The sequence below is a fragment of the Mobula hypostoma genome, chromosome 5, assembly GCF_963921235.1.
Source record: "Mobula hypostoma chromosome 5, sMobHyp1.1, whole genome shotgun sequence".
Taxonomy (NCBI): domain Eukaryota; kingdom Metazoa; phylum Chordata; class Chondrichthyes; order Myliobatiformes; family Myliobatidae; genus Mobula; species Mobula hypostoma.
The window spans coordinates 183,679-255,767 of record NC_086101.1 but is presented as its reverse complement, the minus strand read 5'-3'; the positions used below and the strand labels follow the sequence as shown (position 1 = coordinate 255,767).

The window sequence follows — 72,089 nt, the reverse complement described above, 5'->3', positions numbered from 1 at the left end:
AAGGCGATGGGCCCAGATGGCATCCCGGGACGAGTTCTTCGGGCCTGTGCAAGCCAGCTAGCTGGACAGTTTGCTGACATCTTCAACTGTTCTTTGCTTCAGTCTAAGATCCCCTCATGTTTTAAGAAGGCAACGATAATCCCAGTGCCGAAGAAGAGCAAGGTGGCATGCCTGAATGACTATCGACCTGTGGCTCTGACATCAATTGCTATGAAGTGCTTTGAGAGATTGGTTATGGCACACATCAACCACAGCCTACCAGTCAACCTCGACGCTTTGCAAATCGCCTACCGGAGCAACAGGTCAACAGCAGATGCCATCTCTCTGGCCCTACACTCCGCCTTAGAACACCTGGAGAATAAAGACGCATGCGTAAGGCTCCTTTTCATTGACTACAGCTCTGCCTTTAATACTACCATTCCAAATAAACTAATTCCTAGGCTCCGGAACCTGGGTCTCAGCACTCAGATCTGCAGCTGTATCTTCAACTTCCTCACAGACAGGACCCAAGCTGTAAAAATAGGGGACAAGCTCTCCTCTACAATCACTCTGAGCACCGGTGCCCCACAAGGCTGTGTACTCAGCCCCTGCTGTACTCACTGTACACCCATGATTGTGCAGCCAAGTTTCCATCAAACTCAACATATATGTTTGCTGATGACACAACAATTGTAGGCTGTATCTCGGATAATGATGAGTTTGAGTACAGAGAGGAAATTAAGAACCTGGTGGCATGGTGCGAAGACAACCTATCCCTCAACGTCAGCAAAACGAAGGAACTGGTTGTTGACTTCAGAAGGAATAGCGGACCGCAGGACTCAATTTACATTGGAGGTGCGCAAGTGGAACAGGTCAAAAGCTTTAAGTTCCTTGGGGTCAATATCACAAATGACCTGACTTGGTCCAACCACTGCCAAGAAGACCCACCAGCGCCTTTACTTCCTGAGAAAAGTAAAGAAATTTGGCCTGTCTCCTAAACACTCACTAATTTTTATAGATGCACTGTAGAAAGCTTTCTTCTAGGGTGCATCACAACCTGGTATGGAAGTTGTCCTGTCCAAGACCGAAAGAAGCTGCAGAAGATCGTGAACACGGCACAGCACATCACACAAACCAATCTTCCGTCCTTGGACTCGCTTTACACCGCACGCTGTCGGAGCATTGCTGCCAGGATAATCAAGGACACGACCCACCCAGCTAACAGATTTTTCGTCCCTCTTCCCTCCGGGAGAAGGTTCAGGAGCTTGAAGACTTGGACGGCCAGATTTGGGAACAGCTTCTTTCCAACTGTGATAAGGCTGCTGAACGGATCCTGACCCGGATCTGGGCCGTATCTCCAAATATACGGACCTGCCTCTCAGTTTTTTTGCACTACCTTACTTCCCATTTTTCTATTTGCTATTTACGATTTATAATTTTTCTTAATATTTACTCATTTTAACTATTTTTAATATTTATAATATTTAATATTTGTAATCCAGGGAGTGTGAAGCGCAGAATCAAATAAGCGCAGTACCAATTGTTTGGCGACAATAAAGTATAAAATATAATTTTATATGCTTCTATCAAATCTCCCCTCATTCTTCTACGCTCCAGGGAATAAAGGCCTAACCTATTCAACCTTTCTCTGTAACTGCATTTCTCAAGTCCCGGCAACACCCTTGTAAACCTTCTCTGAGCTCTTTCAACTTTATTTATATCCTTCCTGTAATTTGGTGACCAAAAATGAACACAATACTCCAGATTCGGCCTCACCAATGCCTTATTCTCATCACAACATTCCAGCTCTTATACTCAATACTTTGATTAATAAAGGCCAATGTACCAAAAGCTCTCTTTACGACTCTATCTACCTGTGACGCCACTTTCAGGGAATTTTGTATCTGTATTCCCAGATCCCTCTGTTCTACTGCACTCCTCAGTGCCTTACCATTTACCCTGTATGTTCTACGTTGGTTTGTCCTACCAAAGTGTAATACCTCACACCTGTCTGTATTAAACTCCATCTGCCATTTTTCAGCCCATTTTTCCAGCTGGTCCAAATCCCTCTTCAAGCTTTGAAAACCTTCCTCACTGTCCACTACACCTCCAATCTTCGTATCATAAGCAAATTTGCTGATCCAATTTACCACATTATCATCCAGATCATTGATATAGATGACAAATAACAATGGACCCAGCACTGATCCCTGTGGCACACCACTAGTCACAGGCCTTCACTCTGAGAAGCAATCCTCTACTACCACTCTTTGGCTTCTTCCATTGAGCCAATGTCTAATCCAATTTACCACCTCTCCATGTATACCGAGCGACTGGATTTTCCTAACTAACCTCCCATGCGGGACCTTGTCAAAGGCCTTACTGAAGTCCATGTAGACAACATCCACTGCCTTCCCTTCATCTACATTCCTGGCAACCTCCTCGAAAAACTCCAATAGACTGGTCAAACATGACTTACCACGTACAAAGCCATGTTGACTCTCCCTAATAAGTCCCTGTCTATCCAAATGCTTGTAGATTCTGTGTCTTAGTACTCCCTCCAATAGCTTACCCACTACCAACGTCAAACTTACCGGCCTATAATTTCCCAGATTACTTTTCGATTCTTTTTCAAACAACGGAACAACATAAGCCATTCTCCAATCCTCCGGCACCTCACCCGTAGACACCGACACTTTAAATATATCTGCCAAGGCCCCTGCAATTTCAACACTAGTCTCCTTTAAGGTCCGAGGGAATACCCTGCCAGGTCCTGGGAATTTATCAAGTTTAATTTGCCTCAAGACAGCAAGCACCTCCTCCTTTTCAATCTGTACAGTTTCTATGATTTCACTACTTGTTTCCCTTAATTCCATAGACTTCATGCCAGTTTCCTTAGTAAATACAGACGCAAAAAAACCTATTTAAGATCTCCCCCATTTCTTTTGGTTCCGCACATAGCCGACCACCCTGATCTTCAAGAGGACCAATTTTACCCCTTACAATCCTTTCACTCTCAATATACCTGTAAAAGCTCTTTGGATTATCCTTCATTTTGACTGCCAAGGCAACCTCATGTCTTCTTTTAGACCTCCTGATTTCCTTCTTAAGTATTTTCTTGCACTTTTTATACTCTTCAAGCACCTTATTTCCTCCCTGTTTCCTATACATGTCATACAACTCCCTCTTCTTGCAATATCCCTTGAAAACCAAGGTTCCTTATTTCTAATCACTTTGCCTTTAATCCTGACAGGAACATACAAGCTCTGCACTCTCAAAATTTCTCCTTTGAAGCCTTCCCACTTACCGATCACATCCTTGCCGGAGAACAACCTGTCCCAATCCACGCTTTTCAGATCCTTTCTCATTTCTTCAAATTTGGCCTTCTTCCAGTTTAGAACCTCAACCCTAGGACCAGATTTATCCTTATCCATGATCAAGTTGAAACTAATGGTGTTATGATCACTGGAACCAAAGCGTTCCCCTGCACACACTTCCGTCACTTGTCCAAACTCGATTCCTAATAGGAGATCTAATATTGCATCCCCACTAGTTGGTACCTCTATATATTGATCTAGAACACTTTCCTGAACACACTTTACAAACTCTAACCCATCTAGACCCCTAACAGTATGGGAGTCCCAATCAATATATGGAAAATTAAAATCCCCTACCACCACAACGTTATGTTTCCTGCAGTTGCCTGCTATCTCTCTGCAGATTTGCTCCTCCAATTCTCGCTGACTATTGGGTGGTCTATAATAGAATTCCACTAATGTGGCCATACCTTTCCTGTTTCTCAGCTCCACCCATAGGGACTCAGTAGAAAAGCCCTCTAATCTGTCCTGCCTGAGCACTGCTGTAACATTTTCCCTGACAAGCAATGCTACCAACCCCACCTTTCATTCCACTGCCTCTATGACATCTGAAACATCGGAACCCTGGAATATTAAGCTGCCAGTCCTGCTCCTCCTGTAGCCAAGTTTCATGAAATTAACTGGGAACTATATTTTTGTTCCGAGTTCGGATTTACATAGCTGGAGTTCGGCAGTGTTTGGGAGATACATCCGCTCCCATTTTTTTGACTGTACGGGACAACACCGGTACTATTGCCTATGGCTGCCTCTCTACCCAGAAGCCCTCGCGAAGAGAACCCTCCCTGTCCACCATCAAAAGCTCCAGAGGCAGCATCGGGGCCTAAGAGTCAAAAGCTCCCTGGGGCCCGGGTACGGATCATGGGGCTGAAAGAGAGGGAAAGAACCAGGACCGTCCTTGGGTGGAGTACCAGTGTGGCTGGAAATCACAGTAATTGTCTTCCGGTCGCGTTTCAGACGCCGGTGATTATGTTTTTTCCGCCCGGAGCTGACTCTTACCTGCATCCGTTTTCGTGAGCTCGCGGGTTCTCAGCGCATGCGCGATATTCGGGATTCAGCACGACCACCGCGCAGGCGTATTGGTTTAACAGGCTAAAATCTGCAGATGCGGAAATCCAAAGCAACGCACACAAAATGCTGGAGGAACTCGGGGGGGCAGGCAGCAGCTATAGAGAGGAGTGAACAGTCGGCGTTTCAACCACAGACCCTTCTTCAGGACTGGAAAGGAAGGGAGGGAGTCAGAATGTGGAGGACAGGAAACTTTGTCACATGGTGTGAGCAGAATTATCTGCAGCTTAATGTGAAAAAGACCAAGCAGCTGGTGGTAGACCTGAGGAGAGCTGGGCACCGGCGACCCCTGCTTCCATCCAGGAGGTCAGTGTGGACATGGTGGAGGATTACAAATACCTGTGGATACGAATTGACAATATCTGGACTGGTCTAAGAACACTGAGGCTGTCTACAAGAAGGGTCAGAGCCGTCTCTATTTCCTGAGGAGACTGCGGTCCTTTAACATTTGCCGGTCCATGCTGAGGATGTTCGACGAGTCTGTGGTGGCCAGTGCTATCATGTTTGCTGTTGTGTGCTGGGGCAGCAGGCTGAGGGTAGCAGACACCAACAGAATCAACAAACTCATTCATAAGGCCAGTGATGTTGTGGGGATGGAACTGGACTCTCTCACGGTGGTGTCTGAAAAGAGGATGCTGTCTAAGTTGCATGCCATCTTGGTCAATGTCTCCCATCCACTACATAATGTCCTGGTTGGGGACAGGAGTACATTCAGCCAGATACTCATTCCACCGAGATGCTACACAGAGCATCATAGGAAGTCATTCCTGCCTGTGGCTATCAAACTTTACAACTCCTCCCTTGGAGGGTCAGACACCCTGAGCCAATAGGCTGGTCCTGGACTTATTTCAAAATTTACTGGTATAATTTACATATTACTATTTAACTATTTATGGTTCTATTGCTATAGAGAGTAAATTCAAGAGCTGTGAAGTTTATTGGTGAAAGAGATATGGGTCTGGAGAATAATAATAATAATAAATACTTTATTGATCCCGAGTGGGAGATTCTTTCGTTACAGCAGCAATATTTAAAATCACACTTAGCAGTGCGCAGACTTTACAAAAAATAAAGTGGAGAATAATTATATACACAATAATATGGTACCAATGTGCAATTATAACGTATGAAACAATTTTGCAGAGACTATTGAACCATGATCTGTCGCAGAAAGATGTATTGAATTGACCTTATTTCTTGCGTCCTGCACGTAAATGTGGAGTAAAAAATTTTACGTTACGCCTCCGTCTAAATGAGCGATCTGCAATCATAGTAATTTTTAATAAACAGAACAGCAATGTAACATAGAAATACACTCAGTCTGATTCCTGGTGGAAGAAGCTGTCTCGGAGCCTGTTGGTCCTGGCTTTTATGCTGCGATAGCGTTGCCCCGATGGTAGCAGCTGGAACAGATTGTGGTTGGGGTGACTCTGGTGCCCAATGATCCTGCGGACCCTTTTTACATACCTGTCTTTGTAAATTTCCTGAATCGTGGGAAGTCCGCAGTTACAGATGCACTTGGCTGTGCGCACCACTTTCTGCAGAATCCTTCGATTAAAGGAGGTACAGTTCCCATACCAGGCAGTGATGCAGCCAGTCAGGATGCTCTCAATTGTGCTCCCGTAGAAATTTCTAAGGTTTTGGGGGCCCATACCAAACTTCCTCAACCGTCTGAGGTGAAAGAGGCACTATTGTGCCTTTTTCAATGCACAGCTTGTGTGTACAGACCACGTGAGGTCCTCGGTGATGAGGATCCTGAGGAACTGAAATCTGTTAACCCTCTCAACCCCAGATCCATTGATGTCAATAGGGTTAGCCCGTCTCCATTCCTCCTGTAATCCACAGCTCCCTTGATTTTTCGACATTGAGGGAGAGGTTGTTTTCTTGACACCATTGTGTCAGAGAGATGACTTCTTCCCTGTGGGCCACCTCGTTATTGTCTGAGAATAGGCCAATCAATGTAGTGTTGTTGGCAAACTTAATTTGTAGATTAGAGCTGTGGGTGGCAGATTAACAAATGAACTGTTGTATATTACATTTGATAGGAAAGATTTTCTGTAATGATCCTTCTGACAGCGATGCTGAGTAAGTCTGTGCGAAAGGGTGCTCCGCTGCCTATGCAGTAGGTCATGGAGAGGATGTGCCCCATTTTCCGTAGTGGATGACCATGTGTTTAGTGATCTCCTCTCCACCACGAACTCGAAAGAGCCCCGGTTGTGGCCAAGGACGGTTCCATCATTTTTGATGAGATTATTTTGTCTTTTTGCCTCACCAGCACCGATGCTGCTCCCCCAATATGAAGTCACAAAGAAACATACAAAATAGGTGCAGGAGTAGGGCATTCGGCCCATCGAGCCTGCACCGCCATTCAGTATGATCATGGCTGATCATCCAACTCAGAACCCTGTATCTGCCTTCTCTCCATACCCTCTGATCCCTTTTGCCACAAGGGCCATATCTAACTCCCTCTTAAATATAGCCAATGAACTGGCCTCAACTGTCTCCTGTGGCAGAGAATTCCACAGATTCACTACTCTCTGTATGAAGAAGTTTTTCCTCATCTCGGTCCTAAAAGCCTTTCCCTTTATCCTCAAACTGTGACCCCTCGTTCTGGACTTCCCCAACATCGGGAACAGTCTTCTTGTATCTAGCCTGTCCAATTTCTTTAGAACTTTATACGTTTCAATCAGATCCCCCCTCAATCTTCTAAATTCCAGAGAATACAAGCCTAGTCGATCCAGTCTTTCATCATATGAAAGTTCTGCCATCCCAGGAATCAATCTGGTGAACCTTCTTTGTACTCAGTCTATGGCAAGAATGTCTTTCCTCAGATTAGGGGACCAAAACTGCACACAATACTCCAGGTGTGCTCTCACCAAGGCCTTGTACAACTGCAGTAGTATCTCCCTGCTCCTGTACTCAAATCCTCTTGCTATGAATGCCAGCATATCATTCGCCTTTTTCACTGCCTGCTGGACCTGCATGCCCACTTTCAATGACTGGTGTACAATGACACCCAGGTCTTGCTGCACCGTCCCTTTTCCTAATCGGCCACCATTCAGATAATAATCTGTTTTCCTGTTCTTGCCACCAAAGTGGATAACCTCACATTTATCCACATTAAATTGCATTTGCCATGAATTTGCCCACTCACCTAACCTATCCAAGTCACCCTGCATCTTCTTAGCATCCTCCTCACAGCTAACACTGCCACCCAACTTCGTGTCATTCGCAAACCTGGAGATGCTGCATTTAATTCCCTCATCTAAGTCATTAATGTATATTGTAAACAACTGGGGTCCCAGCACTGAGCCTTGCGGTACCCCATTAGTCACTGCCTGCCATTCTGAAAAGGTCCCGTTTATTCCCACTCTTTGCTTCCTGTCTGCCAACCAATTCTCTATCCACATCAAACCAGGTAGAAGAGAAGGAAACGGACAACCACACAAACACTCGTGATCAGCGCTGCTTTTCTTCTCAGCTGCCGATTTCTTCATGACATGCGTGACATTCCGTAAATCCTGACCCTGACTTTTCCATTTCTCTAATTCTGTATTTGCCTCTTTATACTCCTCCTCAGTGTTCTCTCATTTTCTCTTGTTAACGCTTTCACACTGAGCCTGAAACTGTCTCATGTGGATCAAATTCGCCTGACTCTGCTCCCCCACAATTTCATTTTCATTCTCCTCTAACTCTTCCCTACACTTACACAATTCCTCCGCCAGTTTCTATTTTTTTCTCTCTTCACTTCAGTTAGATCATCCAACAAACATTCCATTGTAAAATTCAAGAGATTCAAAAGATTCAAGATTCAAAAAACTTTATTGTCATTCTAACCGTACATCAGTTCTGCAGGGCAGAATGAGACAGCGTTTTTCAGGGGCAGTGCAATCATAACATAACAAACGCAACACTAAATAATAAACATAACAATAAATAGTAAAACACAACAGCCACATGTCAGTTAAATCAGTTATAAGTGTCCAGTGCAAGTTAAAAGTGTCCAAAGCAGGGTCAGGTAGAGCAGCTATTTAGCAGTCTGACTGCCTGTGGGAGGAAGCTGTTTTATAGCCTTGTGGTTTTAGTTTTGATGCTCCTGTAACGTTTGCCTGATGGCAGAAGAACAAACAGTTCATGGAGAGGGTGTGAGGGGTCTTTAATGACGTACCGTGTCTTCTGGAGGCATCGACTCTGAAAGGGGTCTTGGACAGAAGGTAGGGAGACCCCAATAACCTTCTCTGCTCCCCTAACCACCCTCTGCAAGGCTTTTTTGTCGACAGCACTGCAGCTGGAGTACCAGGTTGTGATGCAAAAGGTCAGCACACTCTCAACCACGTCTCTGTAGAATGCAGTTAAAATGTTAGTGGGGAGTGATGCTTGTTTAAGCTTCCTCAGAAAGTGCAATCTCTGCTGGGCCCGTTTCACAATCCCAGTGGTGTTCCTGGACCGGGTGAGAGTGTCTGAAATCTGCACCCCGAGGAACTTGATGTTTTCCACTCTCTCCACTGTGGAGCCACTGATGCTAAGGGGTGTGTGCTCAGGCTGAGACCGTTTGAAATCGACGATCATCTCCTTGGTTTTGGTGACATTAAGCATCAAGTTATTATCCCTGCACCAGCTCTCTAGGTGTTTGACCTCCTCCCTGTACAATGTTTAATCTATTGTAATGCCTTTGATTTCTTTTCACTAACTGCTTTCCACAATTTTTCCTCCAGAGTCTGTGACCCTCCACTCTCAAACTTTTTTTTATCCACTCCTCATATTCTGACCATTTCCTTCATAATTAACCGTGAAAATAATCTCTGAAATCCTCTGAATCGATGGATTCTTCTTGTTCTTTCCCTTTCACAACCTAACTTCCGCCTGTAGCTCAATGGAGTAATACATAAATTTTGCTGCTGCCTTTAATTCCTCCTTTTCCCCAGTCTAATCTTTGAATTATTCAACTTTTACTTTTTGGATCTTGGAGGGAAAAAGTGGTCATTATGTGGTATCCGTTAAGAAGTGGAAAACAGCTTTTTGAACCCAGCAATGGAAAGGGAAAAACTTCGAAAGAAAAATCAGAATATATGCCTGTCTGAGCTGAGCGTTTGGAACGTGCGTTGATGAGTCTCGATAACAAAATATCAAATAACACTTCCGAGTTGAAGTCATTCCGACAGAGTTTACAGACTATTGAGGAAAATATTGTTTCCTTGAATACTGAGTATTTTTTCCACGAGAATGGTCCCGAGGATTGGAGGGAGGCGAATGTTATCCCCTTGTTCAAAAAAGTAGTAGGGATAGTCCGGGTAATTATAGACCAGTGAGCCTTACGTCTGTGGTGGGAAAGCTGATGGAAAACATTTTTCGAGATAGGATCTCTGGGCATTTAGAGAATCATGGTCTCATCAGGGACATTCAGCATGGCTTTGTGAAGGGCAGATCGTGTCTAACAAGCCTGATAGAGTTATTTGAGGATATGACCAGGCAAATAGATGAGGGTAGTGCAGTGGATGTGATCTATATGGATTTTAGTAAGGCATTTGACAACGTTCCACACAGTAGGCTTATTCAGAAAGTCAGAAGGCATGGGATCCAGGGAAGTTTGGCCAGGTGGATTCAGAATTGGCTTGCCTGAAGAAGGCAGAGGGTCATGATGGAGGGAGTACATTCAGATTGGAGGATTGTGACTAGTGGTGTCCCACAAGGATCTGTTCTGGGACCTCTACTTTTCGTGATTTTTATTAACGACCTGGATGTGGGGGTAGAAGGGTGGGTTGGCAAGTTTACAGACGACACAAAGGTTGGTGGTGTTGTAGATAGTGTAGAGGATTGTCAAAGATTGCAGAGAGACATTGATAGGATGCAGAAGTGGGCTGAGAAGTGGCTGATGGAGTTCAAACCGGAGAAGTGTGAGGTGGTACACTTTGGAAGGACAAACTCCAAGGCAGAGTACAAAGTAAATGGCAGGATACTTGGTAGTGTGGAGGAGCAGAGGGATCTTGGGGTACATGTCCACAGATCCCTGAAAGTTGCCTCACAGGTAGATAGGGTAGTTAAGAAAGATTATGGTGTGTTAGCTTTCATAAGTCGAGGGACAGAGTTTAAGAATCGCGATGTTATGATGCAGCTCTATAAAACTCTGGTTAGGCCACACTTGGAGTATTGTGTCCAGTTGTGGTCGCCTCACTATAGGAAAGAAGTGGAAGCATTGGAAAGGGTACAGAGGAGATTTACCAGGATGCTGCCTGGTTTAGAGAGTATGCATTATAATCAGAGATTAAGAGAGCTAGGGCTACCTCGGTGTGACTACCTCCCTGTAGCTCTCATCTATGACTGCCTCATTCTCCCTTATGAGTCGAAGGTCATCCTGCTGCTGCTCCAGATTCCTTACACGGTCTTCCAGATTGCCCAGCCGTATGCACTTCTGGTAGGTGTGACTCTGCGGGAGAGGGGAGCTCCCCCAGGACTGCCACATCTCACATGAGAGGCACATGACCGTCTCGGGAGACATTGTAAAAGCTAAGTACGAGCAAACTTCTCCTCCGCCTCTTCTCGTTGAAACCTCTCGAGTCAAAGCCTCAAAGCTGCACTCCTTTCCTGGCCCACTCACTCACTGGCCGTTTTCCACAGGCCGCTTATCTTGAGCTATCCCTCTATTTATCTGTTTCAGCTTTTCAAAATGCTTGGTCACCTGCCCTCTATTGCCCAATCAGCCGCTTTCTGCTGAGTCTGAGCTATTCAAATCTTGATTGTCTAATCAACGGCTCTCTGCTGATCTATTCAAATCTTGATTGACTTGATTGCACAGACGAACTGCCAAAACTGCCAGAATCTCTCGAATCAAAGTCTCAAAGCTCCACTCCCTCACTGGCCCACTCACTCGCTGGCCGCTTTCCACTTCTCCGGGTTGAACTCCATCCGCCACTTCTCAGCCCACTTCTGCATCCTATCAATGTCTCTCTGCAATCTTTGACAATCCCCTACACTATCTACAACACCACCAACCTTTGTGTCGTCTGCAAACTTGCCAACCCCCACATCCAGGTCGTTAATAAAAATCACGAAAAGTAGAGATCCCAAAACAGATCCTTGTGGGACACCACTAGTCACAACCTTTCAATCGGAATGTTCTCCTTCCACCACGACCCTCTGCCTTCTGCAGGCAAGCCAATTCTGAATCCACCCGGCCGAACTTCCCTGGATCCCATGCCTTCTGACTTTCTGAATAAGCCTACCATGTGGAACCTTGTCAAATGCCTTACTAAAATAGATATAGATCACATCCACTACACTACCCTCATCTATATGCCTGGTCACCTCCTCAAAGAGCTCTATCAGGCTTGTTAGACACGATCTGTCCTTCACAAAGCCATGCTGTCTGTCCCTGATCAGACCATGATTCTCTAAATGCAGAGATCCTATCTCTAAGAATCTTTTCCAACAGCTTTCCCACCACAGACGTAAGGCTCACTGGTGTATAATTACCCGGACTATCCCTACTACTTTTTTTGAACAAGGGGACAGCATTCGCCTCCCTCCAATCCTCCGGTACCATTCCTGTGGACAACGAGGACATAAGGATCCTAGCCAGAGGCTCAGCAATCTCTTCCCTCGTCTGTAGAGCAGCCTGGGGAATATTCCGTCAGGCCCCGGGGACATATCCGTCCTAATATATTTTAACAACTCCAACACCTCCTCTCCCTTAATATCAACCTCACTCATATTGTCCTCACTGTCATCAAGTTCCCTCTCATTGGTGAATACCAAAGAGAAGTATTCATTGAGGACTTCGCACACTTGAGTATTCTTTGAGGAACTCCCTCACTTAAGTATTCATTGAGGACCTCGCTCACTTTTGCCAGATTTATAAGGAAAGGGGCAAGGTATAGATTTGTGAATGTAAATGAAAGGTGTGAGGCCTTTGTATTTAAAGAAATCAGTCAACAGGTGGTGGTGTTGAGTTGATTAATTGTCACAGCTTGTGGGGAATGACAGTAGTAGTGCCTATTCTAAACCCTGGGAGCTTCCCGTCTGATCCTTCAGTTGTAGACCTATATCGTTAATGTCTCATTTATATAAACTTATGGAACATATGGTAGTGGAGCGTTTGAGTTCGATAAAGGAGGTTTTATCAGAGTGTGTTTCAGAAGGGTAGAATGAGATTGCATTCAATTAGAAGATTGGAAGATGATTTTAGGAGAGCACATTTAAATAAAGATGTTGTAATTGCTGTATTTTTAATATTGAAAACGCATATGATATTTTTGGAAGGAAGGAAATAAGCATTGAGGGGGAGATTGCACAATTCTTTTCAGAGTTTTATATTTGGACGGCCTGGAGTTAAATCGGGTTACTATGCGATAGGGATTGGAAAACCTCAAGGCAGTATTTGTAACCCTTTATTACTCAATATTATGATGAATGATATTTTCTTTGAGACAGGCACTGGGGTGTGAAAATTGCTAGATGCAGATGATGGAACTTTGTAGACTTGACTTAGAAATGTCAACTTTACTGTATATTCGATGAAATTAACAATGAAAATTTTTAATGATTGCCAAGTATATGAAAAATTAAGATTTCAGTAGCTAAAGAACAAGTTATATCTTTTGTAAATGGGATTAATAGACCTGTAGTTGATTTGATATAAAATCGACGAACACTGAAAGGTGACAGTGGTAAGATTTCCAGCAACGTGGCTGACATGGAAGCACGATATCAGAAAATAATTGATAAATGTAAAGGAACATTAAATAATCTCGGTTATCTCTGTGGATACTCTGGGGTGCTATATGAAAATCATTGTTGACCATTTTCATTGGTATAATTGGATCTGTTCCTGATTATGACTGTGTGCCTTATGTATTAGCCTCATCGTCAACTTTAATATGTGAGGGTGTGATACCAACATGGCTTTAAAATTGTAATTGTTTTCTGGTGTGGTGAAGTCGTCTCCAGTTTCGTCTTTAGTGGTTGAAATGGGCCAACTACAATTGCGGACATTGCAGTAGATGTTAACACACTGGATTAATTTGACGGGACAACGAAATGATCATCCATTGAAGTTGTGTTAGAGAACTTTAGAGTGTTTATAGATTTTGGAGGCTGGGATCTTAACACGCTGGGAAGACGGAATTGTCCAATTACGCAATATGCCCCACTGTCACGTTCTCTGAAAGCCCACTTGTCCTGCCTATGCATAGCTTAAATCAGATCAGATATTTTAATAAAGTCTAAAGATTCTGTTATGCCTGAGGGTCTGTTGGTTTATCAGTATATTAAGGAAAATTGGAATGATATGTTCACTATTGATGCAGAAGAATCAAAAGGCAACTTAACTGGGTTATGGTGTGGCTGTCTTTGTGCCTGAATGAATCACAGGTAACGATAACAAAACAACTTACCAGTCATTTATCGGTATACAGTATAATTTCTTGCCATAATTGTAGGCTTACAGTGAATGGAGGATACATATAAAGTTATAAACACTATAATTTGTTCAGATTCCTTTTTGGATTTGATGAGTCCTAAAATAGGTTATTCTTGCAGTCGGTCAGATTAACTGTTGGAAACTCATCAAACATTATTTCATACGCAAAGTATTGATTTATATACCCACTTTATATGGGTTCCTGCACTTAGAGGTTTAGTTACGAAAGCTGTTCAAATTTCAACTGCGGATTAAATCCTTCCACCTAGCAAATCAGAAGGGGTTAGTGGCGTTAAGAATTATAGCAAGACAGTGGAATAATGAGCATTAAAGGAGACACATTAACTTAATACATAACTTCTAGGTTCATGGGTGAAAAGGGTAAAATAAGAAGGGAAGGAATTATATAGACATGACTTAAAATGGCCATTCTGTGCTTAATTGTTCCTTATACAGTGTTGGAAAACATCATTCAGCGTCGTGCAGATTTATTAATTGTGATAGAGTTGAACACGCTATTTCAGGGTGAAGCATATCTCGCAGAAAGAAATTAAATGTGGGCTTTATTACAGTCTTTATTACAGTCATAGGTTTAACTTAATAACTTTTTTTTAAATTATGGGAGTGACTTCAATTTAATTCACAGTATTGTGTTTCGTTACATACAACCTATAGGGTTTGTTTTAGTAATTTTGCTTGCATTAGAAAAAAAAAGAAGCAGTGTGTTTTGTTTCCCAATTCTCTACACCACACTCCAGGCCAGTTGATAGCGGGAATGCTCCTATAAGGTCAAGTGTCAACAGCCGTGTATCCAAAGTCCACCCTGTTTCTTCACTTTAGCCAATCATTCAAGGGGAAGGCGGAGACTGTTGTGATTGACATTGATTAGTCAACCAGAATTAGACTTGACCCCCGCCGTCTTGTAGCAATGTCAGGCTGTGAGCTGGGTGGGCGAGAATGCGAATAAATGGACATATCCACATTCCAATGTGTGGGTGGGCGGTACTCCAGTGTCGTTCTTTGACTGCATCTCCAGCACAGTGCTTTACCTCTCTCCACACACAAACTATCCCAATGTCCCGGAGCTGCCGGTCGATGGGACAATACGGCCGGGAATAACACCTGGGAATTAAGGCGGTGAATGTGATAAGCTGGTCACCGGACTGGAGACACTGCGGCCGCCTTTGGCTTATGCTCAGGACATGGCTTTATGAATGAACTGAAGCACCGAGGTGACCGGATATTTCACCGCGTTGATCACCTGCTCCCTGAATTTCGACTGAGTCACCGCGTAAATAAATGTGTTGGTGCAGCAACTGAAATCCCTCAGGAAACCCCCGACATAATGAAAGATCCGTTCAGAATCAGTGAAATCGTGTCCTGTTTCTGAGACCTGATAATATATGACATTGATCACCAGTATCATCCATAGGAGATGAAATTGCCAGACAGGGTGAAGAGTAAAACCACAGACCTCCTCCTGCTCTCCATCTCAGGGTCACTGCGGTTCTCCCCCTTGCTCTGACCCTTCAGCCCCTTACGGACCCGACTGGCCATTAAAATGTGTCTGACTGTCAGAGCGTTGAGCAGCAGGATCCCAGCGAAAGGGAGGGACGGAGTTAGAACCGTATCGAGCCAGTCATAACCTATCCACACGGGGTCAGTGAAATATTTGTCCATGGGTTTACAGAACCACGGTACATTGTCGATGATCATCCAGGGTTCCCACATGAAGTATCGGGGAACGTTTTTCAGACAGAACAGTACGCCGGTTGTTGTTAGAACCACAGCCGCAGTTTTCCCGGTGCAGTATTTCGTTTTCAGTTTCGGGCAGCAAATGGCAACAAACCGATCAAAGGTGAAAGTGACGGTGAACCAGACAGAACAGCGTGTGGTGTATTTGACAGTACATTGATAACACTGCACACAGGGGTGATGCTGAGAAAACTCCCCGGGAAGTAATACCAATTGATCCGATATAAAATGACCTCGGTGACAATGGTCAATAGATCCGCCGCTGCCATGGCCACCAGGTAGAGAGTGGTGCAGGTAGAGAGGCCGCTCCTTCCCCGGGACAGGATCACAATCGCCACTAAATTCACTGGAGGGAGGGAGAGAGAGAGAGAGAGAGATACGGGATCGGGTTTCAACTACAGATCAATAGCACAATAACACACCGGTACACTGCTTCTGACCTGCTATCTTCAGTGTAGAGATAAGATGATGTGTGGGCAGTCGTTGGCGATAAAAAAAAACGAGCTGCATGAACAACAACGATCGGTGCTCATTCCGATTCCAGTCGCTGATGGGGCCAGTTTCACAGATTCAACCGTGACTGATCAGGCCACTGGAATCTTTGCCTCTGAATGGGCCGAGAAGGGATAAAGCGGGAAGCAACACACACAGAATACTGGAGGAACACAGCCGGTCAGGCCGCATCTACGGAATTGAATAAGCTCTCGTTTCGGGCCAAGACCCGTGTTCAGGACGAAGCGCCGCCCTAATTTACGTCGGAAGTCAGAGCGAAAGCAGGAAAACCTACTACGCAGAGGCTGAGTGGCTCCGTTAATAGATTAATTGTACAGCGCAGTTTAGTTTGATAACACGCGATATCAGATCCGTTGACACTGGTACAGGTGATCTGACCCAATTATTGACGAACAGGCCGTTGGGCCCCAATATGACAGACTTCACAGGGAGACGTGATTCTCCCTGATCAAAAATCCAGAGACCCCCTCCCAGTCACATCTTCCCGGAAAGCTGCCTCTCCCCACCTCTAGGACAAATCTGGACAAATTCCAATTAAAACCCTCCCTGTCACACCTTCCCAGACAGGTGACGGTTTCCAGAACTGGGTCATTTCTGGACAGGCTGTCAGTAAAGGCTTGGCGTTCGAGTCAATCACGTGAGGGAGAGGTTTACTTCCGCTTGTCATTAAATATGAGGAATCAGAATGTTAAATTGACAGGATCGATATCGCTGATGGATATTTGTGCATTGATCATCAAGACCGAGACTTTTCTACAGGACGAAGCGGTGCCCCAGTTTACGACGCGTCTCAGAGGGAAAGCAGGAACAACTTAGTAACCTGAGACTGAGTGGCTCCGTTCATGGATTAATTCTACAGCGCAGTTCAATTCGATAACTCTCGTCAGCAGATCCGTGGACACTGGTTCAGATGATCAGACCCAATTATTGACCGACAGGCAGTGTGATCTGACTGTGACAGACTCTACAGGGAAACATGAAACACAGGACCAGGGGTTCTCTATGTTCAATAACTCAAAAACAGTGAACTTTACAATGTAAACGCCTCCCAGTCACAGCTTGCGGGAGAGCTGCCTGTCCCCACACAGGGACAACTCCGGACAAGGTGTCATTGAATGGAAGAACAACGTTCGAGTCGATCCCGTGAGTGAGATCAGAGACAGGAGTTTAGTTCCGCTTGTCATTAAATATGAAAAATCAGAGTGTTGAACTGACAGGATCAATATCTCTGATGGATATTTGTACAATCATCATCATCATGTTCGAAACTTGTAAAACGATGATTAGCAGCTTCACACTGTTAACATATAGAAATACCAAACATGAATTACTCTGCTCACTCACCAGGATCTCCAAAGACGGCAATGAACACGTACAATATTTTCTGTACACTCCAGCACCTATCAAACATTGCAGACATTTTCTCTGTCCAGTGATCTGTTCCCCTGTGCTACAGGGGATGGCTCGGAATGAAATGTTGAGGCAGCAAATGCCTGGGGTTTTTAATAGCATTTAGTGACTCCAGAGGGACGGATTTCAACAGATTTAAAAATAGAGGTTTTAAGTTTTTTAGAAACTGATTACATAAGTCAGGTACTATCTCTGGGATGTGAGATTGTGATGAATTTATTGAATTACTATGTGGAACATTTGTGGGTGATAGTTTGCCACAACAAACGTTACTGAATTTTTGAGGTGTTTTATCAATTAAATGTGCTTCCAATGTAAATATGTACTTCCAAAGAACCATTTGTCAGACACAGAATACTGAAATGAATTACGTCTTTGTAGCATGTGAAATTGTGTTGAATCGGCTACCGTTACCATTCTCCTCAAGAGTATAAAATCTTGGTGTAGTTTGAGTGTGGAGGACTCTACCGAGAGTGTACCCAAGAAAATGATTGTTTGTGATAATAAATAGGTATCCGTTTGCCTCGGGAGACCATGGATTTGCAGGCCTGGGCAAGGTTGTATGGAAGACCGGCAGTTGATCATTCTGCAAGTCTCCCCTCTCCACGCCACCGATGTTATCCAAGGGAAGGGCATTAGGACCCATACAGCTTGGCACTGGTGTCGTCGCAGAGCAATGTGTGGTTAAGTGCCTTGTTCTTGGCCAAGGCTCGACCGAGCGACCTTCAGATCACCAAACAAATGCCTTAACCACTTGGCCACGCGCCAACACTGAAAATAAATAAACACTTTTATATCCACTAAACCCTGCAACTGTTTCAGTGACTTAGTCACAGTCAGAACATTTGGGGGCTCGACAGGACTCACCCTAACCCTAACCCATTAAACTGAGCAGTTTAATGTGGGGTGATTATGTTTTAAAATATCATCCTGTATGTGTAAAAGAAAACAGCGCAGTGCTGGAGAGGCGGATAAGAAAGTGTAGTTGTGTGTGTTTGTGTGTGTGTATGTGTGTGTGTCTGTCTATGTGTGTTTTTGTCTGTCATTGTGCTTCTGTGTCTATGTGTGGGTAGACACATTGCCTCTGCCTGACTATACTCGAATTCAGATTATCTCCCTTAGTTCAGTATCTTCCTATCTGTCTCCGCAAACTGCAGATACTCTCGAGCTCTCATTTCAAAGACCTCACAAAATGGCTGTCCGAACCATAAAAATCAAGACAGATCAATCTTGCGTTTCGTCACAGCGCTAAATCAGTAGTCAACCGCATGTGTTATCCCCGAGAAAGAATCATTTCAAATTGATTGCTGAACGTCTGCATCGACATAAGACAACAGCAAGAACAAATTTCAACGTTCAAAGTTCCTACTGAGTCCTTATGGGTGGAGCTGAGAAACAGGAAAGGTATGGCCACATTAGTGGGATTGTATTACAGACCACCCAATAGTCAACGAGACTTGGAAGAGCAAATCTGCAGAGAGATAGCAGGCAACTGCAGGAAACATAAAGTTGTGCTGGTAGGGGATTTTAATTTTCCATACATTGATTGGGACTCCCATACTGTTAGGGGTCTAGATGGTTTAGAGTTTGTAAAATGTGTTCAGGAAAGTTTTCTAAATCAGTATATAGAGGGAACAACTAGAGGGGATGCAATATTGGATCTCCTGTTAGGAAACGAAAAAGGGGGCAAGTGACGGAAGTCTGTGCAGGGGAGCACTTTGGTTCCAGTGATCATAACACCATTAGTTTCAATTTGATCATGGACAAGGATAGATCTGGTCCTAGGGTTGAGGTTCTGAACTGGAAGAAGGCCAAATTTGAAGAAATGAGAAAGGATCTAAAAAGCGTGGATTGGAACAGGTTGTTCTCTGGCAAAGATGTGATTGGTAGGTGGGAATCCTTCAAAGGGGAAATTTTGAGAGTGCAAAGTTTGTATGTTCCTGTCAGGATTAAAGGCAAATTGAATAGGAATAAGGAACCTTGGTTCTCAAGGGATATTGCAACTCTGATAAAGAAGAAGAGGGAGTTGTATGAAATGTATAGGAAACAGGGGGTAAATCAGGTGCTTGAGGAGTATAAGAAGTGCAAGAAAATACTTAAGAAAGAAATCAGGAGGGCTAAAAGAAGACATGAGGTTGCCTTGGCAGTCAAAGTGAAGGATAATCCAAAGAGCTTTTACAAGTATATTAAGAGCAAAAGGATTGTAAGGGATAAAATTGGTCCTCTTGAAGATCAGAGTGGTCGGCTTTGTGCAGAACCAAAGGAAATGGGGGAGATCTTAAATAGGTTTTTTGCGTCTGTATTTACTAAGGAAACTGGCATGAAATCTATGGAATTGAGGGAATCAAGTAGTGAGACCATGGAAACTGTACAGATTGAAAAGGAGGAGGTGCTTGCTGTCTTGAGGAAAATTAAAGTGGATAAATCCCCGGGACCTGACAGAATGTTCCTTCGGACCTTGAAGGAGACTAGTGTAGAAATTTCGGGGGCCCTGGCAGAAATATTTAAAATGTCACTGCCTACGGGTGAAGTGCCAAAGAATTGGAGAGTGGCTCATGTTGTTCCGTTGTTTAAAAAAGGATTGAAAAGTAATCCTGGAAATTATAGGCCGGTGAGTTTAACGTCAGTAGTAGGTAAGTTATTGGAGGGAGTACTAAGAGACAGAATCTACAAGCATTTGGATAGACAGGGGCTTATTAGGGAGAGTCAACATGGCTTTGTGCGTGGTAGGTCATTTTTGACCAATCTGTTGGAGTTTTTCGAGGAGGTTACCAGGAAAGTGGATGAAGGGAAGGCAGTGGATATTGTCTACATGGACTTCAGTATAGCCTTTAACAAGGTCCCGCATGGGAGGTTAGTTAGGAAAATTCAGTCGCTAGGTGTACATGGAGAGGTGGTAAATTGGATTAGACATTGGCTCGATGGAAAAAGCCAGAGAGTGGTGGTAGAGAATTGCTTCTCTGAGTGGAGGCCTGTGACTAGTGGTGTGCCACAGGGATCAGTGCTGGGTCCATTGTTATTTGTCATCTATATCAATGATCTGGATGATAATGTGGTAAATTGGATCAGCAAGTTTGCTGATGATACAAAGATTGGAGGTGTAGTAGACAGTAAGGAAGGTTTTCAGAGCCTGCAGAGGGACTTGGACCAGCTGGAAAAATGGGCTGAAAAATGGCAGATGGAGTTTAATACTGACAAGTGTGAGGTATTGCACGTTGGAAGGACAAACCAACGTAGAATATACAGGGTTAATGGTAAGGCACTGAGGAGTGTAGTGGAACAGAGGGATCTGGGAATACAGATACAAAATTCCCTAAAAGTGTCGTCACAGCTAGATAGGTTCGTAAAGAGAGCTTTTGGTACATTGGCCTTTATTAATCGAAGTATTGAGTATAAGAACTGGAATGTTATGATGAAGTTGTATAAGGCATTGGTGAGGCCAAATCTGGAGTATTGTGTTCAGTTTTGGTCACCAAATTACAGGAAGGATATAAGTAAGGTTGAAAGAGTGCAGAGAAGGTTTACAAGGATGTTGCCGGGACTTGAGAAACTCAGTTACAGAGAAAGGTTGAATAGGTTAGGACTTTATTCCCTGGAGCGTAGAAGAATGAGGGGAGATTTGATAGAGGTATATAAAATTATGATGGTTATAGATAGAGGGAATGCAAGCAGGCTTTTTCCACTGAGGCAAGGGGAGAAAAAAACCAGAGGACATGGGTTAAGGGTGAGGGGGGAAAAGTTTAAAGGGAACATTGGGGGGGGGCTTCTTCACACAGAGAGTGGTGGGAGTATGGAATGAGCTGCCAGACGAGGTGGTAAATGCGGGTTCTTTTTTAACATTTAAGAATAAATTGGACAGATACATGGATGGGAGGTGTATGGAGGGATATGGTCCCCGTGAAGGTCAGTGGGACGAGGCAGAAAATGGTTCGGCACAGCCAAGAAGGGCCAAAGGGCCTGTTTCTGTGCTGTAGTTTCTATGGTTTCTATGGTTTATTGTGAAAGTATCTATAAATAAAACAACTTTGGGTGTCGTCACACCTCCAAATCCTGAGAACCCTGAAATAACTGCGCACCACAAAATCCATGAGTATGCTCCAAAACCAGCGATTTCCCAAAATCCGTCTGCACCCTCAAATCCGCCGATATCCCAGCACACACGTAAATCCTCCCGCACACCCAAATATGCCTGCACCCTGAAATCCCTGTGCACATCCATCATTGTGTGCCTCCCCACATCCACCGCCACTCCAAAATCCACGTGCACCCCAATATTCACTTACAAGCACCGATTTCTGTGGATATCCCCAGATCACTGTGCTCCCGAATGTTCTCCAAAACACCCCTAAATCAGCTGATACTATCAACTCCGTGCGCAACCCCGTAGCTGCCGACACCCCCATATGCACATTAGATTATCCCAGCGGAAGAATCATTTGTAACAATTCACAAAATAGCTGCTTCCACCTTAAGTCAAATAACAAGAACAAAGTTCAAGCTTCAAAGTGCATTTATTATTGGAGTATCTATAAATGAAACACCGTTAAGATTCATCTCATCCCCAATTCCGAGTGCATCCGTAAATTTACTGACGCACCCAAATCTGTGCACAACCCCAAATCCCTGTGCACCCGCAATGCTGCTGACGTCCCCTCATGCACATCCGATTATCCCAGAGCAAGAATCATTTCAAACAGTTCACAAAATAACTGCCTCCATCTTAAAAAGGTCATGGTTTAACTGCATTCATTATTAAATTATCGATGTGTGCCTGCATCTCTGCATGTTTATATGCGTCCGCATGTGTGTCTGTCCGTCTTTGTCACAATGGGAGGCGTCGGGAACGGAGCCAAATGCAAGACACAGACACTGAAGTACAAGGAACCGGACTTGACTGGAGTAGGGACGTGACAGGATACAGACAAGGAGCAGGGACAAGAACGCAGACTAGGGCTCGGAAAGCGGAACCTGAACAAGGAACAATGCACTAGGAGCCTCGACTTGGGATCCGAGCCAGAGACTGGACAAGGACCCTGAACCTGGGTCTTGCCCCGGGCTCGCGCCCCAGAACCAGGCAAGGACATGACATGACTACAGGACAGGATGCGGCTGGGGTCTTAGCTCTTGAGGCTTGATGTTGGAGTCTTGGCTCTTGAGGTTTGAGCTACAGGCTGGCGTCTTGGCTCTTGAGGCTTGGAGGCTGGCGTCTTGGCTATTGAGGCTGCAGGCTGGCTGCTGGGGTCTTGGAATGCGGAGGCTGATAACTCAGAGGCTGGAGCTCGAAGACAAACTGGGCACTGTACATCAACATAGAGCCGGGACTCATCTTTAACACGACAGTAACATGAGACTGGACAGAATATAGACATAGAGCCGGGACTTATCCTTAGACAAGCCGGGACTCATCTTCATCTCCACACCAAGGTGGGACAGGTCCATCCGTCGGGAAACGGCAGAACGGCCGGACTTACCCAACAGAGGCAAAGACAAGACAAGAAAAGACAGGACCCCCTCAGGGCAACGGCAGAACGGCCCGACATACCCCACGGAGGCGAGGAGAAGACAAGACAGATACCCCCGCAGGGCAACGGTAGAACGGCCTGACTTACCGCACCGAGGCGAGGGCAAGACATATCCCCCTACAGGGCAACGGCAGAACAGCCTGACCTGCCCCCTAGAGGCAAGGACAAGACAAGACAAACACCGAAAACGACAGACAGTTCCATCTCTGCATCGGGGTTGCTCCGAGTCGCAGTTACGGCCAGCAACCTCAGATGGCTATGGAAACAGTCGGATCCCTACTTAGCTCGGAGTTGCTGGCAGCCACTCAGCTGGCCCGTGAAACAGCCGAATCCATACCGCAAAGACAGCTCTGACAACCGACAGGAAGGCTCCATGAAGCGATGGATCTCCAACGCGGCCTAAAGATGGCAAGTGGCCACTCTAGCCTTCCACTGGCAGGTTGCTCCCAGGGGATCTTGACAAGACAAACCAGCAGCTCATACTCGACCCCAAAGTCACTTATATTCCAAGCCCCAAGATAGGAATCAGGTGCCTATGATTAACTCCACCAAACAAGGGACAGCTTGAAGTCTCGGAGTCCAGAGCCGACGGACCAGACCCTGAACCGGAATGCTGACTTCAAGGACCGGACCATGACAGTCTTCTTGTGAGTCTGTGTGGGTTTGTGTCAGAGACCATCTGGCAGACAGCGCTCGGTCTTTATCCTGACGGCGTAGTCACTGAGAAACCTTGGCTACTGCAGAAGAAGCCCTTCTGGATGACTGTACACTGTTTCAGGGAACTATATAGCATTGTATTGTTTATAAGGGATACAGAAATTTCACGGACTTATATCTGAATAGGGGAGAACTCGGACAGTCTCCACTCAATACATTTGAGGAGGTTTAGCAGTGAATTAAAGTGTGAACCTATGAGGAGCGTTTGATGGCTCCGGGCCTGAACTCGTTGAGTTTTGAAAGATGAGGGAGATATCACATTGATATCTATCGAGTTCTGAATGCACTCAGAGCACAGTGGAGAGCTGGGGAAGCAGATGTGAAAGTGTTGATGTGTTTCAGTGTATGTGGATATGAGGGTGGATTTGTGCTTTTATCTACTTGTGTGCATGTGGCTGTCTTTGTCTGTATTCTCTTCAACAACTTTAAAATCCCTTGCCCTTTTACCAATTGAGTCCGTATCGAATTGTTATTCTGCCGAGTCCCATATCTGCACCTTCACCATAGCCCTCAATACCACTCCCATCCATGTACTATCCACACTTCTCTGCAATGCAATCAAACACACATCCATCTCCTCCAATGACAGCTCTTCCAAGACCAGCAATACCCTCTGTGCAGAAAAACCCAGTCAGATTCCCCTGAAACACTTTTTCACCCTTAAACTGCAACGTCTATTTCCAGTCTCACCCAACATCAGTAGAAAAATCCTGCCTGCATTTACCATGTGTATAAAACTCCTAATTTTGCATACCGTTATGAAATCTCCCGTCATTTTCCAGTTCTGATGACTAAAGTCCTAAACTACTCAACCTCTCCCGATAACACAGCTCCTCAAATCCCAGCAAAAGTATTGTAAATTTCCACTGCAGTCTTTCAATTGTATTGTTATTTTTTCCTGTAGCAAGTAACAAGAACTGCACACAATACTCTAGATTAGGCCTCACCAATGTCTTATACCACTTCAACATAACATCCCATCTTTTTTAGTCAGCACTTTGATTTATGATATTATGAAAAGCTCTTTATTCGACCCTATCTACCTGTGACACCATTATGAATCGCATGATCCCAGATCACTCCGTCCTACCATACCCGCCGCTGCCCTACAGTTCGCCGTGTCGTTATGCACCGGAATCTGGGTTCACCCCCAAACTACTGATATCACCTACATATAAAATTAGATTAGCCCAGTGTAAGAATCATTTCTGTCAGTTCATGAATGGCTGCCTACACTATGAAAGATAGAACGAAGTTGAAAATTCAAAATGCATTGTTCTATAAATGAAATGCCCTTGAGATTCAACCGACGTCCACATCTACAGACAATTCAAATCTCAGAGAACCCTAAAATCCGCACGCAAGAAGAAATCCGTGTCCTATATCTTTTCTATTTTCAACCTCTCACTGCTAAGGGGAGAAGTTCTCACAGCCTACATCTGTTTATCCCCAAATTCTCTGTGCATCGCTGAACTCACCGACACCTCCAAATAAGTGTGCGTCCGAAAATTCGCTGTATATAAATACAGTGGCGTGCAAAAGTTTGGGCATTGCTGCTCAAAAATTCAGTTACTGTGAATAGCTAAGCGAATAATAGATGACCTGTTTTCCAAAAAAATGTGCTGGCATTGGAAAAGTTTCAGAGGGGGTTCACAAGAATGATTCCCGGAATGAAAGGGTTATCATAAGGTATTTGGCGTCCCTGTCCCAGACCCTTCCACACCTTCGGGGCACTTTCTTCGCCGTCTGTAATGGACCTGCCCGTTATTTCATCCTCCGTCGGATCCACGCCTGCAATCGCCGTTTTTTTCATTTGTCATGTTAGGCAAGGATCGCAAGATCTTACATCTGCAGACGCCAGAACCTGCTGGCCCCGACGCTAGCAGGCATGAACTTCAGATTGTGGCTCCTGCCATTCATCTCGCCGGCTCCAACACCCCAAAGCATACTCAAAACCCGGACTCCAGCAACGACCATGGACACCTTCAAGGCGATTGCGCAACCACCAACTGCAACTCCAGCACTGAACTCCAGGCCGGGTCTTTATGTGCCGCTATTGTGACTCCCCTCTCCCCTTCCCCCACCAATACTCTGCAACCTCGTCTCCCTCACATTCCATCATCTACTCCTGGGCCCTCAGAGGCTCCATCTTCCTCTCACCCCAACACTCCCCTCTCCACTGACACCCCCAGCCTTCCCCTCCCCCATTTGATCCCACTTCTCATCCGTGCCGGGTCTTTACCATCCCCTCTGACCTTCAACTCTCTGAGGCAGAGCGCTCTGTCCTCAGTAAGGGCTTCACCTTTGTCCCCCTTCGGCCGCACCTCAGCGAGTTCGGCGTACGTAGAAACATAGAAACATAGAAAACAGGTGCAGGAGTAGGCCATTCGGCACTTCGTGCCTGCACCGCCATTCAGTATGATCATGGCTGATCATCCAACTCAAAACCCTGCACCACCCTACCCTCCATACCCCCTAACCCCTTTAGCCACAAGGGCCATATCTAACTCCCTCTTAAATATAGCCAATGAACTGGCCTCAATTGTTTCCTGTGGCAGAGAATTCCACGGATTCACCACTCTCTGTGTGAAGAAGTTTTTCCTCATCTCGGTCCTAAAAGCCTTCCCCTTTATCCTGAAACTGTGACCCCTCGTTCTGGACTTCCCCAACATCGGGAACAATGTTCCTGCATCTAGCCTGTCCAATCCCTTTAGGATTTTATACGTTTCAATCAGATCCCCCCGCAATCTTCTAAATTCCAACGAGTATAAACCTAGTTCATCCAGTCTTTCATCATATGAGAGTCGTGCCATCCCAGGAATCAATCTGGAGAACCTTTTTTGTACTCCCTCTATGGCAAAGATGTTTTTCCTCAGATTAGGGGACCAAAACTGCACACAATACTCCAGGTGTGGTCTCACCAAGGCCTTGTACAACTGCAGTAGTACCTCCCTGCTCCTGTACTCGAATCCTCTCGCTATAAATGCCAGCATACCAGTCGCCTTTTTCACCGCCTGCTGTACCTGCATGCCCACTTTCAATGACTGGTGTATAATGACACCCAGGTCTCGTTGCACCTCCACTTTTCCTAATCGGCCACCATTCAGATAATAATCTGTTTTCCTGTTTTTGCCGCCAAAGTGGATAACTTCACATTTATCCACATTAAATTGTATCTGCCATGAATTTGCCCAATCACCTAACCTGTCCAAGTCACCCTGCATCCTCTTAGCATCCTCCTCACAGCTAACACTGCCGCCCAGCTTCGTGTCATCCGCAAACTTGGAGATGCTGCATTTAATTCCCTCATCCAAGTCATTAATATATATTGCAAACAACTGGGGTCCCAGCACTGAGCCCTGCGGTACCCCACTGGTCACTGCCTGCCATTCTGAAAAGGTCCCGTTTATTCCCACTCTTTGCTTCCTGTCTGCCAACCAATTCTCTATCCACATCAATACCTTACCCCCAATACCGTGTGCTTTAAGTTTGCACACTAATCTCCTGTGTGGGACCTTGTCAAAAGCCTTTTGAAAATCCAAATATACCACATCCACTTGTTCTCCCCTATCCACTCTACTAGTTACATCCTCAAAAAATTCTGTGAGATTCGTCAGACATGATTTTCCTTTCACAAATCCATGCTGACTTTGTCCGATCATTTCACCGCTTTCCAAACGTGCTGTTATCACATCTTTGATAACTGACTCTAGCAGTTGCCCCACCACCGATGTTAGGCTAACTGGTCTATAATTCCCTGGTTTCTCTCTCCCTTCTTTTTTAAAAAGTGGGGTTACATTAGCCACCCTCCAATCCTCAGGAACTAGTTCAGAATCTAAAGAGTTTTGAAAAGTTATCACTAATGCATCCACTATTTCTTGGGCTACTTCCTTAAGCACTCTGGGATTCAGACCATCTGGCCCTGGGGATTTATCTGCCTTTAATCCCTTCAATTTACCTAACACCACTTCCCTGGTAACATGTATTTCCCTCAGTTCATCCATCTCACTGGATCCTCTGTCCCCTACTATTTCCGTAAGATTATTTATGTCCTCCTTAGTGAAGACTGAACCAAAGTAATTATTCAATTGGTCTGCCATGTCCTTGCTCCACATAATCAATTCACCTGTTTCTGTCTGTAGGGGACCTACATTTGTCTTAACCAATCTCTTTCTTTTCACATATCTATAAAAGCTTTTACAGTCAGTTTTTATGTTCCCTGCTGACGCTGAACTCTTCTTCCACCGGCTCTGTCTCCGGGCCCACTTCTTCGGCAAGCACTCTCCCAACACCACCGATGACCCCTTCTCCCATCTTTAATCCTCCTCCGCTTCATGGACATCCCGCTCTGGTCTTCTGCCTGCTCTGGATCTCTTTATTGCTAACTGCGGACGGGACATCAACCGTCTCGACTTCATCACAACCTGTTCCCATTCCAACTTTACTCCTTCCGAACGCTCTGCTCTCCACTCCCTCCGGACCAATCCTAACCTTACTATAAAACCCGCCGATAAACGGGGTGCTGTTGTAGTCTGGCGTACTGACCTCTACCTTGCCGAGGCACAGCGACAACTCGCGGATACCTCCTCTTATTTACCCCTCGATCATAACCCCACTAAGGAGCACCAGGCCATTGTCTCCCACACTATCACCGACTTTATCCGCTCAAGGGATCTCCCACCCACTGCTACCAACCTTATAGTTCCCTACACCTCGCACTTCCCGTTTCTACCTCCTACCCAAGATCCACAAACCTGCCTGTCCTGGCAGACCTATTGTCCCAGCTTGCTCCTGCCCCACAGAACTCATTTCTGCATACCTCGACACGGTTTTATCCCCCCTTGTTCAATCCCTTCCTACCTATGTTCGTGACACTTCTCACGCTCTTAAACTTTTCGATGATTTTAAGTTCCCTGCCCCCCACTGCTTTATTTTCACCATGGATGTCCAATCCCTATATACTTCCATCCCCCATCAGGAAGGTCTCAAAGCCCTCCACTTCTTTTTGGATTCCATACCAAACCAGTTCCCCTCTACCACCACTCTGCTCCGTTTAGTGAAATTAATCCTTACATTTAATAATTTATCCTTTGTCTCCTCCCACTTCCTCCAAACTAAAGGTGTAGCTGTGGGCACCCGTATGGGTTCTAGCTACGCCTGCCTTTTTGTTGGCTTTGTGGAACAATCTACAAAGTATGTTCCAAACCTACTATGGTATCTGTCCCCCACATTTCCTTCGCTACATCGACGACTGCATTGGCTCTGCTTTCTGCACGCATGCTGAGCTCGTTGACTTCATTAACTTTGCCTCCAACTTTCACCTTACCTGGTCCATTTCCGAAACCTTCCTCCCCTTTCTAGATCTTTCTGTCTCTATCTCTGGAAACAGCTTATCTACTGATGTCTACTATAAGCCTACTGACTCTCACAACTATCTGGACTATTCCTCTTCTCACCCTGTCTCTTGCAAAAATGCCATCCCCTTCTTGCAATTCCTCCGTCTCCGCCGCATCTGCTCTCAGGATGAGGCTTTTCATTCCAGGACGAGGAAGATGTCCTCCTTTTTTAAAGAAAGGGGCTTCTCTTCCTCCACCATCAACTCTGCTCACAAATGCATCTCCCCCATTTCACTCACATCTGCTCTCACTCCATCCTCCCGCCACCCCACTAGGAATAGGGCTCCCCTAGTCCTCACCTACCACCCCACCAGCCTCCAGGTCCAACATATAATTCTCCGTAATTTCTGCCACCTCCAACGGGATCCCACCACTAAGCAAATCTTTCCCTACCCCCCTCTCTCTGCTTTCCGCAGGGAATGCTCCCTGCGCGACTCCCTTGTCCATTCCTCCCCCCCCCCCCCTCCACATCCCTCCCTCCTGGCATTTATTCTTGTAAGCGGAACAAGTGCTACACATGGCCTTACACTTCGTCCCTCACCACCATTCAGGGCTCCAGACAGTCCTTCCAGGTGAGGCCACACTTCACCTCTGAGTCGGCTGGGGTGATATCTGCGTCCGGTGCTCTCGATGCGGCCTTCTATACATTGTCGAGACCCGACGCAGACTGGGAGATCATTTCGCTGAACACCTACGCACTGTCCGCCATAGAAAGCAGGATCTCCCAATGGCCACACATTTTAATTCCACGTCCCATTCCCATTCTGATATGTCTATCCACGGCCTCCTGTAAAGATGAAGCCACGGTCCGGTTGGAGGAACAACACCTTGTATTCCGTCTGGGTAGCCTCCAACCGGATGGCATGAGCATTGATTTCTTTAAGTTCCGCTAATGCCCCACCTCCCCCTCGTACCCCGTTATTTATTTATATACACACATTCTTTCTCTCACTCTCCTTTTTCTCCCTCTGTCCCTCTCACTATACTCCTTGCCCATCCTCTGGGCTTCCCCCCCCCCATTCTTTCTCCCTAGGTCTCCTGTCCCATGATCCTTTCATATCCTTTTTACCAATCAACTGTCCAGCACTTGGCTCCATCCCTCCCCCTCCTGTCTTCTCCTATCATTTCGGATCTCCCCTTCCCCCTCCTACTTTCAAATCTCTTACTAGCTCTTCTTTCAGTTAGTACTGACGAAGGGTCTCTGCCCGAAACATCGACTGTACCTCTTCCTAGAGATGCTGCCTGGCCTGCTGCGTTCACCAACATTTTTTGTGTGTGTTACTTGAAATTTCAGCATCTGCAGATTTCCTCGTGTTTGCGAGGATATTTCCCATGGGGGGTGAGTCTAGGCAAAAAGGTTCAGCTTCACGATAGAGGCGCATCCATTTAAAACAGAGAATCGGAGAAATTTATTTTGCAGAGGGTGGTGAATTTTCTGTGGAGACTATCTCATTTGGATAGATTGGCAGAGCCTGATAGATTCTAGATTGAACACGGCATCAAAGGTTACAGAGAAATGGCCGGCGAGTTGAGAATCAGCCGAGCAGACGCGATGGACCAAATGGTCAAATTTTTCTACTATGTCTTATGACATTATGGTTATCAAGCCACCACTTTGAAGCATTCTGAGACTGAGCCCCGATACACCAACCAGCATTGACATCGATCAAGATTACATCTCAGGAGAAGTACACACAGCATAACCGGCCTGGCAAAGCTCCCTCACACGTACACAAGAAGGACTGGAAAATTGTAGGCAGAGCCTCAACAATGTACCCACTGTATTCCCACTGTAACCTGGAAACCATTCTCTTCAGGCAAAGAAATTTATTTCTTTAAACAACTCACATATATATGTCACGCATTGTCAACACATACTAGACATGCGGCGACACACTGCAACATACAAATACTTCAGTATGTACACACACACACACACACACATACAACACACACACACACACACACACACACAGACACACACACAGATACACATACACACACAGACACACACACACAGATACACATACACACTCACACACAGACACACACACACAGACACAGATACACATACACACTCACACACAGACACACACACACATACACACTCACACACACACACAGTATCAGAGTGCAATTAGGAATGAAATCTGCCGTCCTTACCTAGTCTGTCTGTTCTGTGCACTGAGCTGCCCTCTGACGTGACGTCACATCAGTTCACAGACAGACTCCAGGGTGAGATTCCTCAGGAGGATGATCTCGGAATGGCTTTGGCAGATGTTGAACCCATGGCCCACTTCTGCCATCTGCAAGACTAAGATGACTTCTTGAGCATGTCCCTTTTGTTTGTCCGCAATCCATCTATCTTTTTCCTAGTTGTGTACATGTCTAAATTTGTTTCAAAATATTTCAATTATACCGGTATCGACAGCGTCTGCTGACAGCAAATCCCATCTGCCCACATTCCTCTCTGTGAGAAAGGTACCTCTTCGGTCCCTCTCACCTTAAATCTGAGCCCTCTGGTTCTGTACTGCCATGTTCTGGAAAAATACTCTCACTTTATCTAAGACCCTTATGATTTTATATACCTCGAGAAGCGAAAACCCTCAACATCATGCACTCCAGAGAATTACCCAGCATATCCATTCTCCCTTTAACCCAAGCCCCTCAGTCCTGGTAAAATCCTCCTGAAGCTTCCTGTCCAGTATAATGACATCCTTCTCACAGTCGGGAAACAAGACATGCACACATTACCACCAGTGTGGTCTATCATCGACTTCAAAGGCCAGGCTTAATTTCACGTGGACAATGTCGAACAGGCTGATAAACACAGAACTGAAGGAGTTATATTTGAATGCACCAATATACAGAATAAGGAAGATGATATTGTAACGCAGGTAGAGATTGGCAGGTACAATGTTGTTGGCATCACTGAGTTGTGCTAGAAAGGAGATCCTGGCTTGAAGCTTAACATTCAAGGATACAGCTTTTATTCAAAGGACAGGCAGGAAGGCAGAGAGTTTGGGGAGGCTTTGTTTGTAAAAAAAAAGAAAAAAAAACTAAAATGAAATCCTGAGATGGAGGTTACATGGGAATGGAAGATGTGGAATCATTGTGGGTAGAGTGAAGAATCTGCAAGAATGAAAAAGACCCTGATGAGAACTATATACAGAACTCCAAATAGTAGCCAGGATACAAAAGTGATGCAAATTACAGCAGGAGATAGAGAAAGCATATAAAAAGGGCAAGGCGACAATAGGAATGGTGGATTCCAACATGCATATAGATTGGGCAAATCATGTTGGTGCTGCATTCCAAAGAAGGGGAATGCTTGGAACAGCTTCTGCTTGAGCACAATGGGAGAAAGACAATTCCAGACTGGAATTTGTATAATAATCCAGAAATGATTACAAAGCGTAAGGTAAAAGAAGCCTTAGGAAGCAGTGATCTTAAAATGATAGAATTCATACCACCAACACACATCGAAGTTGCTGGTGAACGCAACAGGCCAGGCAGCATCTCTAAGAAGAGGTACAGTCGACGTTTCAGGCCGAAACCCAAGGTTCTCGGCCTGAAATGTCGACTGTACCTCTTCCTAAAGATGCTGCCTGGCCTGCTGCGTTCACCAGCAACTTTGATGTGTGTTGCTTGAATTGCCAGCATTTGCAGAATTCCTGTTGTTTGCGAATTCACACCACAGTTTGAGACAGGGAAGATAAAGTCAGATGTATCAGCATTAGAGTGGTGCGAAGTTAAATACAGAGGCCTGCTGGAGGAGCTAATCAAAATAGATTGAAAAGAGACACGAGCAAGGATGATAACAGAACAGCAATGGCTGGAGTTTCCGGGGGTAATTTGGAAGGCACATTATAGAAATGTCCCGAAGATGAAGAAGTATTCTAAAGGGAGGAGGGGGTAACCGTGTTTGACAAGGGAAGTCAAAGGCAACAAAAACAAAAGAGAGGGCATACAATGTCGCAAACATTTACAGAAAAGTGGAGATATGAGGGAAAGCTTGCCGACAATACACAACATTACTTCCTACAAAACGAGATCCAATAGTATGAATGGCAGCGATGCTTCACTACCGGATGAACTCAATGCACGCTTGGAAAGGGAGAACACAAGTACAGCTGTGAAGATCCCTGCTGCACCTGATGACCCTGTGATCTTCGTCTCAGAGGCTGATGTCAGACTATCTTTAAAGAGCGGGAACCCTCGCAAGGCGGAACGTCCGGATGGAATACCTGGTAAGGCTCTGAAAACCTATGCCAACCAACTAGCGGGAGAATTGAAGGATATTTTCAACCTCTCACTACTAAGGGCAGAAGTTCTCACTTGCTTAAAAAGGCCACAATTATACCCGTGTGAATGAAGAATAATGTGGGCTACGTTAACGACTATGGTCCGGTAGCGCTCATCGACAGTGATGAAATGCTTTGAGAGGTTGGTTATGACTAAACTGAACTGCTGCCTCAGCAAAGACCAGGACCCATAGAATTGCAGATTGCATATCATAACAATAGGTCAACGGCAGACGCAATCTTCATCACTCTTTACACGGCTTTAAACCACCTAGACAACACAGACACCTACGTTAGGATGCAGTTCATCGACGATAGGTCAGCATTTAATAGCATCATTCCCACAATCCTGATTGAGAAGTTGAAGAACCTGGGCCTCTGTACTTCCTTCTATAAATGCATTCTCGATATCCTAACCACAAGACCACAGTCTGTGCGGATTGGTGATAACATCCTCCTCGCTGACGATCAACACTGATGCACCTCTGGGGTGTGTGCTTAGCCCACTGCTCTACTCTCTGTATACACATGACTATGTGGCTACGCATAGCTCAAATACCATCTGCAAATTTGCTAACGATACAACCATTGTTGGTAGAATCTCAGGTGGTGACTAGGTGTACAGGAGTGAGACATGCCAACTAGTGGAATGGTGCCGCAGCAACAACCTGGCACTCAACGTCAGTAAGACGAAACAGCTGATTGTGGACTTCAGGGAGGGTAAGGCGAAGGAACACATACTAATCTTCATAGAGGGATCAGAAGTGCAGAGAATGAACAGCTTCAACTTCCTGCGTGTCAAGATCTATGAGGATCTAACTTGGTCCCAACGTATTAATGTAGTCATAAAGAAGGCAAGACAGCGGTTATACTTTATTAGGAGCTTGAAACGATTTGGCATGTCAACAAATACGCTCAAAAACTTCTATAACTGTACCGTGGAGAGCATTCTGACCGCTGCTTCACTGTCTGCTATGGAGGAGCTACTGCACAGGACCGAAAGAAGCTGCAGAAGGTCGTAAATCTAGTCAGCTCCATCTTAGGCACTAGCCTACAAAGTACCCAGGACATCTTTAGGGAACGGTGTCTCAGAAAGGCAGCGTCCTTTATTAAGGACCTCCAGCACCCAAGGCATGCTCTTTATCTCATTGTTACCATCTAGTAGGATATACAGAAGCCTGAAGGCACACACTCAGGGATTCAGGAACATCTTCCCCTCTTCCATCGGATTCCTAAATGGGCATTGAAGCATTGGACACTACCTCACTTTTTGAATATGCAGTATTTCTGTTTTTGCACATTTTTAAAATAATCTATTCAATATACATAATTTACTTGTTGATTTATTATTATGTTTATTATTATTATTATTATTATTATTGTTGTTGTTGTTGTTGTCTCTGCTAGATCATGTATGGCATTGAACGGCCACTGCTAAGTTAACAAATTTCACGTCACGTGCTGGTGATCATAAACTTGACTCGGATTCTGGTTCTGATTCTGAATACAACAATGTAAACAGTAAAAGAGAGTTGAGAGTAAATATTGTGCCCCTGAAAATGATAGAGGAGCAGAGAAATGTGAGATAAAAACATTTCAGAGGTACTTCTTCTATATTTTCTCTCTATCCTCACTGTGGAAGATACTATCTGTATTTCAGATTGTGAAAATGTCAGGGGCAGAAATGGTATTACTAAGGATAAAGTGTATGGTACGATGTAAGTTCTGAAGGTAGATAAATCGCCCTGATCAGATGGACTACACCCGTGTGTTCTGAAAGAGGTTGCTGAAGAGAATGTGGAGGTACCGGTAACGATCAGTCACTACGTTCTAGATCATTCAAGATTACTAGAAGTTGCAAAGGTGACTTCACTCCTTAAGAAGGAAAGGAAAGGAAATTATAGGTGAGTTAGTCTGACTTCAGTGAAACAGTTGGCAATAGGCTACAAATGAAGTCGGGTGTCCTTGCGCAGGATTCCAGAAGGTTAGCTTGCAGTTTGAGTCAGTGGTAAGATCGGGAACGCAATGTTTGCATTCATTTCCAGAGGATTAGAATACAACAGCCAGGATGTAATGCTGATGTTTTATAAAGCATTGGTCAGACCACCTTGGAGTACTGTGAGAAGTTTTAGGCCCTTCATATATGAAAAGATGTGCTAATATTGGAGAGGGTCCAAAGGCTGTTCATGAGAATGATTCTGGGAATGAAAGGGTTAACATATGAGTAGCGTTTGATGGTTCTGAGCGTGTACTCACTGGAGTTCAGTAAAATGGCTGATTTATTATCCCTCTCAACACTATTCTCCAGCCTCCTCCCCTAAATTTTGACACTCTGACTAATCAAGAACCCATCAACTTCCGCTTTAAATATCAAACAGGAGAAAAGCAACACGGGTCCTGATGAAGGGTCTCGCCTGACATCCCTGAAACCTATCTGGGAGGGTGTTTCCATAGTCAGTGAGTCTAGGAACAGATAGCACAGCCTCCGACTAGAAGGATGTCCATTTAGAACAAAGCTGAGGAGGAATTCCTTTTGCCACATGATAGTGAATCTGCCACAGGCAGCTGTGGAGGCCAAATAATTGAGTATATTTAAAGCGTAAAACACACACAAATTGCTGGAGGAGCTCAGCAGCCCAGGAAGCATCTATGGAAAAGTCGATGGTTCGGGCAGAAACCTGTCATCAGGACCTGTGTTGCTTAAGGGTCTCTGCAAATTCTTCACCTGTCCGAATGAGGGGCTGTGGGTGTTGGGATTGGGAAAGGGGACAAAGGGATCCTTGTCTCCCACCTTTGTCCCCCTCTACCTTCTCCTTACGTCTACATATACAGTTCACCTACAGGCTTTCCTGTCACGGTCCCGATTGTTAGTTCTCTATCTTTCTCCTAATTTCCTTTGATTGCGCCACGGTTCCGACTGTTAATTTCCCATTTGCTTCTAATTCTCTTTGATGACGACATACTGGTTTCCATCAAGACCTGCAGCATAAGAACCCCGGGGTTACAACTACTAGTCTCCAGATCGTTGGTTTTGCCTGTGTGGTAATTAATGTTTCCCGGCCGCTTGGGACCGTATGTTCAAAGTTCTGCTCCAGTTTCAAGGTTTACCTATGAAACTCCGTCTCTCTGTGTCAAGGCTTCGTGTTTCAAGATCCCTCCTGTTTGCTGTTCAATGTTCACGTCCGCATAAGCATCCTAACTAAATCCCCATGCCTGTGTCGTGCACTTGGGTGCGCCTCTTTCGTTGCAACAGGACGATCTGGCCGCGATAGACCCCGCGGACACGAATACCCTGCAACAAGCCCTCGCCAGCCAGGGCTCCCCACTGGGTCTGCACGATCAGCTTCTCCGGGATGTCACGGAGAAACTCCATTCCCTGTCAGTGAACGTAACGAAGATCAGTGACCAGGTGGACAGTGTATCCACTCATGTTACCCCATCCATTCCTGGAACTCAGTATAACTAGCCCAGACAGCCTGTAGTGGCAACCACCTGCGTGTCAGCAACACTACCGCCAAGAGAGCCATACGTACCTGAATCAGAATACTACGCTGGGGATTTGGGGAAATGCCGGGCCTTCCTTCTGCAATGCTCCCTGGTGTTGGAACAGCAGTCATCCACGTACTCCACGGATAAGTCAACGATAGCGTGTATCATGGGGTTGTTGCGGGGAAATGACTTAGCGTGGGCTACAACTGTTTGGGATAATCAACCCGATATCTGCTCTTCTTTCCCCACCTTTATCGCGGAAATGAAAAAGATCTTTGATCACCACGTCCGTGGTAAAGATGCCCCTAAGCGTCTACCCACTCTAAGTCAGGGCTCACGCAGTGTTGCCGAATATTCCGTGGAGTTCCGGACGTTAGCGGCCGACTCGGGGTGAAACGATGAGGCGCTCCAAGGGGTATTTCGGAATGGTCACAACGTCATGGTGAAATACGAGTTGGCGGCAACTGATGACACCGACAGCCTGGATTCCTTGATCTCCCTAGCCACCAGGTTGGACAATCGTCTTCGAGAACGCAACAGGGAAAGAACTGGTCGTCCACCACCCTTGGCCACTCCACGGCACTTCTTACCGTTTCCCACTAGCACAAGCCTCTCTTCTTCTCCTGCTCCTAGAATAGCTGCCAACCCGGCCGTTTCCACCGCCCTGGGAGAGGAACCAATGCAAATGGGACGGAGCTGTCTTTCTCCCACAGAGCGACTGCGGGCATTGAGAGCTGGGGAGTGCCTCTATTGTGGCCAGTCCGACCACTTCCGTGTTACCTGTCCCCTTCGGCCAAAAGGGAAGGCTCGCCAGTAGAAAGGAGGACCGTGGTGAGCCAGACAACATTCCCTCTCGTCCCCCGAACCCGGATACAGATCCAAGCTACTTTACGTTACAATCAACAGTTCCTGCCTCTGTCATCTCTAGTGGACTCCGGCGCCGAGGGAAACCTTTTGGATGTAGACATAGCTTCCCGGGCCTGAATTCCTCGGGAGCCGTTGAGCACTTCTTTGAAAGCCCGGACACTGGACGGTAGACTTCTGGCCCGAGTCACACACTGCACACCACCCCTCTCTCTTATTCTCTCCTGAAGCCATCGGGAACAGGTACGATTTAACCTAATTTCCTCTCCTCAAGCTCCTATTTGTCTTGGGTACCACTGGTTAAGCCGCCATAATCCCACATTGACTGGTCCACCGGGAAGATAGTCAGCTGGAGTCTATTCTGTCATTCCACTTCTCTACAATCGGCCCTTTCCCTTGTGAAAGTCACCGCGACCTCGTCTGCCGCTGAAACCCCCGGCTTATCCAAGGCTCCAGCAGAGTACCACGATCTGGGAAAAGTGTTTAACAAACAACGGGCTCTTTCCCTGCCTCCACACAGCAGTTACGATTGCGCAATTGACCTTCTCCCCGCTGCCCCTCTACCCACCAGTCCGCTGCCCCGGCCAGAAAGGGAAGCAATGGAGGCTTACCAAAACGACTGTCTCGCAGCGGGCATTATCCAACCCACATCTTCTCATGTAGGCGCAGGCTTCTTCTTTGTGGAAAAGAAAGTCGTCTCACTGCGCCCCTGCATTGACTACCGGGGCCTGGATAGCATAACCATAAAGAATAAGTATCCACTGCCCCTTATCAACTCTGCTTTTGAACTCCTTCGCGGAGCACCATCTTCTGAAAGTTGGACCTACGATGTGCCTACCACCTGGTCAGGATGAGGGAAGGAGGTGAGTGGAAAACAGCTTTTAACAGCCCTCTTGGTAACTTCGAACACCTCGTCATGCCATTCTGTCTCACCAGTGCCCCCGTCGTCTTCCGAGCCCTGATAAACGATGTCCTCAGGTACTTTATTCACCGATTCATTTTTGTTTATTTGGACAACATTTTAATCTTCTCCTGCAGTCACCAGGAACACACCCACCATGTCCGTTAGGTTCTGCAGAGGCTTTGGGAGAACAAACTATTTGTTAAGGCTGAGAAGTGCGAGATCCATGACCCTTCTGTTAGTTTCTTTGGGTACATCATCGAGAGCGGGCAAGTGAGTGCGTATCCCGAAATGATCCGGGCTGTGGCGGACACTCATGCAGCTCCAGCGATGTCTTGGGTTCGCAAAGTTTTATCGTCGCTTCATCAGAGACTACAGCCGGGTGGCAGCGCCCCTCACTATACTCACCTCTCCTACGACCCCTTTTCACTGGACCCCCGAAGCGGACTCAGCCCTCTCGGAGCTGAAGGGGAGTTTCACCTCCGCTCCCATCCTGGTCCAGCCCGACCCCTCTCGCCAATTCATTGTGGAAGTCGACGCCTCCGACTCCGGGTAGGAGCCGTCCTCTCCCAACGCTCCGGCCAGACCAAAAACTCCATCCCTCCGCCTTCTTCTCTCGCCGTCTATCTCCCACCGAATGGAACTACGGCATAGGGAACCGGGAGTTACTGGCTGTCAAGCTCGCTTTGGAGGAGTGGAGGCACTGGCTTTAGGGAGCAGAGCATCCATTCATCGTCTGGATTGATTACAAGAATTTCGCATGCATCCAAACCGCCAAACGCTTGAATTCTCGCCAAGCCCGTTGGGCATTTTTTTTTTGGCCATTTTAGATTCACCCTCACCTATCGTCCCGGTTCCAAGAACGTGAAGCCAGATGCTCTCTCCCGTCAATACGTCTCCGAGGAGGGCCTTCCCAACCCCAAGACCGTCCTGTGTAATGGCTGCCCTCACCTGGGAGATCAAATCCATAGTCAAAGACTCAACCAGACCCAGGCAAGGGACCCCCCCCCCCCCGCCCAGTCGCCTCTTCGTGCCTGACTCTGTTCGGTCTCAGGTTCTCCAGCGGGGGCACATTTTTCGTTTCGGCTGCCAACCCGGAGTCGATCGAACTCTGTCCCTTCCGAACAGACATTTATGGTGGCCCTCCATGGACGCTGTCATCTGTTTCTTCGTCTCTGCCTGTTCAGTATGTGCCCGCGGAAAAGCCTCCCACCGACCACCTGCTGGGTGGCTTCGTCCCCGACCTATCCCTAGCCGCACTTGGTCACACATTGCGCTGGAATGTGTTACTGGACTACCCCCTTCACATGGGAACACTGCTGTACTCACCGTGGTGGACCGTTTCTCTAAAGCTGTGCACTTCGGAGCCCTTCCCAAACACCCTGCAGCCCGTGAGATAGCCGACCACCATGTTTTTCACGTCTTCCGCTTTCGTGGAATTCCTTTTGACATTATTTATGACCCGAGTCCCCAATTCATCTGTCAAGTCTGGAGATTCTTTTGTCAAGCCCTTGGAGCCTCAGAAAACCTGTCTTCCGGCTTCCATCTGCAGACTAATGGTCAAATTGAAGGAGCACCAGGATTTGGAAACAGCACTGCGCTGCATAACCGCCAACAACCTACCATCCTGGAACACCCGTCTCGCTTGGGTAGAGTACGCCAACAACTCCCTGGTCAGCACCGCCACCGGAATGTCTCCCTTCGAGTGCTTCCTCGGTTACCAGCCCCCTCTGTTTCCCGCACATGAAGATGACATCGCCGTGCCTTCTGTTCAGACCCATCTCCGCTGGTGCCGCAAGATCTGGAAGGATGCACGCGCGGCACTGCTCTGCTCAGCCGACCGCAACCGGAGGATTGCCGATCGCCATCGAATTCCTGCACCAAATTATCGGCCTGGGCTGAACGTTTGGCTCTCATCAAAAGACATTACCCTCAAGAATGAACCCAAGAATCTCGTCCCTCAATACCTGGGACCATTCGAGTTTGAGAGTGTCATCAACACCTCTGTGGTCAGACTCAAACTGCCCGGATCCGTGCACATTTATCCTACATTCCACGTCTCTCAATCGAAACTTGTATCTGTCAGCCCTTTGTGCCCTCCTGCCGAAACTGCTCCACTCGCCCAGATCATTGACGACCACCCAGCGTACACCGTCCAGCGAATACTGGATGCGCGCCGCCGAGGCAGAGGCCTCCAGTACCTGGTCGATTGGGAGGGATACGGCCTGGTGTAACGCTCCTGGATTCCCCACTCCTTCATCCTGGACACTTCCTTCCTCTATGATTTCCATGGAGACAATCTGGACAAGCCTGGTGGTTCGGCTGGAGGCTCCCATTGAGGGAGAGGTTACTCTCACGGTCCCGATCTTTTATTCCCTATCATTCTCCTAATATCCTTTGAATGTGCTAATTTCGCATTTGCTTCTAATTCTATTTGATGACGGCACACTTGGTTTCCATCAAGACAAGTAGCTATAAGAACCCTGGCGTTTACAACCACCAGTCGCCAGATCGTTGGTTTTGCCTGTGTGGTTACTAACATTCCTGGCCACTTAGGACCGTGTGCGCTAAGTTTTGCTCCAGTTTCAAAATGTACCTATGAAACTCCTTCTCTCTGTGTCAAGGCTCCGTATCAAGGCTCTGTTTAAAGATCCTTTCTGTTTGCTGCTCAACGTTCACGTCCATGAAAGATCCTAACTCAATCTCCGTGCCTGTGTCCAGCACTTGGTTCACTTTATTTACTCATTGTAACACGCTGGGAATATGTGTTTATATTACTATGCAATATGTACGACTGTTGGCGTTCACAGTAACCCCAGCTTTTTTTTCCACAATCACTTCAGTAGATTTTAGGTTACATAATTTAATAATGTTTAAAGATTCGTTACGGTCTGGCAGACTGTTGGTTCATCTGTATAGTAAGGAAAATTATAATCTGTTAACGATTTTTACTGATGAATTAAAATAATTTAACTGGGAATGTTGGTGCAGTTGGTTTTTTGTGCCTGAATTGTAGGTGACGATAAAGAAACAGCTAACTAACCACTTATCAGTATATGCAGAAGAATTCATTGAAATAATTTTAGGTTCACGTAGGTGGAGGAAATTTGTCCATTGTTCAGATTTCTGTCCTGTTTTGATGAGTCTTAAAACAGGTCATTCTGGCAAACAACAGGAATTCTGCAGATGCTGGAAATTCAAGCAACACACATCAAAGTTGCTGGCGAACGCAGCAGGCCAGGCAGCATCTGTAGGAAGAGGTGCAGTCTACGTTTCAGGCTGAGACCCTTCGTCAGGACTAACTGAAGGAAGAGTGAGTAAGGGATTTGAAAGTTGGAGGGGGAGGGGGAGATTCAAAATGATAGGAGAAGACAGGAGGGGGAGGGATAGAGCCAAGAGCTGGACAGGTGATAGGCAAAAGGGGATACGAGAGGATCATGGGACAGGAGGTCCGGGAAGAAAAACAAGGGGGGGTGACCCAGAGGATGGGCAAGAGGTATATTCAGAGGGACAGAGGGAGAAAAAGGAGAGTGAGAGAAAGAATGTGTGCATAAAAATAAGTAACAGATGGGGTACGAGGGGGAGGTGGGGCCTTAGCAGAAGTTAGAGAAGTCAATGTTCATGCCATCAGGTTGGAGTCTACCCAGATGGAATATAAGGTGTTGTTCCTCCAACCTGAGTGTGGCTTCATCTTTACGGTAGAGGAGGCCATGGATAGACATGTCAGAATGGGAATGGGATGTGGAATTAAAATGTGTGGCCACTGGGAGATCCTGCTTTCTCTGGCGGACAGAGCGTAGATGTTCAGCAAAGCGGTCTCCCAGTCTGCGTCAGGTCTCGCCAATATATAAAAGGCCACATCAGGAGTACCAGACGCCGTATATCACCCCAGTCAACTCGCAGGTGAAGTGTTGCCTCACCTGGAAGGACTGTTTGGGGCCCTGAATGGTGGTAAGGGAGGAAGTGTAAGGGCATATGTAGCATTTGTTCTGCTTACACGGATAAGTGCCAGGAGGGAGACTGGAGGAGACATTCTGGCAGTCGGTCAAATTTATTGCTAGAAACTCATCAAACATTATTTCATATACAAGGCATTAGTTTCCATATCTATTTCTTAAGGGTCCCTGCATATAGAGGTGCTGAGGGGAATGAGCACATGGAGGTGTTGAGGGATGTTTACTACAAAACCTGTTGCATTTCACATGTTGATGTAGACCTTCCACGAAGTAAATCAGAAACTCGAGTGTTTAGTCGGGTAGGTATGCATAAAATTACGGGGTACAGTGACATGCAAATGTTTGGGCACCCTTGGTCAAAATTTCTCTTACTGTGAATAGTTAAGTGAGTAGAAGATGAACTGATCTCCAAAATTCATAAGGTTAACGATCAAACATTCTTTTCAACATTTTAAGCAAGGTTAGCGTATTATTTTTGTTTTGTACAATTTTAGAGTAAAAAAAAAGAGAACCGAGTATTTTGCAAAAGTTTGGGCACCCCAACGATTTGAGCTCTCAAATAGCTTTTCCCAATGTCTCAGACCTTACTAGCTTATGAGGGCTATGGCTTGTTCACAGTCATCATTAGGGAAGGCCAGGTGCTGCAAATTTCAAAGCTTTATAAATACAGTGACTCCTCAAACCTTGTCCCAACAATCATATGACCATATAATAATTACAGCACGGAAACAGGCCAACTCGGCCCTTCTAGTCCGTGCCAAACTCTTACCCTCACCGAGTCCCACCGACCTGCACTCAGCCCATAGCCCTCCATTGCTTTCCTGTCCATATATCCATCCAATTTAACTTTAAATGACAACATCGAACCTGCCTCAACCACTTCTGCTGGAAGCTCGTTCCACACAGCTACCACTCTCTGAGTAAGGAAGTTCCCCCTCATGTTACCCCTAAACATTTGCCCTTTAACTATCAACTCATGTCCTCTTGTTTGAATATCCCCCATTCTCAATGGAAAAACACCTATCCACGTCAACTCTATCTATCCTCCCCATAATTTTAAATACCTCTATCAAGTCCCCCCTCAACCTTCTACACCCCAAACAATAAAGACCCAACTTTTTCAACCTTTCTCTGTAACTTTGTAGATGAAACCCAGGTAACATTCTAGTAAATCTTCTCTGTACTCTCTCAATTATATTGACATCTTTCCTATAATTCGGTTACCAGAACTGTGCACAATACTCCAAATTCAGCCTTACCAATGTTTTATACAATTTCAACATTACATATCAACTCCTATAGTCAATGCTCTGATTAATAAGGGCCAGCATACCAAAAGCTTTCTTCACCACTCTATCCACACGAGATTCCACCTTCAGGGAACTATGCACCATTATTCCTAGATCCTTGTGTTCTACTGCATTCTTCAATGCCCTACGATTTACCAAGTATGTCCTATTTTGATTAGTCCTACCAAAATATAGCACCTCACATTTTTCAGCATTAAACTGCATCTGCCATCTTTCAGCCCACTTTTCTAAGTGGTCTAAATCTCTCTGCAAGCTTTGAAAGCCTACTTCATTATCCAGAACTATCTTAGTATCATTTGCATACTTACTTATCCAATTTACCACCCGATCATCCAGATCTTTAATATATAAGACAAACAACATTGGACCCAGTACAGATCCCAGCGGCACACCACTGGACACCGTGCTCCAATCTGACACTCAGTTATCCACCACTACTCTCTGGCAGCTCCTATCCAGCTGCTGCTGAATCTATTTTACTACTTCGATATTAATACCTAACGATTGAACCTTCCTAACTAACCTTCCGTGTGGAACCTTCTGACCTTACTGAAGTCCATATAGACAACATCGACTGCTTTACACTCGTCAACTTTCCTAGTAACCTCATCAACAAATTCAATAAGATTCGTCAAACATGACCTTCCACGCACAAATTCATGTTGACTGTTCCTAATCAGACCCTGTCTATCCAGATAATTACATATACCATCCCTAAGAATACTTTCCATCAATTTGCCCACCACTGACGTCAAACTCACAGGCCGATAATTGCTAGGTTTACTCTTGGAACCCTGTTTAAACAATGGAACAACATGAGCTATACGCCAATCCTCCGGCACCATCCCCGTTTCTAATGACATTTGAAGTATTTCTGTCAGACCTCCTGCTATTTCCACACTAACTTCCCTCAAGGTCCAAGGGAATATCCTGTCCGGACCCGGAGACTTATCCACTTTTATATTCCTTAAAAGCGCCAGTTCTTCCTCTTCTTTAATCATCATGCTGTCCTTAACTACCCTTCATGTTTCCCTTACCCTACACAAATCAATCGTTCTTCTTAGTGAATACCGAAGAAAAGAAATTGTTCAAAATCTCCCCCATCTCTTTTCTCTCCGCACATAGCCGTCCACTCTGATTCTCTAAGGGACCAATTTTATCCCTCACTATCCTTTTCCTTTTAATATAACTGTAGAAGCCCTTTGGAATTATTTTCACCTTACTTGCCAAGACATCCTCATATGCTTTCAGCTTTTCGAATTTCTTTCTTAAGATTCTTTTTACATTCTTTATATTCTTCATTTACACCAAGCTGCCTATATTTATTGTAGATCCCTCTCTTTTTCCGAACCAAGTTTCCAATATCCCTTGAAAACCATGGCTTACTCAAACTTTTAACCTTTCCTTTCATAGAACATAGAACATACTGTACAGCACAGTACAGGCCCTTCGGCCCACAATGTTGTGCCAACCCTCAAACCCTGCCTCCTATATAAGCCACCTTAGATTTCTCCACATACCTGTCTAGTAGTCTCTTAAACTTCACTAGTGTATCTGCCTCCACCACTGACTCAGGCAGTGCATTCCACGCACCAACCACTCTCTGAATAAAAAATCTTCCTCTAATATCCCCCTTGAACTTCCCACCCCTTACCTTAAAGCCACGTCCTCTTCTATTGAGCAGTGGTGCCCTGGGGAAGAGGCGCTGGCTATCCACTCTATCTATTCCTCTTATTATCTTGTACACCTCTATCATGTCTCCTCTCATCCTCCTTCTCTCTAAAGAGTAAAGCCCTAGCTCCAAACAGGAACATAAAGATCCTGTACCCTCAAAATTTCACCTTTAAATGACCTCCATTTCTCTATTACATCCTTCCCATAAAACACATTGTCCCAATCCACTCCTTCTAAATCCTTACGCATCTCCTCAAAGTTAGCCTTTCTCCAATCAAAATCTCTACCCTGGGTCCAGTCTTACCCTTCTCCATAATTATATTGAAACTAATGGCATTCTGATCACTGGACCCAAAGTGCTCCCCAGCACATACCTCCGTCACCTGCCCTATCTCATTCCCTAACAGAAGATTAGGGAATCTGCCCCTTCTCTAGTTGGTACCTCTATGTATTGCTGCAAAAACTATCTTGCACACGTTTTACAAACTCCAAACCATCCAGCCCTTTTACAGAATGGATAGACAGGGACTTATTAGGGAGAATCAACATGGCTTTGTGCGTGGTAGGTCATGTTTGACCAATCTCTTGGAGATTTTTGACGAGGTTACCAGGAAAGTGGATGAAGGGAAGGCAGTGGATATTGTCTACATGGACTTCAGTAAGGCCTTTGACAAGGTCCCGCATGGGAGGTTAGTTAGGAAAAATCAGTCGCTAGGTATACATGGAGAGCTGGTAAATTGGATTAGACATTGGCTCAATGGTAGAAGCCAAAGAGTGGTAGTAGAGAATTGCTTCTCCGAGTGGAGGCCTGTGACTAGTGGTGTGCCATAGGAATCAGCGCTGGGTCCATTGTTATTTGTCATCTATATCAATGATCTGGATGATAATGTGGTAAATTGGATCAGCAAATTTGCTGATGATACAAAGATTGGAGGTGTAGTAGACAGTGAGGAAGGTTTTCAGAGGACTTGGACCAGCTGGAAAAATGGGCTGAAAAATGGCAGATGGAGTTTAATACAGATAAGTGTGAGGTATTGCACGTTGGAAGGACAAACCAATGTAGAACATACAGGGTTAATGGTAAGGCACTGAGGAGTGCAGTAGAACAGAGGGATCTGGGAATACAGATACAAAATTCCCTAAAAGTGGCGTCACAGGTAGATGGGGTAGTAAAGAGAGCTTTTGGTACATTGGCCTTTATTAATCAAAGTATTGAGTATAAGAGCTGGAATGTTATGATGAGGTTGTATAAGGCATTGGTGAGGGTGAATCTGGAGCACTGTGTTCAGTTTTGGTCACCAAATTACAAGACGGATATAAATAAGGTTGAAAGAGTGCAGAGAAGGTTTACAAGGATGTTACCAGGACTTGAGAAATGCAGTTACAGAGAAAGGTTGAATAGGTTAGGACTTTATCCCCTGGAGCGTAGAAGAATGAGGGGAGATTTGATAGAGGTATATAAAATTATGATGGGTATAGATAGAGTGAATGTAAGCAGGCTTTTTCCACTGAGGCAAGGGGAGAAAAAAAACAGAGGACATGGGTTAAGGGTGAGGGGGGAAAAGTTTAAAGGGAACATTAGTGGGGGCTTCTTCACACAGAGAGTGGTGGGAGTTTGGAATGAGCTGCCAGACGAGGTGGTAAATGCGGGTTCTTTTTTAACATTTAAGAATAAATTGGACAGATACATGGATGGGAGGTGTATGGAGGGATATGGTCTGTGTGCAGGTCAGTGGGACTAGGCAGAAAATGGTTCGGCACAGCCTAGAAGGGCGAAAAGGCCTGTTTCTGTGCTGTAGTTTTTCTATGGTTTCTATGGGTAGCAGATACAGTACACAAAGTGTTATATCTCAATGCATGGAACATGAGAAATAAGGTGGATGATGTTGTTGCTCGATTACAGATTGTCTGGTATGATGTTGTGGCCATTACTGAATCATGGCTGAAGGATGGTTATAGTTTGGAGCTGAATGTCCAAGGTTACACAATGTATCGGTGGTACAGGAAGGTAGGCAGAGGGGGTGACATGGCTCTGCTGGTAAATCAGTAAAAAGATATGAGATAGGATTGGGAGATGTTGAATCCTTGTGGGTTGAGTTAAGGAACTGAAAAAGTAAAAATGACACTGATGGCAGTCATATACAGTCATCCAAACAGTAGCTGGATGCGGACCACAGATTAAAACTGGAAAAAGAAAATGCCAATGAAGAAGACAATGTTACGATAGTCATGGGAGTTTTCAACATGCTGGTCAATTGGGAAAATCAGGTTAGTTATGAATCTCAAGAGAGTGAATTTGATGGATGCTATGTGATGTATTTTACGTGCAGTTTGTCGTTGAGCCTACTAGGGGAACAGCTCTACTGGATTGGGTGTTATGTATTAAACCAGAGGGAATTTGGTAAAAGAACCTTTAGGAGGAAGTTCTCACAACATGACTAAGTTCAACTTGAATTTTGATAAGGAGAAAGTAACGTCTGACTTTGTGTTATTTCAGAGGAGTAAGAGAAATTACAGTGGTCTGAGAAAGGAGTTAGCCAAAGCAGAATTGTCAGAAATGGTGTCAGTTTCTGGGAAAATGAGGAAGGTGAAGGATAGATGCATTCCAAAAATAAATAAATACCCAAATGGCAAAATACTACAACCGTGGCTGACAAGGGAAGACAAGCTAATGTAAATGCAAAAGAGTGGGCATACAACAAAGTAAAAATTAATAGGAAGACAGAGAATTGGGAAGCTTTTAAATACCTAAAGAGAGGAACTGAAAGAATAAATGGGAGGGGAAAAAGGAAAAATGAAACTGAATTGAATTGACTTTATTACTTACATCCTTCATATACACGAGCAGTAAAATTCATTACGTTACGTCTCCGCCTGAAAATGCAATTTGTAGTAATTTATGATCAATTATATGTCTCTTTTCACTATTTTATTAGTTTTTGCATAGAAGAATACAGGGTACAAGAAGATAAATATTATAAGGCAAAAGAATAAAATAAAATAAAATAGTGCCAAATACATTGTATTAAAAATACAATTACAACCACAAAACCTGTTTTCATAAAAATTAAATTAAATCTTAGTATTGAAATATAATAATTTTGTTATGCAGAAAAGAAATCTAAATCCACTACCAAAAAGTCACAGCAGTTAGGAAAAGCAAGAAAAATGGGGGGAAAAGCCCTTATCGTATAATAAACTATATTATTAGCCACCATCTGTACTTTTGCAACAAATCAAAGGTTTTGAAAATATCTCAGAAATGGTCCTCACAATGTATAAAAGTCTTGACTAGATTCAAAAACTGAACAACAGACCTTCTCTGAATTTAAACATGATATAACATCACGTAACCATTGAGCATGAGTAGGCGGAACAGCAAACTTCCATTTAAGCAAGAGCGCCCTCCTAGCTATAAGAGAGATAAAAGCCAAAAGATGCAAATCAGGTGTCTGCAAAATAAAGATACTTCCTCCAACAATACCAAATAATGCGGTCAAAGGTTTATGCTTAAAATTTACCTTAAAGAAGTAGCGAGATGTTTGAAATACTTCCTTCCAGTATCTTGGACATGTCCAAAACATGTGAAATAATGAAGCTTCTCCTTTATAATGTCATAAGGAGGTGGTTGGGAACTGACCCAAGTGCAAGATACAGACAATGAAGTACCAGGGACAGGACTAGGATACAGGGTGAGGGCTAGGACATGGACACGAAAACCGGGAACCCGGAACAGGACTGGACAAGAGCGCTAGGAGCCAGGGCTTGGACTCCGAGCCAGAGACCGGACAAGGACCCATAAACTGGGTCTTGCCTCTGGCTCGGGCCCCAGAAGTAGGCAAGGACGTGACTTGGCTGGCAGGCAGGACGAGACTGGAGTCTTCAGACTTGAGGCGAGGCTTAAGACCAGAGACTTGAGGCGAGGCTTGAGACCAGAGGCTTGAGGCGAGGCTTGAGACTAGAGGCTTGAGGCTTGGGGTCTTGAATCTTGGCTTGGGGCGAGGCTCGGCTGGAGACTTGAGGCGAGACTTGGCTAGAGACTTGCGGTCTTGAAGCTCCTCCTGGGCAGGGCGCGGATCTCCACCCGACGGAGGCAAGAGACAGCAAGGGACAGGACCCACCGCAGGGTAACGGCAATCTGGCCTGGCTTACCCGACGGAGGCAAGGGACAGGAAGGGACAGAACCAACCGATGGGTAACGGCAATCTGGCCTGGCGCACCAGACGGAGGCAAGGGACAGGAAGGGAGAGAACCAACCGCAGGGTAATGGCAATTTGTCCTGGCTTACTCAAAGGAGGCAAGGGACAGGAAGGGAGCTAGGTTCAGGGTGGCTCCAAGACAAGACTTCATGCGAGACGAGGCGAGAGTTACCGGCAAGACAAGGCAAGGGTTCAGGCGATGCAAGGCCAGACAAGAACTTCAGGCCAGACGAGAGTTACCGGCAAGACAAGGCAAGGCTTCAGGCAAGGAAACATAAGGCATGGGAAGGAATACAAGGAGTAAGGACAAGAACAATCCAGCAGCCACGCCCTGGTCTCTGGAGGTATTTATGCAGCCAGCACCAACGAGAATCAGCTGCCTCAATTAGTGCTAAACAGGAACAGAAACAGGGTAGACAGGAAAATCTGGAGTAAGGGTCGAAGGACCGGACTGTGAATTGGAATGCGGACTTCATGGACTGGACCATGACAGTATCCCTCCCCACCAGCACCACGGTAGTCTCCTGGCGACCAAGCAGGCTATCCAGACTATGGACGACCCAGGCGGGTGGGAGGTTATTTAACAGAAGGGAACCCCGGGTGGCAAGAGAAAAATGACAGTGTCTGTGTCGCTGGGTCCATGGTTGGCTGGATTGTTCTGTCATTAGGGGGTGACTGGGAACGGACCCAAGTGCAAGACACAGATGCTGAAGTACTAGGGACAGGGCTAGGATACAGGGTGAGGGTTAGGACATGGACACGAAAACCGGCAACCAGGAATAGGACTGGACAAGAAAGCTGGAGCCAGGGCTTGGACTCCGAGCCAGAGACTGGACAAGGACCCAGACACTGGGTCTTGCCTCTGGCTCGGACCCCAGAACTAGGCAAGGACGTGACTTCGTTGGCAGGCAGGACGAAGCTGGAGTCTTCAGACTTGAGGCGGGGCTTGAGACCAGAGGCTTGAGCTGAGGCTTGAGACCAGAGACTTGAGGCGAGGCTTGAGACCAGAGACATGAGGCAAGGCTTGAGCCCAGAAACTTGAGGTGAGGCTTGAGACCAGGGACTTGAGGCGAGGCTTGAGGCCAGAGACATGAGACCAGAGACTGGAGGGGAGGCTTGAGACTAGAGGCTTGAGGCTTGGGGTCTTGAAACTTGGCTTGGCGCGAGGCTCGGCTAGAGACTTGGGGCGAGGCTTGGCTAAGGGCTTGAGGCGAGGCTTGGCTAGAGACGTGAGGCGAGAATTGGCTAGAGACGTGAGGCGAGATTTGGCTAGAGGCTTGGGGTCCTGAATCTCCCCCTGGGCAGGGAGCGGATCACCTGTGCAGGGCGCGGATCTCCACCCGACCGGGGCAAGAGACAGCAAGGGACAGGACCCACAGCAGGGTAACGGCAATCTGGCCTGGCTTACCCGACGGAGGCATGCGACAGGAAGGGAGCTAGGTTCAGGGTGGCTCCAAGACAGGACTTCAGGCGAGACAAGGCGAGAGTTACCGGCAAGACAAGGCAAGGTTTCAAGCAATGCACGGCGAGACAAGAACTTCAGGGGAGGCGAGAGTTACCAGCAAGACAAGGCAAGGCAAGGCTTCAGGCGAGGAAACAGAAGGCAGGGGAAGGGATACAAGGAGAAGAACAATCCAGCAGCCTCGCCCTGGTCTCTGGAGGTATTTATGCAGCCAGCCCCAACGAGAATCAGCTGCCTCAATTAGTTTCTAAACAGGAACAGAAACAGGGTATACAGGAAAACCTGGACCAAGGGTGGATGGACCGGACCGTGAACTGGAATGCGGACTTCACGGACCGGACTATGACATATTACATCTATCAACAGTTACAAAATACACATGGACTAAGATGTTAACTGTCCTGTGCTATCACCAGTTGGATCATCAGTTGATCTGCCACCTGTCTTCAGGAGTTTCGGCCCGCTTATGATCAAGACTCCCTCGAGGTGGTGGGCCAGCAGTGCTAAAGCACCACCTCCCACTGGTGAGCTTAAAAACTTGGCATCTGCCTCTATCAGAGTTGTTGGTCACTTCCAACCAACAGATAGTCTGCTCTTCAGGTGTCTATGCAACTACTGAAGGGTTTGCAAGATATCTATACACTGTATGTCTATCTGCCCCTCTGGACATACTTGGTCCACACCCATGCTGATCCTTTCTCTGCTGCCTCAGCTACAGCCCTGCTGGTTGACTTGATCTCCCTTCTAGCGAAGCCAAGGTCACGCAGCCACTTCTGGAGAGTGAACGCAATAAACCCACGGCAGCCTACTTCGAATGGATAGCATGAGACCTTCCACCTTCTGTCTCTGCACTCTGATCTTAATTCTGCATATTTGGTTGACACGCTCATGGGCTTCATCGATGTTGTCTTCCCAGGGGACTGTGAGTTCACCAATAATCGCTTCTCTACTGCTGTCAGACCATACGATTATATCTGGATGCAATGTTGTGAAAGCTATTTGCTCCGGGAAACTGCCTTTCCCGTCCAGGTCAGCCTTGACACACCAATCATTAGCTGAAGAAAGTATGCTTGATCGTGAACCTATGCTGTACACCCTTGACTCGGAGCCTTCTTTCACAAATGATATGCGATGTTCTGTGCAGCATGGGGCATGAGATAAGTTGTGCTGCAGTACTCTCTGCTCAACCACTTCTGTTACAACTTTAAGAACGTTATGTCTCCAAGTGTACATGCCGCTGGAAAGATTGACTCTGCATGCACTCAAGATATGTTGGTGTTCCCTTCTCGCCACAAGCAGCACACCTGTCTGTCTTATCTTCATACCAGGTGCTGAGGTTGGCAGGTGTTGGGAGCAGATCGTAAGCTGCTCTGCATAAAATAGAAATGCGGAGCGGTTCCATCTGCCACGGAACATTCCAAGATAGGTGTCGTTGTTCAACACTTTCCCACCGGGCCCAAGCCCCTTGTTTAGCCAGGCCAGCTGTTTTAATTAACCTGTCTCCCCTTCTACCACTCGTATTTCTTGTGTTACAAGCTCACGGCGCTCCTTACCTGTAGAAGATGACCACTACTTGTGGGTTGTCCATCCAAGCCCCTGGCGGCCTGGCTGGATAGCCCCAACCATCTCTTTGTGCTTCAATCTGGACTCTGCCTCAACAACTGCTACACGGGCTGACCACTTCCTGCCTGATCTCACATCCGGCTGGGTGTTCTTGATGACAGTGTCTTTTGTGTCTCGAAGCATCAAGAATGATCTTACCTTGGCTACCTTGACTTCCTCAACAAGGGATTGCACTGGGATGGTAAGCTTTGTCTGGCTACTGTAGATTGCAAAATTGGTGAGGCTGCTCGGTACTCCAAGCCACTTCTTCACATACTTGTTGATCTTCCGTTCCATTGCCTCAACGTGGGGCATTGCCACTTCATAGACAGTTAGCAGCCACATTATCCGTGGCATCAGTCCATACTGCAAGCACCACAACTTCAACTTGCCAGGCAAGCCACACTTGTCAACAGACATCAGACCTCTGCTGATCTGTTCTGCTGTCTCTTGAACCCTCTTGGTGTCTCTCAGCTCCTCTGTGTACCATCGCCCGAGGCTCTTAACTGGCTGGTCCTGAATGGATGGAATCTCCTCTCCACAAAGGGTGAAATGAAAGTCAACCAGCTTTCCTCTCCTAAGAACAAGGCTCCTTGACTTCTTGGTCTTGAACTTCATTTTTCCCCAATCCATTAGCTCCTCGAGTCTAGATAGTACATTTTCCACTGCCTCCGTGCTGGGACCCAAAAGGGTAAGATCATCCATGAACGCTCGTATTGGTGGTAACTCCTCTCCGCCATCAAGTGAGACACCTGGTCCCACTGATTCTACAGTCCTCACAATAACCTCCATGGCTAACACAAAGAGGATGGGTGAAATTGCACATCCCATTGGGATTCCAACATCCAAGCTCTGCCACCTAGTTGTAAACTGCTGAGTGGAAAACCTCATCCGGAAATCATTGTAGTACTGCATAACAAAGTTCCTCACCTTCGCAGGAATCCATAGGAATTCCATCGCAAACTCAATCAGGACATGGGGAACAGAACCATACGCATTTGCCAGATCAAGCCAAACTACAGCCAGATATCTTCTCAACCTTATTGACTCCTGGATGGTATGCCATATTACACTAGAGTGTTCAAGGCAGCCTGGGAAGCCTGGTATTCCTGCCTTCTGCACAGATGTATTTACTAATCCATTTTCAATCACAAATGAAGATATTCTTTCTGCCAGAATGCCAAACATAATCTTCCCCTCTACATTCAGGAGTGAAATTGGTCGGAACTGATTCAAAGTAGAAGAATTCTCTTCCTTCGGGTTGTATACTCCTTCAGCCTCACTCCATGACAAAGGAACAACACCTTGTCTCCACACCACCTTTAACAATGTCCACAAGTATTTCCTCAGCTGTTCACACTTCTTGAACACCTTATACGGCACTCCATTAGGTCCTGGCACTGAGCCTGACCTTGTCTTTCTGATGAACCTTTCGACTTCTGCCAGTTTGGGTTCTGACAGACCGAACTTCACTCCTGGCCTGGTAGGCTTCACAAGCCCTGAAATGTCAAGCAAAGGAGCCTCCTGCTGTTCGTTAGAGTAAGTGCTTGCTAGGTGATCCTCAAGTTCTTGTTGAGAGATGTTAAGCTGCCCGCTCTTACTTTGTTCAAACAGTTTCTTTGTGAACTCGTGAGGGTTCTCAAAGAACGATTTTCTTGCCTTCTCTCTCTTCTTTCTCTTTTTACGTTGTGACTCTGCAGGACGGAGTGATGCTAACTTTATTCGAAAATGCTCTGAGATCAGCAAGCCCTGGCTTGTCACCCTCACTTGCTACCTGCCACCTCTGTCTCAACGATCTAAGCTCTCTCCATAACCTACTAATCTCCCTCTGGCGCCTGCTTGGTTGCTGTGTAGGCTTTGATTTCTTCAACTCAACCAAACCAAACCTGTACTTTCCAACATCGTAAATCATATCGCCCATCACTTCCAACTTTCTCTTTGATGTTCTCCTGAGAGCATTCTCCAACATCATACTGATATCCTCATCAAATACACGCCAAGCCTTCTCATCTGCCATTGCTGGCCACTTAACCTTCCTCTTCTTCTCTACCTCCTCACCACCGCCATCATGCGAAGAATCTACTTGGGTACTGTGGTCTGAAACCTGACCTGGGTTACCTCTCGTCTGACCTGGAGTATGCTGACGCTCTCCAGAGCGAATCGCTGTGGCTTGTGAATCAGTGGTTGAAAAGACCACATCATCTGTGCTTGGTGAAGAAATCTCATCTTCATCCACTGGGACGGAATAGCACTTCAACTTTGCTTGATGGACTCGTAAACCTTTAATGCTGGAAAACGGTCTCCCACACCAACACACTGGACACTCAGAGCCTCTTAACCTAGCTCTTGGTCGTAGTCATTCCCTGTAATTAACTGTATCCGTCCAATTGTGTCCATCATTCTCCCTCCCTCTCGGAGGACCCCGAGGGTATGTTTCTCCATGTAAACTAGAAGCTTCAAGAGGTGGGTGCTCTTCTGAGCTGGTGCCCGGACTGCCAATCCTGACACCCTCGGTGCCAGTCTTTCCTGGCTGTCCGCTGTCACCGGACTATTCCCAGTTGCCAACCAGACTATTCCTGGTAGTCACTGGTGTCCAGAACAAAAGAGTTACAAAATACACATGGACTAAGATGTTAACTGTCCTGTGCTATCACCAGTGGGATCATCAGTTGATCTGCCACCTGTCTTCAGGAGTTTCAGCCCGCTAATGATCAAGACTCCCTCGAGGTGGTGGGCCAGCAGTGCTAAAGCACCACCTCCCACTGGTGAGCTTAAAAACTTGGCATCTGCCTCTATCAGAGTTGTTGGTCACTTCCAACCAACAGATAGTCTGCTCTTCAGGTGTCTATGCAACTACTGAAGGGTTTGCAAGATATCTATACACTGTCTGACTATCTGCCCCTCTGGACATACTTGGTCCACACCCATGCTGATTCTTTCTCTGCTGCCTCAGCTACAGCCCTGCTGGTTGACTTGATCTCCCTTCTAGTGAAGCCAAGGTCACGCAGCCACTTCTGGAGAGTGAACGCAATAAACCCACGGCAGCCTACTTCGAATGGATAGCATGAGACCTTCCACCCTCTGTCTCTGCACACTGATCTTAACTCTGCATATCTGGTTAACGCGCTCATGGGCTTCATCGATGTTGTCTTCCCAGGGGACTGTGAGTTTACCAATAACCGCTTCTCTACTGCTGTCAGACCATACGATTATATCTGGATGCAATGTTGTGAAAGCTATTTGCTCCAGGAAACTGCAAAAGATATATCCAAATAAAAACGAGATAGCTTATCTTTAGACATGTGAGTCCTATGAACCACCTTAAGTTGCGGGCGCGACGATAAATTATATATTTAAAATGCTTGTCAATATAAAGAAAAAATACAGTTGTCTCAGCATGAGTTAAGCAGTCTGATGGCCTGGTGGAAGAAGATGTCCCTGGGCCCTGTTGGTCCTGCCTATTATGCTACGGTACCATTTCCCGGATGGTAACAATGGTGCAGTTTGTGGTTGGGGTGACTCGGGTCTCCAAGGAGCCTTCGGGCACTTTTTACACACCTGTCTTTGTAAAATAAGTGAGCAAACAATATCAATTTTTTTTTCAAGTATTGTAAAAAAGAGAGATATGACCATATAACAATTACAGCACAGAAGCAGGCCATTTCGGCCTTTCTAGTCCATGCGGAACTCTTACTCACACCTAGTCCCACCGACCTGCACTCAGCCCAAAACCCTCCATTCCTTTCCTGTCCATATAGCTGTCCAATTTAACTTTAATTAAAAGCTTTTATAGATATGTAAAAAGGAAAAGACTGATAAAGACAAATGTAGGTCCCCTGCAAACAGAAACAGGTGAATTGATTATGGGGAGCAAGGACATGGCAGACCAATTGAATAATTACTTTGGTTCTGTCTTCACTAAGGAGGACATAAATAATCTTCCAGAAATAGTAAGGGACAGAGGGTCCAGTGAGATGGAGGAACTGAGCGAAATACATGTTAGTAGGGAAGTGGTGTTAGGTAAATTGAAGGGATTGAAGGCAGATAAATCCCCAGGGCCAGATGGTCTGCATCCCAGAGTGCTTAAGGAAGTGGCCCAAGAAATAGTGGATGCATTAGTGATAATTTTTCAAAACTCGTTAGATTCTGGACTAGTTCCTGAGGATTGGAGGGTGGCTAATGTAACCCCACTTTTTAAAAAAGGAGGGAGAGAGAAACCGGGGAATTATAGGCCGGTTAGCCTAACGTCGGTGGTGGGGAAACTGCTGGAGTCAGTTATCAAGGATGTGATAACAGCACATTTGGAAAGCGGTGAAATGATCGGACAAAGTCAGCATGGATTTGTGAAAGGAAAATCATGTCTGACGAATCTCATAGAATTTTTTGAGGATGTAACTAGTAGAGTGGATAGGGGAGAACCAGTGGATGTGGTATATTTGGATTTTCAAAAGGCTTTTGACAAGGTCCCACACAGGAGATTAGTGTGCAAACTTAAAGCACATGGTATTGGGGGTAAGGTATTGGTGTGGGTGGAGAATTGGTTAGCAGACAGGAAGCAAAGAGTGGGAATAAACGGGACCTTTTCAGAATGGCAGGCGGTGACTAGTGGGGTACCGCAAGGCTCAGTGCTGGGACCCCAGTTGTTTACAATATATATTAATGACTTGGATGAGGGAATTAAATGCAGCATCTCCAAGTTTGCGGATGACACGAAGCTGGGTGGCAGTGTTAGCAGTGAGGAGGATGCTAAGAGGATGCAGGGTGACTTGGATAGGTTGGGTGAGTGGGCAAACTCATGGCAGATGCAATTTAATGTGGATAAATGTGAAGTTATCCACTTTGGTGGCAAAAATAGGAAAACAGATTATTATCTGAATGGTGGCCGATTAGGAAAAGGGGAGGTGCAACGAGACCTGGGTGTCATTATACACCAGTCATTGAAAGTGGGCATGCAGGTACAGCAGGCGGTGAAAAAGGCGAACGGTATGCTGGCATTTATAGCGAGAGGATTCGAGTACAGGAGCAGGGAGGTACTACTGCAGTTGTACAAGGCCTTGGTGAGACCACACCTGGAGTATTGTGTGCAGTTTTGGTCCCCTAATCTGAGGAAAGACATCCTTGCCATAGAGGGAGTACAAAGAAGGTTCACCAGATTGATTCCTGGGATGGCAGGTCTTTCATATGAAGAAAGACTGGATGAACTGGGCTTGTACTCGTTGGAATTTAGAAGATTGAGGGGGGATCTGATTGAAACGTATAAGATCCTAAAGGGATTGGACAGGCTAGATGCGGGAAGATTGTTCCCGATGTTGGGGAGGTCTAGAACGAGGGGTCACAGTTTGAGGATAGAGGGGAAGCCTTTTAGGACCGAGGTTAGGAAAAACTTCTTCACACAGAGAGTGGTGAATCTGTGGAATTCTCTGCCACAGCAAACTGTTGAGGCCAGTTCATTAGCTATGTTTAAAAGGAAGTTAGATATGGCCCTTGTGGCTACAGGGGTCACGGGGTATGGAGGGAAGGCTGGGTTCTGAGTTGGATGATCAGCCATGATCATAATAAATGGCGGTGCAGGCTCGAAGGGCCGAATGGCCTACTCCTGCACCTATTTTCTATGTTTCTATGTTTCTATGTTAAATGACAACATCGAACTTGCCTCAATGAGAGTGGATATAGGACCACGAGAAAATAAGGTCGGATATGGTTATATATATGGCAACGAGGCATAAAGAGATGGCAGATGAACTAAATGAGTATTTTGCATCAGTCTTCGCTGTGGAAGACACTAGCACTATGCCAGATGTTGAAGAATGCGAGGGAAGAGAAGTGAGTGCAGTTACTGTTACAAGGGAGAAGGTGCTCAAAAAGGTGCATAAGTCACGCAGAGCAGATAAACTGCACCCTAGTGTTCTGAAAGAGGTAGCGGTAGACATTGTGGAGGCATTTGAAATGATCTTTCAAAAATCATTGGACTCTGGTATGGTGCCAGCGGACTGGAAAACTGCAAATGTCACTCAACTCTAAGTAAGGAAGAAGGCAGCAGAAAGGGAATTATAGACCAGTTAGCCTCACCTCTGTGGCTGGGAAGACGTTAGTGGCAATTGTTAAGTATGAAGTTATGGAATACTTGGTGACACTGGAGAAGATAGGACAAGACAGCATAGCTTCCTCGAGGGACAATTTTGTCTGGAAAACCTGTTGGAACCCTTTCAGGAGATTACAAGTCGGGTAGAAAAAGGGGTTTTAGTGCATGTTGTATATTTGGACTTTCAGAAGGCCTTTGAGAAGGGTGCACACATGAGTCTGCTTACCAAGTTAAGAGCCCACGGTATTACAGAAATGTTATTGGTATGGTTAGAGCATTGGCTGTTTGGTAGGAAGCAGCGAATGAGAACACAAGGATCCTGTTTTGGTTGGCTGGCAGGGACTTGTGGTCTACTTTTAGGACCACTTCTTTTTATGCTATATAATATATACAATTTAGCTGATGGAATAGATGGTTTTGTTGCTAAGTTTGCAGATGATATGAAGATTGGTGGAGGGGCTGGTAGTGTTGAGGAAACAGGTAGGGTGCACAAGGACTTGGATGAGGAGAATAAACAAGAAAGAACAAGAATGTACTCGTTGGAATTTAGAAAGGTGACGGGGGATCTCATTGAAACCTTTCGAATGTGAAAGGCCAAGACAGAGTAGATGTGGAAAGGATGTTTCCCGTTGTGGGGGAGTCCAGGACAAGAGGGCACAACCTCAAGATACAGGGGTGTCTATTAAAAACAGAGATGCAGATAAATTTCTTCAGACAAAGGTGGTGAATTTGCAGAACAAGTTACCACAAGCAGCCGTGGAGTCCAGGTCGTTGGGCGTATTTAAGGCAGAGCCTGATAGGTTCTAGATTGAACACAATATCAAAGGTTGTGGGGAGAAGGTCAGGGTGCAGGGCTGAGGAGAGAAAAAAAGGATCAGCCATGATTGAATGGCGGAGCAGACTCGATGGGCCAAATGGATTAATTCTGCTCTGATGTTTTGTAGTCTTATGGTTATCAGACCACTCCATTGAAGCATTGTGAGAGTCAACCCAGACACATCAACCAGAATTGACATCATTCAAGACTTCATCACGGGAGAAGCACACACAGCATAACCAGCCCGGCAAAACACTTGCACACACATACACAAGAAGAATTGGCAGATTGTAGTCAGAGTCTCAGCATTGTACGTTGCTATATCCCTCAGTAACCTGGAAACTATTCTCTTCAGACACGGTAATTTATTCATTTAAACAACTCACACATGTCACACATTGTCAGCACACAGCAGACGTGATGACACACTGTGACATACAAATATTTCAATGTGTGCCCTCTCCTTCAATGCGTACAAACAAACACACTGGTATTTACCACAAGCAACACACACACACACACATAATATCAGAGTATCAGAGTATGACACAAGGTCAAAGAGACAGACACAAATTCCCATTTAGGAATGAAATCTGCCGTCCTTACACAGACTGTCTGTTCTGTGGCACTGAGCTGCCCTCTGACGTGTCGTCACATCAACAGTTCACAGACAGACTCCAGGGTGAGATTGCTCTGGAGGATGATCTCGGGAAGGGTTTGATCGATGTTGAATCCACGGCCCCTTCATGCATCTGCAAGACTAAGTTGTCTTCTTGAGCATGTCCCATTTGTACGTGTTTGCCCCATATCCCTCTAACCACTTCCTATCTATGTACCTGTACAAATTTATTTGAAAATATTTTAATTTTACCTGTTTCTGCAGCATCTATCAGCAAACTCCATCTGCCCACCTCCCTGTCTATGAGAATGTTACCCCGTAGATCCCTCATAAAAGTTTTCCTTCTCACTTTCAATCTGAGCCCTCTGGTTCTGTACTAGAATCTACTCTCGGAAAAAGACTCACTTTATCTCAGCCCCTTATGAATGTATTTACCTCGATAAGAGGTCATTCCCCAACATCCAACACTACAGCTAAATAGCCCAATCTTAACACGCCCTACCTTTAATCCAAGCCCAACCCCCCCCCCCCCCAATCCTGGTAACATCCTCCTGAACCCTCCTGTGCAGTGTAATGACATTCTACGCAAGTTGACTCTGTGGTTTAGAAGGCATACGGTGCATTGGACTTCATCAATCGGGGGACTGAGTTAAAGAGCCGAGAGGTAATGTTGCAGCTATATAAGAACCTAGTCAGACCACACTTGGAGTACTGTGCTCAGTTCTGGCCAGCTCACTACAGGAAGGACATGAAAACCATAGAAAGGGTGCAGTGGAGATTTACAAGGATGTTGCCTGGATTGGGGAGGATGCCTTGTGAGAGTAGGTTGAGTGAACTCGGCCTTTTTTTCCTTGGAACGATGGAGGATGAGAGGTGACTTGATAGAGATGTACAAGGTAATGAGAGGCATTGATCGCGTGGATAGTCAGAGGCTTTTCCCCAGGGCTGAAATGTCTAGCACGAAAGGGCATAGTTTTAAGGTGCTTTGAAGTAGGTACAGAGGAGATGTCAGGGTAAGTTTTTACGCAAAGAGTGGTGAGTGCATGGAATGGAGTGCCAGTGGCAGTGGTGCAGGTGGAAACGATAGGGTCTTTTAAGAGAATCCTGAATGGCTTCATGGAACTTAGGAAAATAGAGGGTCATGGGTAAAGCCTAGGTAGTTCTAAGGTAGGGGCATGTTCGGCAAAGCTTTGTGGGCCTAAGGGCCTGTATTGTGCTGTACGTTTTCTATATTTCTATGTATCCCCATATTCGGGGAACCGGAAATGCAGACAATACCCCAAATGTGGTCTATCATCGACATCGAAGACCTTCCTTGAATTCATGATGACAGTGTCGAATATGCTGATGAAGACAGGACTGGAGGTGTTATATTTGAATGCACCAGCGTACGGAATAAGATAGATGATGTTGTAGCACAAGTAGAGATTGGCAGGTACAACGTTGTTGGCATCACTGAGTTGTGGCTGAAAGGAGATCCTGGCTTGAAGCCTAACATCCGAGAATGCACCTTGTATTCAACAGACAGGCAAGTAGGCAGAGGGGATGGGGAGGGTCTGTTGGTAAAAAATGAAATGAAATCCTCAGAGAGAGGTGACATAGGATTGCAAGGGTAAACAGACCCTGATGGTAATTATATAAAGGCTTCCAAATGGTAGCCATGATCGAAATGGGATAAAATTACACCAGAAAATGGAAAAAAGGGCAAGGTGACGGTTGGAATGGGGGATTTCAACATGCAGGTAGATTGGGAAAATCATGTTGATGCTGCATTCCAAGAGAGGGAATTTGTAGATGCCCGCAAGATGGTTTTTTAGAACCACTTGTGGTTCAGCCCAATGGAAGAAAGGCAATTCTACAGTTGGATTTGTATGATGAACCAGATATGATTTAGGAGATGAAGGTAAAAGAACGTTTAGGAAGCAGTGATCATAAAATGATAGAATTCACCCCAGAGTTTGAGAGGGAGATAAAGTCAGATGTATCGGTATTAGAGAGGAGTAAAGTTAGTTACAGAGGCATGAACGAGGAGCTGACCGAAGTAGATTGGAAGAGGACACCAGCAGGGATGATTGCAGGACAACAAAGACTGGAGTTCCAGGGGCAATTCAGATAGATAAATCCCGAAGATGAAGAAGTATTATACAGGGAGGATGAGGTAACCGTGTTTGACATGGGAAGTTAAAGACAGCATAAAAGCGAAAGAGAGGGCATACAATAGAGCAAAAATTAGCAGGATGCTGGAGGATCGAAGAGATTTTGATTACAATTACAAAGCCATAAAGAGAAAAAAAGAGCTATGAGAGAAAGCTTGCCAACGATACTCAAGAGGACACAAAAATGTGAAGAGTAAAAGAGAAGAGAAAGTGGATATTGCACCCCTAGAAAATGACATTAGAGAGGAGAAATGCGACAAAAGAAATGGCAGAGGTACTTATTTAATATTTTCTGTCAATCCTCACTGTGAATTATAGAAGCTGTATGTCAGAAATATGAGAGTGTCAGGGGACAGAAATGAGTGTTGTTGTTATTAGGACAGAGACAGATTAGTAAAATGGGCAAGTAAGTGATAGACAGATTAACGATTAAGGAATTCATGCATGCAATTTGATAGAAGGAATAAAGGCATAGATGATTTTGTAAACAGCGAGAAATTTCAAAAATCAGAGGTGCAAAGGGACTTTGTGTCATGGTCCGGTCCGTGAAATCCGCATTCCGGTTCATGGTCCGGCCATGTTCCTTATTCTGGTTTTCCCCAGTTTCTGTTGAGGCAGCTGATTCTTGTTTGGGCTGACTTCATAAATAGCTTCAGGATTCAGCCTCTGGCTGCTAGTTTGTTCCTGCCCATACACCCTGTCTAAATACCTTCACTTCCCCGTCTTCTGTTGCCTTGCCTTACGCCTTGCCTCTTCTGAAGCCTTGCCTCACCTGAAACCCTCGCCTGCACCGCTGTCAAGTTCAATCGCCGAAGCAAGATAAGGAACTGTCTATCATTGTTTCGAATGGTCTCTGTATCCACGCCTTCACTAGGTAGGTCTAGCCATTTGCTGCTACCTAGTTTTGGGATCTGTCTTAGTATCCTCGCCTTCTCAAGGTAGGTCCGGACATTTGCTGCTACCTAGTGTTGGGAACTATCTGTGTCCACGCCTTCGTTAGGTAGGTCCGGCCGTCTGCCGTTGCCTTGTGTTCCAAACCATCTCGTCGTACTCTGCATTCTGTGTAATGAGTGCCGGCCCTACGTCCTGTACCCAAGGAGGGGTCCCGGCTCTGTATTCTGTGTATGAATCCCGGCCCTACGTCCTGATTCGAAGGAGGGGTCCCAGCTCTGTGTTCTATGTTCCTGTCTCTCCCTCAACCAAGGTTCTGCATTCCTGTCTCTCCCTTTACCAAGGCACTGCGTTCCTGTCTCTCTCTCTCAAACAAGCCAATGCTTCGGGGTCTCGTCCAGTCCTACCCACGATCCAAAACCTTGCAATGTCCAATCCATGGCTTTGTGTTCTCGTCTTGTCCATGTGTGTCGCCCAGCCCAGAAGTACCTTGCCCAGCCTGGGTTCCCTTGTCCTGTCCAGGAGTCTCACGTCCAGTCCTGTTGCCTCTCCTCGTCCTGGAGCCACGTCTTGTCCTCGTCTAGTCTGGAGTCCGAGCCCGAATCAAGCCCCAGGTTCTGGGTCCTTGCCCAGTCTCGGCCTGGAGTCCATACCAAGCCTCGAAGAACCCAAGCCATGTCCAGTCCTGTAACCACGTCATGACCTCGCCTATTTCCGGGATCCAGGCCCGAGACAAGACCCAGTTTCTGGATCCTTGTCCAGTCTCTAGCTCGGAGTCCAAGCCCAGGCTCCTAGTTCCAAGTTCCATGTCCTGGTTCCGCTACACTAGTTAAGTCCTAGCCCATGCCCTGTATCCTTGTCTCGTCCAGGGCCTGTGTTATTTCCAGCGTCCTTTCTTCCCCACTTCTCTTGCTTAACTCTAGTCCTAGTCCTGTTCCTTGTTTTTCAGTATGTCTTGTATTTGGGTCCGTTCCCACCTCCCAGCGCCACTATGATACTTTAGTGTCCTTGTGCAGGATTCCCTAAAGGTTATCTTGCAGTTTGTGTCAGTAGTATGATCGGCAATCTCAACGTCAGCCTTCATTTCGAGTGGATTCAAATAGGAAGTAGTTCTGAGGTTTCATAAGGCATTGGTCAGACCACAAGTTAGTATTGTGAGTCCCTTATATCGGAAAAAGATGTGCTGGCATTGAAAAGGGTCCAGGAGGTTCACAGGAATGATTCCAGGAAAGAAAGAGTTAACATATGAGGAGTGTTTGATGGTTCTGGGCCTGTACTCATAGGAGTTTAGAAGAATGACTAATGTATTATCCTCCTCAACCCTATTCTCCCACCTCCTCCCCATAACTTTTCACGCCTTGACTAATCAAGTTTACCGATCAACTTCTGCATTACGAATCAAACACGAGATAATCAGCAGATGCTGGTAATCCAAGCAACAGGTCCTGTTGAAGGGTCTCGGCCTGATCGCTCTGAAATCTGTCTGGAGAAAGATGATGTCGGGAATGTTTCCTATAGTGGGTGGGTCGAGAACAGAAGGCACAGCCTCCGACTAGAGAATGTCCATTTAGAACAGAGATGAGGAGGAATTCCTTTAGCCGCATCATAGTGACTCTGCCACAGGCAGCTGTGAAGGCCAACTAATTGAGTATATTTAAATTGGAGCCACACACACACACACTCCATGAACTGTTTGTTCTTCTGCCATCAGGCAAATGTCACAGGAGCATTAAAACTAAAACCACAAGGCTACTAAACAGCTTCCTCCCACAGGCAGTCAGACTGCTAAATAGCTGCTCCACCTGACTCTGCTTTGGACACTTTTAACTTGCACTGGACATTTATAACTGATTTTAACTGACATGTGGCTGTTGTGTTTTACTATTTATTGTTATGTTTATTATTTAGTGTTGCGTTTGTTATGTTATGATTGCACTGCTCCTGAGAAACGCTGTCTCATTCTGCCCTGCAGAGCCGATGTATGGTTAGAATGACAATAAAGTTTTTTGATTCTTGAATCTTTGAATATGCTGGAGGAACTCAGCAGGCCAGGAAGCATCTGTGGAAAAGAGGAAACTGTTGACAGTTTGGGCTGAAAACCTGCATCAGAACCTGTGTTGCTTCAGGGTCCCTGCAAATTCTTCCCCTGTCCTAATGAGGGGCTGCAGGCAATGGTGTTGTGGGAAAGGGGGCAAAGGGATCTTCATCACCCATGTTTGTCCCCCTCTAGCTTCTTGTTACGTCTGCACTCACAGTTTACCCGCAGGCTTTGCACCTCTCCCACACCTGGTTCTGGTTCAATCTGCCGTTTATTTCTCTCCTGCTGGTTCCCATTATCACTCCCTTTACTGTCTCGAACCTTCATACTCCCCCACTTAACTCACAAATGAATGTTAACATTGAATGAAGGGCCTGTTCCTGTCCTGTACTGTTCTATGTTCTCTGTTCCCTGTTCAGAAGAATGAGATGGGATCTCAGGGAATCAAAAAAAAAGTATTTCAGGGTTCAACAGAGAGGATGTTACCCCGTCTGAGGAGTCAAGGGTCAGGGGTCACTATCTGTTGGAATTCTCAGCACCCGTAGGGTGGAAGGGGATTTGAGGTTCTTAGACATTGAGTTCACAGTGCCATCGCTGTACAGCATAGAAACGTCCCCTTCGACGCATCACCTCTGTGCCATTGGCCGGCATTAGGTCAGTCTCCTTCTGTGCCTTGCCTGTTGAAGTGTCTGCCCAAGTGTCTCTTAAACACAGAAGACTGGACGTCTGTGACCTGTAGAGGTCGCTGCTGGGGCTACGGTTGTTTGTCATTCCTGTGAATGATTTGCATGATAGTGTAGGTGACATTGTTAGTAGGTTTGTGGGTGACATTAAAATTCATGGTATAGTGGACAGCGAAGAGGATTATCTAAGTTCACACCGGGCCCTTGAACAACTGTAGAGTTGGGTACAATGACAACGTTTTTAAATACATCTTGCCAGGTACGTGGATAAGAAAGAGGAAAAGGAATAATGGGCGAAAGGGAATTGCTCATTGAAACAAATTGGTTGGCATGAACAAGTTGGGCCGAAGAAACTCTGTGACCTCCTGCTTAAATCCATTCACCCACCCCCTTCCCATCTTAATCTACCCCTTTCCCACACTCGTTTCTGCTGTCTATCTCCCCTATTTATTTATATTCTTGAGGGAAAATGTCGACCTGAAACGTAGACTGTTCATCTCTCTCCACACATGCTGCCTGACCAGCACGGTTCCTCCAGCATTTTTTTTTCTGTTTGATCGGGAAATATCTGCTCTCCATCCAGCGGAAAACCCTTTGGGAGACAGTAGTTGTCCATCCGCTTTCGTTTGGTCAAATCACAGGAAAGGTTCTCAGCTACCCGACTGCGCATGCGGCCCAGCGGCCTTTCACCGGTCCCGGGGCTGCGCTGCCCAAGTCGCCTCCCGGTCTCCGGGGACTCTCTAACTCTCTGCTTCTGCCCCCAGTCTCTGTCACCCTGGATGTGGAAACGGCGAATCCGGAGCTCGAGGTGTCTGAGGATCGAAAGAGTGTAAGACGGACCGAGACCCGGAGGAATCTCCCTGACACCGAGAAGAGATTCACAAGCTGGCCTTGTGTGCTGGGATCGGAGGGATTCACATCGGGGAGACATTACTGGGAGATGGAGGTGTCGGGGAATTGGGTCTGGTGGCTGGGAGTCGCCGTAGAGTCTGTGCAGAGGAAGGGACGAGTCAGACTGAGTCCGGAGACCAGATTCTGGGTCATCACACAGGTTGATGACGTGTTCGGTGCTCTCACCTCCCCTGAGTCCCGTCTCCCTGCCGGTTCCATCGCCAGGAGGGTGGGAGTTTATCTCAGTTATGAGTCCGGGATAATTTCATTTTACAACGCGGAGACCAAGTCCCATCTCCACACCTTCACTGGGAACAAATTCACGGGGAATCTTTATCCCTTCTTCTGTACTTGGGATGGAAACCAGTGTCTGAGAATCTGCTCCGGTTCCACTCCGGGTCTGCGAAAGGGTCGGGTCCCGGAACAGGTGTCAAGAGTAAAGTCCCTGTAAATATAAAAGCGCGAAGAGTGAAATAAACTCGAGATGAGAATTATCGACCCATTAATTTTAACTCGTTTACTGCATCCGACAACGGAGCAGAAACACCGCGTATTCAACAGCTGCTGCGGGGCCGCTGTACCTGAGCTCTCCCGGGTCCTAAAGTCCACCAGCATTGAGGGTAAACGGGACAAGTTGGGGGCGGTGGTGTTGGTGTCAGGGTGAATCTTGGTAAGACCATTAGACATAGGAGCAGAATTAGGCCATTCAGCCCATTCGCCATATCCTTAGATGGACTGATGGTCTGATCGACCAGGAAATGATCAACTTCCATCTGAAATTTATCCACAGACAGCCTCCACCACAGTCTGTGGCAGGGTATTCCACAAGGTCACTACTCTCTGGCTAAAAATATTCCTCCTCACCTTTGTTCAAAAAGGTTTCCCCTCAATGTTGAGGCTGTTCCCTCTAGTCTGGATATCCCCACCACCTGAAACAATCACTCCACAACCCCCCCCCCGTCGAGTCCTGTCAACTGTGATGGGGTCTTGAATTACCCCTATAAACTGTGCTTGATTACCCCCATGAACTGTGCTTTTGGAGAGAGAAAGTGAGAGAAAGTGAGAGAAAGCGCGCTCACAGGTTCTTTATACTTTCTCCAAGGTCATTACTTGCTTGTATATTCTTACACAGACAAAAAAAAGTTATTTGACAGACAGTTGGTACTCAGTATGGTGAGATAAATAGAATGTCAGAGGATAGAACTGAGACACATGATTTTGGACACTGAATGAACTTTGTTGGGCCCAAGAAGAAGTGGGTTTTTGGAGGATCGATCAGTGGCTCTCGCAGTCTGAAAAGGGAGTGACTGGTGGGGAGTTGTCCATGTGTATTATCCTTGTCTGGGTTGATGATTCCACTACGGAGGAAAGGTCCCCTTTATTGTGGTCACAGTCGGTGACCAAAAAGGATTTCGGAGGATAACCGGAAAATCGACTGCATTAGCTCACCTGAAGACTCAAATCTCTCTCTCTCTCTCCCCATCGCTACTTAACTCAATACGACGAAATGAACTGAACTTTCCTCACTATCATAAGACTATCTATTTACCCCAAGACTTGAAGAAGCTTGGTTTTCATATATATTCCACACTTACTTATATAGTCATTGCTAACCTGTTGATTTATCTGCATTTATTTTACTGTATTGCATAGTTACTAATAAATATTATTAGTTAATAGCAATACTGGATTCCAAGGTGTTTTCCATTGCTGCTGGGTCATTAACCCGTCACGAGGTATGTGACAAAATACTCTGTAGGTTTCAATGAGAACCCCCTTCCTTTCTGAGATATGGGACCCAAAGCGTTGACAAAACTCCATGTACAGCCTGACTTCTGTCTTATAAAGGCTCAGCATTATCTCCTTGCTTAAATATTCTACTCCCCTTCAAAGAAAAGCCAACATTGCATTTCCCTTCTTTACCACAGACTCAACCTGTGAAATCACCTTCCTGGATTCTTGCACGAGAACCCCCAAGGCCCCTGCACCTCTGATGCTTGAATGTTCTCCCAATTTAAATAATAGTCCGCACTATTATCCCTCAGACCAAGATGCATTATCATACATTTGCCAACACTGTATACAATCTGCCACTTTTTTCACAGTTCTTCAAATTTGTCTAAGCCCTACTGCAATCACATTGCTTCCTCAACGCAAATTACCCCTCCACCTATCTTTCCATCACCCGCAAACTTTGCCACAATCCCATTATTTAAATCCTTGACAAATAATGCGAAAAGTAGCGGTCCCAATACTGACCTCTGAGGAACACCACCAGTCACTGGCAGTTAACCTGAAAAGCTCCCCTTTATTCCCACTGGAAATCTCCAGACTATCAGCTATTCCTCTATCCATGTCAGTACCTTTCCATAGCAATTTACCTTCTTTGGCAGCCTCGTGTGTGATACCTTATCAAAGGCCTTCTGAAAATCCAAGTAAATGATATCCATTGCCTTTCATTTGTCCACCCTCCTTTTCACTTAGACCATAAGACAAAGGAGCAGAAGTTGGCCAGTCGGCCCATCGAGTCAGCTCCGCAATTTTTTCATGAGCTGATCCATTCTCCCATTTAGTCCCACTTCCCCACCTTCTCACCATAACCTTTGATGCCCTGGCTACTCAGATACCCATCAATCTCTGCCTTAAGTACACCCAATGACTTGGCCTCCACTGCCACCCGGAGCAACAAATTCCACAGATTCACCACCCTCTGGCTAAAAAAAAATTCTTCGCTTCTCTGTTCTGAATGGGCGCCCTTCAAACCTTAAGTCATGCCCTCTCGTACTAGACTCCCCCATCATGGGAAACAACTTTGCCACATCCACTCTGTCCATGCCTTTCAACATTCGAAATGTTTCTGTGAGGTCCCACCTCATTCATCTAAACCCCAAGAAATACAGTCCAAGAGGCGACAAACTTTCCTCATATGTTAACCCTCTCATTCCCGGAAACATGCTCGTGAATCTTCTCTGAACCCTCTCCAACGTCAGCACATCATTTCTTAAATAAGGAGCCCAAAACTGCCCACAGTACTCCAAGTGAGGTCTCACCAGCGCCGTATAGAGCCTCAAAATCACATCCCTGCTCCTATACTCTATTCCTCCAGAAATAAATGCCAACATTGCATTCGCCTCTTTCACCACCGACTCAACCTGAAGGTTAACTTTAAGGGTATCCTGCACGAGGACTCCCAAGTCCCGTTGCATCTCAGAACTTTGAATTCTCTCCCCATTTAGATAATAGTCTGCCCGTTTATTTCTTCTGCCAAAGTGCATACCGATACAATTTCCAACATTGTATTTCATTTAGTCATAGTCATACTTTATTGATCCCGGGGGAACTTGGTTTTCGTTACAGTTGCACCATAAGTAATTAAATAGTAAAAAAAAACCATAAATAATTAAATTGTAATATGTGAATTATGCCAGGAAATAAGTCCAGGACCAGCGTATTGGCTCAGGGTGTCTGACCCTCCAAGCGAGGAGTTGTAAAGTTTGATGGCCACAGGCAGGAATGACTTTCTATGACGCTCTGTGCTGCATGTCGGAGGAATGAGTCTCTGACTGAATGTACTCCTGTGCCCTGTATTGGATGGGAGACATTGTCCAAGATAGCATGCTACTTGGACAGCATCCTCTTTTCAGACACCACCGTCAGAGAGTCCAGTTCCATCCCCACAACATCACTGGCCTTACAAATGAGTTTGTTGATTCTGTTGGTGTCTGCTACCCTCAGCCTGCTGCCCCAGCACACAACAGCAAACATGATCGCACTGGTCACCACAGACTCGTAGAACATCTTCAGCATCGTCGGACAGATGTTAAAGGACCTCCATCTCCTCAGAAAATAGAGACGGCTCTGACCCTTCTTGTAGATAGCTTCAGTGTTCTTTTACCAGTCCAGTTTATTGTCAATTCGTATCCCCAGGTATTTGTAATCCTCCACCATGTCCACACTGACCCCCTGGATGGAAACAGGGGTCACCAGTGCCTTAACTCTCCTCAGGTCTACCATCAGCTCCTTACTCTTTTTCACATTAAGCTGCAGGTAGTTCTGCTCACACCACGTGACAAAGTTTCCTACCATAGCCCTGTACTCAGCCTCATCTCCCTTGCTGATGCATCCAACTATGGCAGAGTCATCAGAAAACTTCTGAAGATGACGAGACTCTGTGCAGTAATTGAAGTCCGAGGTGTAAATGGTGAAGAGAAAGGGAGACAAGACAGTCCCCTGTGGAGCCCCAGTGCTGCTGATCACTGTCGGACACACAGTGTTGCAAGCACACGTACTGTGGTCTGCCAGTCAGGTAATCAAGAATCCATGACACCAGGAAAGCATCCACCTGCATCGCTGTCAGCTTCTCCCCCAGCAGAGCAGGGCAGATGGTGTTGAATGCACTGGAGAAGTCAAAAAACATAACCCTCACAGTGCTCACTGGCTTGTCCAGGTGGGCGTAGACACGGTTCAGCAGGTAAACCATGGCATCCTCAACTCCTAGTTGGGGCTGGTAGGGAAACCAGGGGAAGGGGTATAGTCATGAGAGCAGGGTGGGGGACTGTGAGGGGTAGGAGGGGAGAGTGGAATATGTGTTGGTTGGGGGCGGACAACAGATGACTCATGTGGGGGATGGGCAGGGACCACAAAGTCAAATCTGTTAAAGAACAGGTTAAGTTTGTTGGCACTGTCCACACTGCCTTCAGCTCCTCTGTTGCTAGTTTTCCAGAACCCAGTGATGGTCCTCATCCCACTCCAGACCTGTCTCATGTTGTTCTGCTGGAGTTTCCACTCAAGCTTCCTCCTGTACCTGTCTTTAGCCTCCCTGATCCTGGCTTTCAGGTCCCTCTGTATTGCCCTCAGCTCCTCCCTATTTCCATCTCTAAACGCCCTCTTTTTAGCGTTCAGGATGTCCTTAATGTCCTTTGTTACCAATGGCTTGTTATTTGAATAACAAAGGACAGTTCTTGTCGGAACATTGCCGTCTACACAGAAGTTGATGTAATCA

General features: G+C 45.9%; 2 protein-coding genes and 1 pseudogene across 2 annotated transcripts in view; 1 reads left to right on the top strand and 2 right to left on the bottom strand.

Annotated features, from left to right (window-relative positions):
* The window catches only part of LOC134346467 (oocyte zinc finger protein XlCOF6-like), a 16,904-nt gene extending 11,388 nt beyond the window's left edge, over positions 1 to 5,516 (bottom strand). The window contains exon 1 of the mRNA XM_063047835.1: positions 4,353 to 5,516. The gene's annotated coding sequence lies outside the window, so the exon portion shown is untranslated. The remainder of the gene's footprint in view (positions 1 to 4,352) is intronic.
* A 9,305-nt stretch (positions 5,517 to 14,821) lies between these two features.
* LOC134346474 (probable G-protein coupled receptor 139) lies at positions 14,822 to 17,616 on the bottom strand (annotated as a pseudogene).
* Positions 17,617 to 41,144: 23,528 nt separating this feature from the next.
* LOC134346409 (butyrophilin subfamily 1 member A1-like) lies at positions 41,145 to 67,538 on the top strand. The gene is made up of 2 exons (XM_063047780.1): positions 41,145 to 41,220; positions 66,838 to 67,538. The coding sequence occupies exons 1-2, from the start codon at positions 41,145 to 41,147 to the stop codon at positions 67,536 to 67,538; spliced, it is 777 nt and encodes a 258-aa protein (XP_062903850.1).
* Positions 67,539 to 72,089: the final 4,551 nt, after the last annotated feature.

Bases quoted from the DNA above. Each gene is read 5' to 3' on its own strand.
- LOC134346409 (XM_063047780.1), top strand. From the start codon at position 41,145: ATGACGGCACACTTGGTTTCCATCAAGACAAGTAGCTATAAGAACCCT. The intron at 41,221-66,837 runs GTTGGTTTTGCC...GTCAAATCACAG, and splicing joins CAACCACCAGTCGCCAGATC to GAAAGGTTCTCAGCTACCCG.